This window comes from Cucumis melo, chromosome 2, assembly GCF_025177605.1.
Source record: "Cucumis melo cultivar AY chromosome 2, USDA_Cmelo_AY_1.0, whole genome shotgun sequence".
Lineage (NCBI taxonomy): Eukaryota > Viridiplantae > Streptophyta > Magnoliopsida > Cucurbitales > Cucurbitaceae > Cucumis > Cucumis melo.
In genome coordinates, this window is record NC_066858.1 from 3,282,837 (window position 1) to 3,343,340 (window position 60,504).

At 31.4% G+C, this 60,504-nt stretch overlaps 7 protein-coding genes across 20 annotated transcripts in view; 4 read left to right on the plus strand and 3 right to left on the minus strand.

Moving 5' to 3' along the window:
- Positions 1–322: 322 nt before the first annotated feature.
- On the minus strand, positions 323–2,372 carry LOC103492445 (calmodulin-7-like). The gene is made up of 2 exons (XM_008452816.3): positions 2,001–2,372; positions 323–936 (listed from the first exon to the last, which is right to left on the minus strand). Exons 1-2 carry the CDS (start codon positions 2,074–2,076, stop codon positions 563–565), a joined length of 450 nt encoding a protein of 149 aa, XP_008451038.1. The 5' UTR covers positions 2,077–2,372; the 3' UTR covers positions 323–562.
- Positions 2,373–10,815: 8,443 nt separating this feature from the next.
- On the plus strand, positions 10,816–14,255 carry LOC103492446 (E3 ubiquitin-protein ligase RZF1-like). 6 transcript variants are annotated; one of them, XM_051081425.1, is made up of 4 exons: positions 10,816–10,988; positions 11,429–11,598; positions 12,641–12,707; positions 12,856–14,255. In XM_051081425.1, the coding sequence occupies exon 4, from the start codon at positions 12,918–12,920 to the stop codon at positions 13,848–13,850; it is 933 nt and encodes a 310-aa protein (XP_050937382.1). In that variant the 5' UTR covers positions 10,816–10,988; positions 11,429–11,598; positions 12,641–12,707; positions 12,856–12,917; the 3' UTR covers positions 13,851–14,255. The 6 variants fall into 6 exon arrangements, with proteins under 6 accessions (XP_050937382.1, XP_050937381.1, XP_008451040.1 ...); XM_051081424.1 differs by lacking the exon at positions 12,641–12,707; XM_008452818.3 differs by lacking the exon at positions 11,429–11,598.
- A 3,216-nt stretch (positions 14,256–17,471) lies between these two features.
- On the plus strand, positions 17,472–21,489 carry LOC103492447 (uncharacterized). 7 transcript variants are annotated; one of them, XM_051081431.1, is made up of 4 exons: positions 17,476–17,715; positions 18,286–18,539; positions 19,421–21,080; positions 21,170–21,489. In XM_051081431.1, the coding sequence occupies exons 3-4, from the start codon at positions 19,445–19,447 to the stop codon at positions 21,265–21,267; spliced, it is 1,734 nt and encodes a 577-aa protein (XP_050937388.1). In that variant the 5' UTR covers positions 17,476–17,715; positions 18,286–18,539; positions 19,421–19,444; the 3' UTR covers positions 21,268–21,489. The 7 variants fall into 7 exon arrangements, with proteins under 7 accessions (XP_008451042.2, XP_050937388.1, XP_050937385.1 ...); XM_051081428.1 differs by having other exon boundaries at positions 18,286–18,308; positions 18,408–18,539; positions 19,421–21,489; XM_051081429.1 differs by having other exon boundaries at positions 18,286–18,304; positions 18,408–18,539; positions 19,421–21,489.
- Positions 21,490–21,763: 274 nt separating this feature from the next.
- LOC103492448 (4-diphosphocytidyl-2-C-methyl-D-erythritol kinase, chloroplastic) lies at positions 21,764–27,068 on the minus strand. The gene is made up of 11 exons (XM_008452822.3): positions 26,663–27,068; positions 26,474–26,569; positions 26,307–26,375; positions 25,473–25,574; positions 25,329–25,385; positions 25,041–25,241; positions 24,497–24,589; positions 24,311–24,410; positions 23,531–23,630; positions 23,284–23,369; positions 21,764–22,075 (listed from the first exon to the last, which is right to left on the minus strand). Exons 1-11 carry the CDS (start codon positions 26,834–26,836, stop codon positions 21,969–21,971), a joined length of 1,185 nt encoding a protein of 394 aa, XP_008451044.1. The 5' UTR covers positions 26,837–27,068; the 3' UTR covers positions 21,764–21,968.
- A 9,255-nt stretch (positions 27,069–36,323) lies between these two features.
- Positions 36,324–45,395, plus strand: LOC103492449 (uncharacterized). Its single transcript, XM_008452825.3, has 14 exons — positions 36,324–36,728; positions 36,829–36,869; positions 37,548–37,640; positions 38,358–38,432; positions 39,135–39,184; positions 39,744–39,833; positions 39,956–40,012; positions 40,618–40,687; positions 41,321–41,422; positions 41,492–41,544; positions 41,850–42,000; positions 42,090–42,174; positions 44,721–44,849; positions 44,960–45,395. Exons 1-14 carry the CDS (start codon positions 36,428–36,430, stop codon positions 45,139–45,141), a joined length of 1,479 nt encoding a protein of 492 aa, XP_008451047.1. The 5' UTR covers positions 36,324–36,427; the 3' UTR covers positions 45,142–45,395.
- A 1,647-nt stretch (positions 45,396–47,042) lies between these two features.
- Positions 47,043–49,322, minus strand: LOC103492450 (cysteine proteinase inhibitor A-like). The gene is made up of 3 exons (XM_008452826.3): positions 49,034–49,322; positions 48,023–48,231; positions 47,043–47,234 (listed from the first exon to the last, which is right to left on the minus strand). The coding sequence occupies exons 1-2, from the start codon at positions 49,133–49,135 to the stop codon at positions 48,031–48,033; spliced, it is 303 nt and encodes a 100-aa protein (XP_008451048.1). The 5' UTR covers positions 49,136–49,322; the 3' UTR covers positions 47,043–47,234; positions 48,023–48,030.
- A 5,500-nt stretch (positions 49,323–54,822) lies between these two features.
- LOC103492452 (uncharacterized) overlaps positions 54,823–60,504 on the plus strand; it is a 7,281-nt gene continuing 1,599 nt past the window's right edge. Inside the window, exons 1-11 of one of the 3 annotated variants that reach the window (XM_051081432.1) lie at positions 54,935–55,032; positions 55,179–55,225; positions 55,370–55,447; positions 55,712–55,804; positions 57,925–58,005; positions 58,087–58,306; positions 58,382–58,440; positions 58,762–58,811; positions 58,922–59,009; positions 59,101–59,361; positions 59,469–59,561. In XM_051081432.1, the coding sequence (XP_050937389.1) occupies positions 55,802–55,804; positions 57,925–58,005; positions 58,087–58,306; positions 58,382–58,440; positions 58,762–58,811; positions 58,922–59,009; positions 59,101–59,361; positions 59,469–59,561 (855 nt within the window). In that variant the 5' untranslated portion in view covers positions 54,935–55,032; positions 55,179–55,225; positions 55,370–55,447; positions 55,712–55,801. Of the gene's footprint in view, positions 55,033–55,178; positions 55,275–55,369; positions 55,448–55,711; positions 55,805–57,924; positions 58,006–58,086; positions 58,307–58,381; positions 58,441–58,761; positions 58,812–58,921; positions 59,010–59,100; positions 59,362–59,468; positions 59,562–60,504 lie in introns of those variants that run through there. The other 2 variants (XM_008452827.3, XM_051081433.1) reach the window with 2 other exon arrangements.

Below are 60,504 nucleotides of genomic sequence, written 5' to 3' on the forward strand. Positions count from 1 at the left end.
AAAAACATAGTTCGACTAACAAACAGTGAATTTTAATTATAACATAGGCATTACAAATTACAATATAAGGGAAGTTACATGATGAAACAAATCTCCATCTCCACCAGTATTAACAAAACATTCATGAGTGATGTTGAGGACCCAAAAAGGCACAATGGATTCATTGGAAAATGTACTTGAAATTGATATTGCCAAACACAAAAAGTAAAAAAAACAAAAAAACAAAAAAAAGAAAATACCAAATATTGATAATAGAAGAAAGACTCCACTATCTAAAAATCTACTCAAGAAGAAGAAACGAAGATGAAGAACAGCAAACCAATACCAGAAAATACAGTACCATAAATTATGCAAACAAAGAGATTAAGATAACAGAAAGAACCAACAACTAAAGCTAATAATAAACACCAAAAGAAAAGAAGGGTTTCTCCTAGAGATAGAATTGCCCCATTAAGAAGGATATTATAGTTGTCATGGAACATATTTTGACGCTAACCTCTCTCCTTTCCGGTTCTTCTTATTAGCTTCGTTAGGTTCTTGTTCGTGTTTGGTTGGTTTTGTCTCACTTGGCCATCATGATTTTTACGAATTCCTCGTAGTTAATCTGGCCATCGCCATCCACGTCAGCCTCACGAATCATCTCATCGACTTCTTCGTCAGTCAATTTCTCGCCGAGATTTGTCATCACGTGACGGAGTTCAGCTGCAGAAATGAAACCATTTTGGTCCTTGTCGAACACACGGAAGGCTTCCTTCAGTTCCTCCTCTGAATCAGTGTCTTTCATCTTCCTAGCCATCAGATTCAGGAACTCTGGGAAGTCGATGGTTCCGTTTCCGTCAGCATCCACCTCATTGATCATGTCTTGCAATTCAGCTTCAGTTGGATTTTGGCCAAGTGACCTCATCACAGTCCCAAGCTCCTTGGTGGTGATACAGCCTGCATTCCAATATAAAATCATCATAAATCATGGATACAGATCAAAATTTCCTAAAAAGACAAGCCAATATAAGGGGAAGAACAAAATCCTTAAAACATAGAAGAGAAAGGGGTTAATTATAAGAAAATAAGAAATTGATTTTCAACAGATTGGAAAGGATGAATCATACTAAAGTCAAAGCCCAAACAAAGGGAAAACCCATCACAATCTGTAGGGAAAAAATGATTCTTATAGATCAAAATCCTTATACCGAACATGTACAATTTAGAACAAAACCATACAGGAAATCATCAGTCCTCTTCGCCAGAAATTCCTAATGCTATAAAAAGATGGAATCAAAAGTATCATTTTCATCATTCAACAAACAGTTGAAATTCATTCTTGAAATAAACTATGGGCATTTATTTCTAGCCTACCAAGTCGTACAGTCAAACCTTGACAAATCCATAAAACTTAAACAGTTTCACCAACAACAACAACAACAACAACACAAGTTGCAAAATAAATCAACTCGTCATAGTCAACAAGGGAAACACAAACATTCGCTTCTTTCTCATTCCATAAATCCAATTAACATAAAAACACATCTTAATTACCATGAAAAAGAACTCGCGCATGCAAACCTAATAAGAAATCATAAAAAACATCAGCCATGCACCACCGCCAAATCATTTCACAAAAACACCCCTCCAAAACAATTTGTTACAAGATCGCTGTCCAAACAGAACTCCAAAACAAAACAAATAAAGTCAACAAATCAAAAAAAAAAACATAGATCAAAACAGATCCAATCCACATCACAAAATCCACAGAAAAACATCTAAATCAAAAGCTGAAAACATAAATAAATAAATAAAAGCAACAAAATCCATCATACACACATAAAAAAAAAAAAAAAAAAAAAAAAAAAAAACAGCCTGAAAGTGAACCTAAACACTAGATCAAAGGAAAAAAAACACCAGAACAACAACAAAAAAACAGAGAGCCAGATCTGAAATGAAAAATAATCAGAAAAGAAAAGGAAAAGAGAGAGAGAGAGAGGTTGAGATCTGAGAAAAGATACCATCGCCGTCCTTGTCGAAGAGGCTGAAGGCCTCCTTGAACTCGGAGATCTGATCGTCGGTGAGCTGCTCGGCCATAGTCGTGGGAAGGAAAAAGAAGGAAGGAGAAATGGAAAGGGGAGAGGGTTTTGAAAAAGTCGCGATGTGAAAAGAAAAGAAAGAAGAAGAAGAAAATTTATTTGTTATTCTACAAAATGGCGAAGGATAGATAGAAAAAACCGGAGGGAGTGTTTGTGAAAAACAAATGGAATGCCTCGCACGTGTCAGATCGGCACGCCGCCGAGAAACTCAACGCGCCAAATTGCCTCCTCACACGTGACGGGTTGTTTTTGGTATCTTTGCCTGGATAACAACTCTCATAAATTTACTACAAATATCTCCTCCCCCTCCTATCCATTCTTAAGCTTTCATAAATTAAATATACATATATTCAGATCAACATACTTTCTATTAGTTTCTATCAACCGTAAAATAGAATTAAAATTTTATCGTATTTTACAAATTTGGTTGACAATTTAAGTTTTGATGATATATATAAATGTTTTTTTGTATTTTTTTCTTATTGTTTTGAAGAAAAAAATTAGAATAGGACATAGGTTTAATTATAATATATTATCGTTAATTTTTTAGTTTTGTGTTAAAAATTAATTGACCAATTAGATGTTAATTTAAACTATATATTTAATGATATCTTAAACTTTCCATTCTGTGTTTTTTAAGAAATATTGGATTTTGAAAGTTAGTGGATAAATATAATTATAGATTAACAATTATATACTTCCGATTTGTTTCAACTCTCGTTTAGAATGATCTTAAATTCACTTACTAAAACATGTTTTAAGACAATTCCAACGAAGTAGCAATAACAAAAAAAAAATCACGTAATTATTCTTATATAAATAAAAAAAGAAAACAAATGAATACGAGTGAATAAAAAATCACAAACTTGAATAAAAGTAGATGTTGTGTATTTTATAACCAATGCATCGAAAGAAATTTTTTACGCGTAGAAGTCGTGTATTAATAATTTTAAAATTATATTTATACAAACTCACAATCTATAATTTTGATTCCTTGACATATTATATACCAATGAGTAAAGATGGATTCTATATAATTAAAAAGAAAAAGAAAAGGTTGGAATCTATATTTTTTTTTTCATGTTGGGGTATATTTGTAGGCATAGAATAAATAAGTGGTTTTATTTATTTATTTCATTTTACTTTAATAAATATTATCATATAAAAAATAAATACACCAATATTCTCTTGGAAATCACTAGTTTGGAGGACTATCATAGAAATTGGACTTTATTATTATTATTATTAAGAAGTTACAATTTCATTGGTAAATCAACACAATTAAATTCTAAAAAAACAAATCAACTTTATATTTTATTTTAAAAAATATTATAAAACTTTAAATTTTTAACTACCCTCTTTACACTCTTATTAATTTTAATTTCCAATTCTAGATGGAAATTATTAACATATTCTTTTCAAAAAAGAATCCTAAATTTCAAAAGTTTTAAAAAAGTTGAAAAAAGATAAAATATTGTTAGTATATGGATAGAAACGATTTAAATTTAACCGAATTGAATTTATTAATTTTTTTAAAAAAATCATTGAAATTTAAACAAACAAGAATAGACAGTAGAAACCACGACTTCTCTTCTCAACTTCATGTTAAGCAATCTTGCACTTTGAACGCATATTTCATGAGTACAAAAAAAAGTTATTTTAAAAATGTCAATACTGAAAAAATGTTTATAAAATATCAGAGTATATCTAGAATATACCACGATACAATACTACATATGTCTATTTATGTAGTGATAGACAATGATAATATTCTGTTATCTATAGGATACTATGTTATATTTTTGTAAATATTTTGACTCGTTTTACAAATTCAACGGACTCTATCTCTCAAACATAGATTAAATAATTCTACTATATAACAAAATTTTATATAAAGATTTAATAAAATAAATAATAAAACCATCCTAGTGCTAAGGCATATTCATTGTCTTGGTGTTGAAATTTAAAAGAAAAACATTTTATTATTAATTTAGTTTACAAACGTCCTGATTTAGTTATTTATATTTTTAGTTTTCTGAATAACTAAAAAAAAGATTAAATAAAATTAATTTGTCTATGGTCAACTTTAAAGAGTTTTAAGAATTCAAGTGTGTTAGCAATTGGTTCCATAAATAATAAAATATTAAAATTAGGGGCATTTGTAAAAATAGTAAAAAAATAAATCTATGATAATAGAGCTGATGTCACTATATTTTTTAAAATTACAAAAATAGAAAATTGAAACGCGAATATCCATCTGATAGATCTCTAATAACTGTTTGATATCATTAATTACTTATCATGTTTGTCGTATCATAATATGCAAAAAAGATATGTTATAATTTGTTTTCTTTAAAAATGAATTTATCATCTGATATGATTTTCATTAAAAATATTTATAAAATTCATCAAACTCTTTATAGACTATTTAAATTTTTTTAATATATTATGTAAATAGTTTTAATTTTTTGATAAAATAATATTTATTTTTTAATCTTAATTAACAAATATTAATCAATATATAATGTTAATTAATTTAAAAACTGTTTTTTGAAGGGCACTTTAAAGATAGATTATTATTTTTAAAAAAGAAAGATAGATTATTAAGAATGATGTTAAAGGAATAAGTCAACCCTCTCGAAAAAATAAAATATAATTGGAGTTATTATTTTAAATAATAAAACTGCTAAAAAATATCATAAATGTAATAAAAAATTTACTATCACTTATACGGAAAACGTACATGTAACAAAGTCTATCAAATTAGCAATTTTTTAAATATTTCAGATTTGTCCTTCCATTTTTTTCCTTATCCTACGATTTTTTTTTTTGTCTTTTTCTTTTCTTTTTTCCTGCAATTTTTTTTCCATCATTTTTCTTATTTTTCAATTGTTTTTTACGTCTTAAATTTTTCCACCTTTCTTTTTTTCTAGCTGCTTTCTATAGTCTTCTTCTTTTTTGACTTTGTGAAAGATCTTTCAATCCTCTTTCTTCTTTTTCTATTATTTTTTCCGTCGATGAATATTTTCATCGTCTTTCTTCTTTTCTCATTCTTTTTTAGTCATTTAATCTTTTCATCGTTTTTATTTTTTTCGATTTTTTTTCGCTCTGATTTCTTTCCACCCTCTTTCTTCTTTTCCTCTCATTTTTTACGTCGTTTAAATTTGGATAGCCAAATCTAAACGATCGTCTAAAAAAATAGAAAAATCTAAAAAATATTGAAAATAATTATTTAGATTGGAATAGCCAAATGTAAACGATCGTGTAAAAAAAAATAAATTATGGGCAAAAAATCTAAACGATCGTGTAGCAAAAGAATTAAAAAGATCGAGTAGACAAATCTAAACGATCGTATAAAAAAAAACGATCATGTAGCAAAAATTTAAAAACGATCGTTTAACAAACAACCAAAAGTATCAAACAATAGTCAAATCTAAACGATCGTGTAACGCTCCGAAATTTTAAGGTAAAATTTTTTCTCGTTTTATTTAAAGTGCAAATTGATATAATAATGATATAATATTGATTATATTATTATTATTAATATTTATTTTATTTGTTATAATATTAATATTATAGTTATTATTATTAATTAATATTATAGAAATATTGTTATTTCTAAAACAATAAAATAAATTATTATTTATTTAATATTAATATTATTAATGTATTATTGTTATTACTTTATTATTATTATTATTATTTGTATTTAATATATATATTATTATTTAATTTAAATTATTAATATTATAAATTTATTAAGAATTATATATATATATATATTTATTACAAAAAAAAAAAAAATAAAAGAGAGAGAAAAACCCTACCTCGCGCGCGCACAGCCCCCTCCATCTCCGTTTTCTCTCCCGCACGTCGCCGGCCATCTTTTCCCCTTCATTCTCTTCTCCTTCGTCTTCTTCTCTTCGGCTTCTTCATCCGGCACTCAGACGTCGCCCGCGCGCTTTCGTCGGCCGTCCACTTCGGTGTTCGCACATCACCGGCGGGAGGCATCAGCGACGGCCATCCCCGACTACCCTTCTTCTCAGTTCCGCGTGCACGGCCAGCCGTCGGCCGTTTCTGCCTTGGTGGTAAAACGTCAGCCGTCGTATTACCGTCGTCGACGAAAGAAACCGGGCAAACCATCTCTGCCATCGCCGCCGCGTTCCGCCGCCGGGAGTGTGAAGATTAAATCGGCTCCAAGCCGGCTGTCCAAGCCGAGCCGAGATCGCTGTCCAAGCCGAGCCGAGATCGCTGCCCAAGCCGAGCCGCAATCCCTGTCCAAGCCGAGCCGCGATACTTGTTCGAGCCGAGCCGCCATCCTTGTCCAAGTTGAGCCGAGCGAGCCGAGCCACGAGCCGAGTGAGCCGAGCCACGAGCCGAGTGAGCCGAGCCGCGAGCCGAGTGAGCCGAGCCGCGAACCGAACCGAGCCGAGCCGAGCCGAGAACCAAGCCGAGCCGAGCCGAGTCGAGCCGAGCCGAGCCGAGCCGAGCCGCCTAAGCCTTCCTTCCTCCACTTCGGTTCACAGTGAGTCTTCGGTAAGGATTGTTTTGATGAATTCCCTAATGTTACCTCGTCCGATTCGAGTTTGAATGTTGGATTAAGATATGGCCCTACTTTTCTCCCTTGAAGGTAGTTCAGAGTTGACGCTTAAGTTCTCGGGTTCCGCGGCAGGCCTGGTTGGAGATAGTTTCCTTTCCTGGGGTAAGTCAACGGATGACCTTTTAAAACGACTTCTACTAAAGTCATCAACTAAAACTTTCGTGTTTCGTTAGGTGGATCTGTCGAGCGTGGTTTTCGATCGAGGGGTATAACCGAGTATCAGGTAAGGGTTTTCCTACTACTGGACCCTGAGTCCAGGCTGAGAACGTAGCAATCCACAGGGGATTGCACGTTAGTGACTGTACTGAATAACTGCATGCGTGTTGACTGTTAAGTACTGATGTTATATTTTGTCTGATGAAAATATACTGTGACTACTATTTGTGGATTGAAATTATATGTTGATGGACCTTAAAGTTACGGTTTAGTAGGTAGTAAAGCACTGGTCTGGATGTGGTTCATGGAATTTGGACAGGGAGGGACAGTGAGTCCGGTTTTGGTTGGTTAGTCGATTGGACCTAGGGTTCCCTATTGGTGTGCGAATCGGTAATGCATATAGCAACTGAGGGTGTAGATGTTTAAACCTATCCTATCTGACTGACAAAGCCTATGGCGGGACTGTGATATGAATGTCGTTGGGATGTGACTGATGTAGACAGTTTAGTTTGGACTGAAGGGTAACAGTTAGCTTCATCTATGGGGTAGTGTGCCTTACTGATATGTGCATCCTTCGGGAGCACTAGACGGATATGTGCATCCTTCGGGAGCACTAGACTGATATGTGCATCCTTCGGGAGCACTAGACTGATATGTGTATCCTTCGGGAGCACTAGACTGATATGTGCATCCTTCGGGGGCACTAGACTGATATGTGCATCCTTCGGGAGCACCTTCGGGGGCACTAGACTGATATGTGCATCCTTCGGGAGCACTAGACTGATATGTGCATCCTTCGGGAGCACTAGACTGATATGTGCGTTCTACGGAACCACTAGACTGTTATGTAGGGTACCCCCGAATAGGAAGTTAACTGTTGTTCCCTAACGGGCCCAGTAGTGGGTCCCTTACTGGGTATGTTTATACTCACCCTTTCCCTTCTTTAACTTTTCAGGTAGGGGTACAGCGAGGGGCAGACCGACGAGAGGCAGGAAGGATGCGTGAAGGCCATATGGACGCGTCTGGTTTTCTTTTCGCTTCCGCTATGTATTTTGTCAGAATATTTTGACTGTGATTTTGGACTGGTGACTTGACATTTTATTTTGTGATTTTCTTTTTGAATTATTTAAAATAGGGCCCGAAACTGTCTTTTGTAAGGTTTATAATGTTTTAATGAATCGTATCTGGTCCGTTTTAAATTTTATGTTGAATGGTCGAGTTATGGTATTTGGTAGTGACCTCAGCTTAGTCCGGAAAAGTTGGGTCGTTACAGATCGCAAATATATTACGTGATGGGACATTTTTTATATTTTACACGGTGGGCTTTGAGATTTTTCTGTTTTCGAAATTATTTTATATGGTATAAATAAAGACCCCTCGCTTATATACAATAATACTTTACTATATTTATATATATATTTAAATTCATTTTATCATTTCAAACACATCATTTTTTAAGAAAGTGAACCATTTTAAATGACAAAAATTCGTGATAAACATACGTAATAGTCTATCTTGATTTATCATGATCAACCGTAAATAGGCATAATATTTTCACATATTTTGAAAATATTTTAGTTAATTTTGCTATATTTAAAATTTAACTTTTTCTATTTCGCTATATTTTAAAATTAACTTTTTTCTAAATAACTTTAAAAGAAAACACTTTATTTCTTTTCTAAATAACTTTCAAACAAACTCTTTTGAGTCTTTGTATATTTTGAAAAGTGATAAACAATGACTTTTAATCATGTGAATAAATAAAACACAACTTTAACACCAAGTCTATGAATCTATTACAAAATCTTACATATTTAATTAAAATGATATGATATCTTATCAAAAGCTTATTTTAAAAACAATCTTGTAATTCAAACTTTACAATATTTTATTATAAAGTTTCAAATTTACTCATAAAATGGACCCATAGGCCTTTACTTTATTTATTTATTTTCCCTCTTTTCCCATACAATTGAAGAAACAAAGGCATGTGTGTTTTTGTCTATGATGCATTCTCACGATTTTCCTATACATATATGTTGGAATTGTCATGGTAGCAATAGGAAACATTTAGACAAAGTTATTACATGTCCACTCAAATAATGTTATAGTTTTGCAACATTATGCTTTTTATTTTTTTAACGATGATATGTGTAATGTTACATTGATATGACTTTTAGAATAGTATTATTATTCAGATTCATGTTCTTAAAATAACATCGCTTCGACTTTTGGAGTATCAAAATCAAAGATATTTTTGAAGTTTTTTATAAGCATAGTTGAAAACAAGATAAATAAAACATATGAAAACGAGTGGTCGTGTAACTAAACTGCAAGGCTAAATTTGCAAAGTTACGAACAAAACAAAAATCGCAACTATGCAATGTACAACAAAAAGGTGGTCGTTCACTAAGTTTAAGATAGTCAGTTGCTTTGTAACTCTCGCTTTGAAATTTTGTGTAATTTGCTATGTATAAGTGACAGTTCGTTTTCATACATTTTTCCCGTCTTTTTAATCATGTTTATATATATAATAAGATGTAAAAAAAATATTTCAGAGCTTAAGCTTAATTTATCTTTCAAATAATTTTTAAGTTTTTGTTAAGTTTAAAAGTCGGTGGAAGGAGCATGAAAAAACGTATGAAAACATGCGACTATTTAACTAAAATGAAACTGTTTTAAGAAATATATGATCAAACTAAAAATGAACACCACACAATCCCACATCGCAATCTAATAGTCACACATCTTTTATTATGCAATCATCGAATCGTGTAGCTCTTGTCGAACGATTTTATTATAATCTTATCTTTGTTATTATAACTCTATCAAAATAACCGTTCATCATTATACACAATTTTTTTCTTGTTATTTCCAACCATATTTATAAATTGAACAAGATATTCTATAAAAATTTAAAAACTAAACAACATATTAAAAAGTCCATACAAAAACTTAGAACATTGTTTTTTAATACAAAAGCAAAATAGTTATTTTATTTTTTAAATAGATTAAAAAGAACAATAAATTTTATAGTAAATGACAAACATGTAAAAATATTTAAAAATTTAAATTCTATCGAATGTAAATATTTTGCTATATTGAAAAATGTAGAGTTATATATATATATGGGTCTTTTTTTTAATAAATATATCATGTTGGCAAAATATTTATAGAACAATTTTGAAGACGAAAAATATTTACAAGTGATTATCATCAGTAAACATGTGATTAATCGGGCACACGTGCGCGCGAGTAATATTTTTCCAAACGATCGTATACTGCAATTGATTGTTAGATTATGATACATGATTGTGTAGTTTTTTTTAAACGATAGGAAAAATATTTCAAAATCTAAATGATCATGTTGACCATTCTAAACGATCGTGTTAACTATGTGATTGTTTATATCATGCCAACACGATTGTGTAGTTCGTTTTAAACGACGAAAAAAAATTTCGAATTTAAATGATCGTGTTGGCCATGGTAAACGACTTTGCAGATAATGGTAAACGATTAGGTCGAAATGATATTTAAATAATATTGTTATTCTCGAATACGAGGAAGATGACGTAGTTTCATAGGATCTCGTCGAAAATGGTGAATATGAAACAAGACGTTTAAGCAGAAAGAATAAATCATTTAAAAATAAAAGAAATAATGGAAGAGGAGATGAAAAAATCTATATGAATAAATCGCAAAGAATAATAAAGAGAAGTCACGAATCGCTCACAAGACAAATCTGTAAATTATGAAAATATTTTACCGATTATATTGTTTTTTTGTTATACATGTAGTAAATATTTTTATATTTTGTTACGTTATAAAAGGTAATCCCCAAACAAAGATTGGATTACCATAACCGAATCCAATACTGATAACTGTCGGGCTTTTAACTGTCCGTAAATTTTGCTATTATTAAATGGGTCGAAATAATCGGAAGAAGTAAAATTTAAAGAATTACAGGTTTTTAACCATTTCGGTGAATCAGTCAATCGGAAAACTGCCTCTGGGACCCTACGGAGCAAAATTTTGTTGCTCAGGGTCCTCTCGTTCTCTCTCTCTCTCTCTCTCCGCCCTTGATCCAAATCTTCATTCACTGTTCTTCTTTCTCCTTCTTCCCTAACCTTCCCACTCCTCCTACTTCAGCTCCGGTACGTCTTTCTTCACTTCAATTTCAATTTAGGGTTCCATTTTTCAATTTCTGCTTCTTCCTAATTTTGTTTTGATACCATATTCATATAGTTCTTCTTGATTTTATATCTGTCCTAATTCTGCTTAATTTCGATGTTGTTTCAAGTGTTTTTTTTTTGCAATTCTTTCCATAAATCTCAACCGGACGAGAGTTTGAACGCCTCGTTTGAGTGATGATTCTGTAACGAGGGAAATTTTCCTCTCGGTTATAGGAGACAACTCAAAAATAAATTGGGATTAGGTCGGATTGACCAATCCCACTCGAATTACATATGTATATATAAACAATATATATGCATTTCTTTTAAAATGGATGACTTTTTAATGTTTTTTTTAGATATCATGGATATTTGAACATTTAAGTTTTATAAGATTTTAGTTTAAATTCATGTATTTTTAGGGTTGGATTGGAGAAATCCTGTTGGAACTGGGAATCTTTTGGATTGCCAACTCAACCAACATGATTTATGATTTTTCGGGTTGGTCCAAAAATTTCCCACAACTCAACTTAAGTACACCCTGAACTGTCTCCTTAGCTTGTGAGAGATAAAGAATGTGGGGATTGTACAGGTGATACATCAAGAAGTTTGTCAGAAGAATTGGGGACAGTGATTGTACTCGTATTAATTCCTGGCTATCAAGTTGAAATTATGGGGTTGTTAGGCTATTCGAATTTAGTTGTGTTTATATAAGCCACATGAATGTGTTTGGGATTAGTCATTTTTTATTATTTATATTGCATTTTTAGTCTATATGTTTCCATTTTTGTTCTTAGTTTTCTTTTATTTTACCAAATAGTCTTACAAATAATCAAATGTAACATATCCAATTTAGTAAGATGCATTTTTCAACCATAATTGTACTTAAAATCTGACCCCTGTTAAGACATAAAGTCAATAGAATATTCTTTGAAATTATGTATGTATTTACCTTGATTGATTTTTGCCAATATGGCATGATTCCGATTATTTTCGGTATTTAATAATTCTCAATGTCTCTACTATTATGGTTCATTATAAAAACCATTCTCCTCTCTTGGCAAATGCACATGCCGAGAGCAACATTATCTAAACCAACCCCTTATTTTAAACCTTTTCTGTATGCTACAACGGAGTTGGGTTATCTTCCACTACATTGGGGGATTTTTGATAACCTTTAATCAAACAAACATTTTTTAAAGTACACGAATCATATATAGGTGAAAATATCAAGAGTACAATGAAAATTAATTCTGCTTTTCTCTTGAATTGTGACTGTCCATTATCCAATCAAGGAGTATATTCCTAGATTCCTTTCCAGACTAATTTGATGTGGCTTGCTTGGCTGGTAAAGTTTATACAACATCAATTCTTTTTTATATTCCGGGTTTATGTCTATCTATCTATATATATATATTATTTTTTTTGGGGGGGGGGGGGGGGGAATTTTAACCTTTTCTGCTTTTCATCTTTTAGTGAAATCATCACCAGATATTTGTTGACTTTAAGGAAATATATTGAAATAAACTAAGAGCCTAATTTCTAACCATTTGGTTTTTTAAATTTGTGCTTGTTTCACACCAAAACTTTAGAACGATTTTCATCATTCCTAAACGAAACAAATTACGTGACAGGAAAACTCGAATGTACAAGTAGTTCTTTATTAGCTTAATCTCCAAAAACCAAACGGTTATCTAACAGGTTAGACCATTATGTGCTTTCCAAAAGTTGTATTGGGATGAATTGTTGTTATGCGTCAGCTTTTTTCACATACATTAGTCTATTGTGGATAAATGTTTGATTTTGTCTTCAAAATTGATTTTCTTAGCCAATGGGCATTTCCTTGCAGAATTCATACATTTAGGAATAAGCCTGGGCTTTTTTCTTTCAACTGTAGCAATTGAGAGAAGGATGTCGTCTGTTGGTGAAGACACCCATTGGTGCTATCAATGCAACCATTCATTCTGGCTTGATGGAGAAGATGTAGTTTGCCCTCACTGTAATGGTGGTTTTGTCGAAGAACTTAACGACGATCATGATGAAACAATTCAAAATGACTTTAATCCAGGCATAGAAGAAGATCTTTCAACTCAGGTGCCTCCAATTTTCGAAGCTATGTTTGCATTAATGGGTCGAAGAAATCCTTATCCGAGATTTGGTCTTCTCGAAGCTGTTGATACTTTCACCAGAGAGAGAATGGCGGGAAGAAATCCTAACTTTGACGTCAGGAGAAGATCCGGTTCTGTTCCAGGGCAGAATTTGGATTTTTTCAATTCTTTTTGGTCATTCCATGATCACATGTCGGGTTCGACCTTTGGTAATGTCACTCCAGAAGGTAGATCGAGTCAGCATACAGGACTGGAAGAACTAGCTGCACAACTTTCATTAAACGAACAAAGAGAACCAGTTCCAACTCCTGCTTCTCACTCTTGTATAGAAGCAATGCCGACAATCAAGATTAACCAAATGCACCTCGGCTCGGACTCTCATTGTCCAGTTTGTAAAGAAAAATTTGAGCTCGAATCTGAAGCCAAAGCTTTGCCATGCAATCATATTTATCACACTGATTGCATTCTTCCTTGGCTGGTCCAACATAATACTTGCCCGGTTTGTAGACTCGAGCTGCCTCAGCAGGAAAGTGGACACAGTTGGGGAGGGAATGGTGGCAGCAACAGTGAAGACCTAAATGAGAGAGAGATGACTCAACGAAACCTGAGAAGGAGGCATCCATTCCCAGATTTTTTTGCTCCTCGTCGAATTGTCACTCGTTTTGGCAGTGGGATTCATATAAACGGCTTATCTTCAGATCGAGATCATGATAACGAGATGGGTTACCCTGAATGATGACCTTTCGATTACCAAATCTATAACTCTTCTCTACTTTAGAAGCTGCCGAGCATGATATGTGAAAGAAAGCTGTGTTTTACAACAAATGAGGTAATAAGAAATAAGAATCAGCTCTAGACTTGTAATATCTAGAGCTGTTTTCTCTTCCCCCTCTTTTTTTCTTTTTTTTTTTTTTTTTCCCTTCCCTTCTTTTGTGTAAAATGATATGGAAAAAAATCTCATATCTCCTACAATGACTTGTACTGGGAAAAGGGGGTCTTAGAGATGAAATCAAATGTAATTATAGTTGATATGTTCCATGGATCAACTGAAGCCATTTGCCTTTTCTGATTTGTGAGCTTCAATGATGAGAAAAGAAGATGACATTGAAAAGGAGCAATAGATTTTATTGTGTTTATATAATGTTGTGCATTTTGGCGTTTCTTATAATCCAAGATATTAAATTTCCATCAATATCCCCTTATTTCCACACGCTCGACATCGACACGAGGAAAGAATTTGCATTTTCGTTAGAAAAATTCATGAAACATATAGCATATTAGCTTGTTAACAATCATGGTAAAACTAATGAAAATATTTTAAATCAAATAAAATCTCATTATCTATATGTGATAGTTTGTGTATTGAAAACAATCCAAACATCTTTTAATTCTTTACATTTATTTTTCACAAAATTGAGGTTCGATATTTCCAACCCTAATCATACATTCACTTATTTTATTGCATCTAAGATTCTAACAAATGGGTTGAAATGACAAGTGCTTGTTTCTAACTTATTTTTCTTATCTTTTGAAGTATTGTGATTTAACCTCTTTTCTCTTTATGTTGGTCTATTTCACCATTCTATAGAGGCATAAAGATTCTTTTGGTGGGATAAAGGATGTTCATTTCTTTCCCACTTTAAATATATGTTTACAAATATCAAATTTTAAATAAATATCTTATTTATCTCTCTGATTCCGTCGAAAATTCGCACAAATCTATCCCTCCTATTTTTCAACACACTTAAAAGCTATCGTTACTTTTAAAATAATTGTTTGTTACCGAAACATTTTCAACGTAAAAAAACTAAAAGACGAAAGAAGCTCAAGTAGCTCTTTTATTATTTTTATATTTATATTTCTTATCACACCAAAAAAGAAAATTATTCTTAAATTTATAAATTTAACAACATCTGTTTTTACGAAATTCACAAAAATAGCAAAAAAGGGAAAAAAACATTAAAGTAGATTTCTGATTCTGTTATTCTAAATTTACTTCTATTAGCGTATCAACACACGTATATGATATATTATATATCTAGCATACATCAAATGCAAAGTATATTTTTTTAATAATATATTTAGTATATTAGTCCTATGATATATTTTATATTTTGTACATCAATCCATTAATATATCAAAAATTAAGTATATTAGTTGTACAATTAATATAACTAAGTTACAATTCATATATTGTATTTGTTAGTTAATAAGTGTTTGTACATTTGTTATTAAAAAAAGTAGTATATACTGAATATAAAGTTATACAATTAATATATCAAATTTATCCTATTTATTAGTGGAGAAGTGCTAGTTCATTTACTATTATTTGTGAACTTCATTTCAATCCTTATTCATCTATCATAGGATGTTAATTTCCTAATAAATCACAACCAACTTATAATGGGTCAATCTCTTATGTTATTGACCATTTTTTTTAATGAATATTGATAACTTACCGTTACGCTTGATATTAAATTTTGAAGAAATATGTTGATATGTTATTGAAGTATCGATATATTAATGATGCACCAGCATTTTTTATACTTAAATGAATATTGAGTTAATGTTGATATATATGAACGTTACTTAAAAATTTATCAAGAAGAAAATTTACAAAGCCCATTGGTCAACCCCATTGAAAAACCCTAGATGGTCAAGATGTCTTTCACAATTGAGAATATATATAATATAGTCAAGCTAATGAATCCCACACAAATACCTCTTTCTAGATGATGGCGTAAATATTAAAGAAGCATTTAGTCTCATAGATATCTATGACAAGTAAATCTATAGAGATACTTATCTTCTTCGAACAATACAATGTAGAAGATGATTATTAATATTTACAAGTCCTTCCTTCGTATCCTCTCTTTGTTTTAGAAGGGTGAAGTCATTTAAAACATTTGAAGCACGGTAAAAGTAACAAATTTGACTAAACCCACGTTGGTAAGCCAAACACCTTGATAAAAAACTTTTAAATTAAGTTTTGAGTATTCAATAATTGATATTTTTTTAATTTGTATAATTCTTAGAATTCATCTATCTCACTTTCATACTAGTTACCACCATCCTCCATCGACCAGCTCTAGCCATAACAATCCACAATTCTTGCATGCAGTCACTTCAATGACCACTTCTAACGACCCCACTGCCAACTTCAGCAACCGTTACTCACACAGACTAGCTCCGACAACCATTATTTTAAATTATTGTTTTATAATCATCCTTTATTTAATGTTAATAAAAACATTTTTAGTATGTAGCAAACTTATATCTAAAAATACTCTTGAAAAACATGAGTATTTTATTTTAAATAATTTTTACCAAAGTATTTAAATAAAAATAACATTTTAAAAACAAATTTTTATACAAATACAAACAAACCATATATCTCAATAGCCATTTTCAAATAAGGTCATTTTCAAAAATAACAAATCAGTACAAAATACAACAAAACTCATCAAAATATTTGATGAAGTTTGTTATTGTTGTATATAGTTCCATTTTTTTTGTGTTATTCTTAACGATCTCCCTCTCAAATATAACAAAATGAATCAAAATATTTACAAAATGCAGCAAAATACTTCTATCTATCTATGATAAGCTGCCATAGACCAAAATAAATTACTATATTAGTCTATCACAAATCAATTGTTATATTTTGTTATGTTTTATAAATATTTTTCATAAATTTTATCATTTAGGGTAATCAACCTAACAAATTTAGTTTTTTTTTTTAATATAATAGTTAAAATATTTATATTGCATAGGACAATTCTAAAAATGGAAAGCCCCACAAAAGTCCGAGAAATACAAAAAATACCGCAGTCAACATGCAATTATACCAAGCACGTGAAGTAATCTTTTTCTAAACAATTGTGCGATAGTGTATAGTTCTTTTTTAACAACGAGGAAAAAGACCTTAAATTTAACTATTGTGTTCAACCATGTTAAACGATCGTTGATCAAGTCAAACGATACTTGAACGATCATGTCAAAATTATATTTAAACGATCTTGACATCTAGTAAAGATGAAATAAAAAATTTGAACAGAAGAATAAATCGTTTAAAAATCTAAGAAAGAAAATATAAATAAAATGAAGAAATTTAGAAAAGAAAATGAATAAATTGCAAATAAAAAATAAAAAGATAACAATATTTAATTACAAATCGAAAATTTTCTAAATTCTTGAAAGATTTTTAAATTTGGTTACATTTACGTAAAATCTAACAATGATTTGGAATAATTGGATTTTAAGCTATGATTAGATAGTATATGTGTGTATATATAATTGTAGAACAAAAGAATATATTAAAATCGGGGTGTCTATATATATACGTAGCCAATACAAATTCTTACAAACTTTTTCCCAGGTCCACATTTCAGTTAATTAGTACAATTTGGAATTATCAAAATCTCTCTCCCCTTTTTTCTCTCTCTCCTCAAAACCCTAATTTCATCTGATTCAGCTTCAGCCTTGTGATACCTATCCCATTTCTCTCCACCATTATCGTTCATCCGTAAATTCCTCGATCTGCCGTATCTAATTTCCAACCTCAACGACGATATCTCACTACTCTTGTTTCAAGCTCCAAGGTTGCTCTCTCTTACTCTCTCTCTCTATCTCTCTCACTTGCTGTAATGGAACAACTTTTCTTCTTTACTCCTCAACTATGCTCGACTTCTTCTTCTTCTTCTTCTTCTTCTTCTTCTTGTGTTTTGGAGTTTACTTCAAACGTTAGGATGTTAACTTTGCTTTTGATGAAGTTTAGCTACTCCGAAGTATCAATTGCCGTCGGTATCCTGTGGATTTTGTTGCTTTTTTACTCTACTATGCTGATTCTTCACTTTTTCTTTGTCCTTGTTGCGTGATTATGATTTTTTAGTTGATTTTTTGTGCTTTTGAGAAAACTGGAGTTGAATGAAATTGAATGTTGCGCGTGAACTTGGAATGAACTGTGGAACTCTTTCTTCTTTACTAGCTCTTCTCTTCTGTATTGCGTCGTTTGTTATGATTTCTTTTTTCCTTCTAGTATGTTTCGGCTTGGAATGAACTGTGGAACTTCTTCTTCTTCTGTATCGTATTGTTTGTTATGACTTCTGTGTTACTTCTAGTATGTTTCGGCTTCTTTTCTCATTTTCTCTTACTCTCTGCTATGTTACAAGTGTACGAGAGCTTCGAGAGGTTGGTATGTGCCTCTTTCTATCATGTTTTTGCAAGATTTAGGCTCTCGTATCTCATATTGTAACTGCAATTACGTGTATACTTCTGCTATTTATATTGCTAGAGTTTGAAGAAGCATACTAGTTCGGCCTGCTTAATGCTTATGCAATGGTTGGCTGGGCTCCACGATGTTATATTCGACAATGCTTCTTGAGTTCTGGACTTGGAAGAGCTTTTTAGGATATGTTTACGATTGGTAAGTTTTCTTGTTGAGTGTAGGATTGTTGCATTTGATTTTAGTGGAGTATTGATTTCTGTGTCGTAGTTGAGGACTCGTCTTTTACTTAGGCGCCTGTTCTCAACTGTTCTGGAACCAAACCCTACTCTCTTTTAATTGGTAAACTGCTCTCCCCCATATACATCAGTGGATGCCGTGGAATTGCTTTTGGTGCTCACCCTTTTATTAGGGAGATAAAAGTTTGGTTGTTAGAGTTCATTGGAGCCTCTTATGAAACTTGTGGCATGAAAGAAAATTTAGGTGTTTGACGATGAAGAGAAATCTCTTCTGTTTGCTTTTCTAAAGTATAATCGCTGAGTGGTTTAGGGAGGGAGGAGAAAACAAGGACAAGGTCAGTTGATATAGTGTTCATTCGTACGTGGAGAGAGAACCATAGATAATCTCGACTATAACGAGGACTGCTTGTTTTGTTCATAATGAATTTTAGATTTAGAAACTCCATATCATCTTGTGATTCAAACAGATGAGTTACTAGCTTTGGTAATATGTTAATCGAAACAGTGAAGATTTGATGCTCCTCAAAACATTAGTCCTTACTTTAGAATTTTCCAGGAAAAAGTTCATCAGGTAAGACTCTAAAAGAAGTGTCACAGGCTATTATTTGAATTGACGGTGGTAAGCGAAGTATTGAAGTATATTTTTATGCTGATTGTGTATTTACTTTGTTATGAAGTGTCCTGATACAGTTGAGTTGAGTTTTAAGAGTTACATGTAATGTAAACATATTCTAGTTGCTTGAAGAATGATCGATTTAGTTCTTTATCTGTTTAGATGAACTATGCATCATTAGGTGGTAGATTACGTTACAGAAATCTGATGTTGTTTATTGCGCATTTCAGAAGGAATTTTCTAGCAGTGGAGAGATGTCTCCAGCATCAAAATCTAAATCAAAAGACAAGAAAGCCACCAAAGAAGTACAGAAGCCTACACTGCCTATACCGAAGCCAATGGGGGCTGCTACTGCTGGTAGTAGCAATGTTCCAGCTAGTGCCTATAATCCTCTTTCAGGAACGTTCCATGCACTTGAATCAACAGTATCTGTTTCTTCACCCTTTCATTCAAATGGTCGATTCAAGAACATAGATGACACAGATGCTCAATCGGGGGTTCTACTTTCTTCAGTGGCAGAGTATGATACCATTTCTAACAATGGTAGCTGGTCTGGTGAGTCAGAAGACCATAAAGATAGAAAGTCTAACCCCACTGTCCGGCAAGAAACAATCCCAGGGGCAGACATTGACAAACGAGAAAAAATCCGCCAAAAGAATGAGAAGAAGCATCAGCGTCAGAAAGAGAGACGTGCTCAGGAATTGCACGAACGGTGTAGTGGCTATCTTATGTCCAGAAAGCTTGAAGCTCTTGCTCAGCAATTAGTAGCAATGGGCTTTTCACAAGATCGGGCGACTGTAGCTCTCATGCTAAATGAAGGAAAAATAGAGGAGTCAGTTTCTTGGCTTTTCGAAGGTGGTGAAGAAACAAATGATTCAGCTGATCCCAATCTTGGCGGGCAAAATTTAAAACTAGACATATCAGAAGAACTTGCTCGTATAGCAGATTTGGAAGCACAGTACAAATGTACAAAACAAGAAGTCGAGAGAGCTGTTGTTGCTTCTGAAGGTGATCTTGAGAAGGCAGCTGAATCCTTAAGAGAATTGAAGCTCGAACCACCTGCTGCACCTCCGAAGCCCGAAGAAACTGGTGATCCTCCTACGACTTTAAGCAGTAAGTTTCCTGGTAATAATACTAATCAAGCTTCATTAAGGACACAAGCTAACCCGAATCCACCTTCAATACAACAAAGAAAAGAAGAAAAAGATTTCAATTACACAAAAGGAGCAATCACAGCCGGTATGTCTATAGAGTCTCTTGGCAAGAATATACCGCAGCCTCTTAGGAGAAATCCGCCAAAGATGGAATGGGGAAATTATGAACAAATCACAACAGCTGAGAAAAGATGGCCAAGTACAGGAACAAGCCCCATTTCTTTCTCTTTAGCATCAGCACAGACACAATTATCATCTCCGCCGATCAAGAACGAAGCTCGTTATTTAACAATCGGAGCTGAGTTTAACAGTCTTCAATCTGGTTCAGTGAGAGAACCAAATTCAGTAGTACAGAGTCGGAACCTATCATTGCATGCTAAACCATCTTCCGTTGGTACTATAAGTTCATCGCCTCCCACCAGTTGGTATTCTAGTAATGGCCTTGGAACCATGCCATCGTCTACCGGGTTCTTGCCGCAGATTCGTGGCTCGAGAAGTTTCAAGCCTAGTGAGATGACATTGAATCAGATGTATCCTCAAGTTCAATATCAGCAGCAGCAACAACATTTTGTCTCTGGTAACAGCCGTGGGGACTTCCTCGAAGCCACCCACACCAATGCTTCATGGAGCAGAACAGGTGGATCGTCATCCATAGCGCCAGCCTCCTCCCTCGGACTATTTTCAGGGGCAAGTTCAACCCAATCAGGGTCATCATCACCCGTAGATTGGAACACGGGTAGTTCGATGCCACATTTAAACTACTCTGACATAGACTGGTCTGTGGATAAAGGTCTAACTTCAGTTCGACCTGGTGGGTTATTGCAGGGGTTAAATTCGTATATGCAGAAGAACCCCCACCTTTACGAATCAAATACTTCCCGTTTGGTGGATGCTCAGCCATTCGTTCCATCAATGCCTTCTAATTTCAATAGAGTTCCAATGGGTGGTTTGCAAAATGGAGGCGTCGTGGGTACCGAAACATCAGCTAATGGTTCTAGAGAATGGACTTCTCCCTTTGAAGGGAAGGATATTTTCAGTTATCCTAGACAGTTTGTTTTCTCTCCTCCATAAGAGGAGACGGAAATTTATGACAATAAATGAAAAATTAAAAGAAGAAAGAAAGAAAGAAAAGTGAGTTTGAATGATTGTTTTTTCTTCTTATTATTTCTTGCTGCCTTATATTGTTCTTTTTAAGATTCATTTCGAATGTTTTCTTTGTCTTTTCAAACATCGTTTCTATTTTTATGCAATTTCTTTGAAAAGAAGGGAGAGAGAGAGGGAGAGGGAGAGGAGATTTAGAATGCATTATCTACAAAAACGCCCTTATCTCACCTCGTGCTCGAAAGAATATGTCGAGCTCTCAAATTCGATTTTGACAATTATCGTTGTTTATATTCTTGACATTTTCGGTACTTGGGCTAACTCCAAATCTTGTTTACTTCTTTTCTTTTTATATATTTCTCCTTAGAGACCAAAGATTTGGTTGTTGGTCACAAAAAGAGAGCTCAAGATCTCACTTTCTCCAAGATTGTCAATGGAGGATGTGGTTTTAACTGTGGATACACAAATTCTCACTACAATATGAAAACAATAAGGTGAACCTCTAGTTTTTGATCGGAGGAAGCTACCTAGCTGATGATGATTCAGGATGCTCAGAAGGCGGACTACAAGCGGATGACGAAGCGGGTTCTTGATACCATTTATTTGGCTCACGGGTGAGAAAGTTTGCCTCTGCATTCATAGTTTTTCAGATAAAGATTAAGATCAAGATCCAAACATTTGATTTTAGGAAGAGACAATACACCAACAAAAATCAATGAAATCTGTTTATGTTCTTCATTCAATACAAACCTCACTGGGACGGTTCATTTTTCCGGTTCTTCAACGAGAAGGACAATGTCAAAAGGATTAAGAGTAAGTTTGAAACAACTTTTGAAATAATAAAAATTCTTGATATGGTATACAACATATAACAAACATGATTTTCGTCGTGTTTGTTAACAACTCATCCTCAAAAGGGCCAAAACCATTCTAAAAGGTAAATTATCTTTTTACTACCCACCTGGGCATGTTTTATCACTCGTTAAAATCACATTTATCAATGTCAAAATCACTTTTAATCATGCTTTTTTAAATTTAATGATATAAAACAAGTGCATTTAAAAGTGTGAAATTAGATAGAGCTATTAAACCGTATTTCATAATGATTTTGAACATGACAAATGTGATGTTAAACACTTCCAAACTCATTTCCCAAACATGTACTTAATTGGAAATGAATTTGAAATTGCTAAAATCGCTTTTGTTACATTCAAAACCACTCTAAAACAGTTCTTTAATTACTCATATTTAACTTTGCACTTTTAATTGCATTTTTCACATCATCAAAATTGGTTTTCAAGGATTAAAAGCATAATTTGATTTTGAAAATGATAATCGATTCTAATCATTTCCAATTCACTCCCGAAAATAAAAATCAACTGCAAGCGGTACTTTTAGTTTGTTTTGAAGACATAATTTATGAAGAAGGCTCCCCAAAGCTAGCTGCCCCTCCATTCTTTAGTCTATGACGAGGGTAAAGTAACAAATAAACTTAAGCTAAAGCTTATGAAAAGCTGTACCCAATATTAAGTTCATTGATTTATCACCTCTCAACTTCATTCTCAACTTGATAGGTATTTTAAGCTGCAAAATTCTCCAAATACGAGACCCAACTCAAACCGATATTTCTCTTCAGTTATTGTGGTCATGTAAGTTTTGCAGGCTAGCTTCCGCACAACACAACAATACTAGAAAAATATCCAACGAATATCGCTTCTCTAACTTGCATTTGGAGTGAAGACAGTCTCCCAGCAACAAGGGAAGGGATTTATGCATTGACGGTGGCATGAGGTCAAAAAATATAGAGGAAATAAGTCAGGGAGTGTTAGTGGTGTTACCTGCCAAAAATACGTCCCGGAATTCTTCGTCATCGTATATGAAGCCCGGAGGATCTGGGGACCCAATCCCTACTATTGTGCTACCACTGCAAAAAACGAGATTGGGGGGTGGTAAGATGTTTATACTATAATCTTACTTAAATGGAAGCTCCATAAAAGAAAGAAAAACACATGACATTGTCTACCTTGCAAACATATGAAAAAAAAGATCAAGGGGTGTTCATAGAATTCATTTGAACGCTCTTACCTCCCAGACATAAATACGGCATCGAATTCTCCACGGCTGGCAGAAATTATCCGCTGCTTCAATCTTTTAAGAGATGGGAGGACCTCAAAAGCAGGAGGTTCTGAAGAGAAAGAATGCCAAAGATTGAAGTATAAGTGTGTCAACTAAGAACTAAGAAGCACGAACAATTCAATTTGGCTAGTGTGTCTGTGTCTGACACTTGTTGAACACACAACGAACACTTGTTAGTGCAACAAATGTGTTAGACATGCATAAAAACATTTGTTGAGTAGACTAAAAAGTATAGGCAGTAATAATAAATTCATAGTTGAATATCATTGAACTTAGTTTTTTAAGCAAATGAATGCATCAACCCATTTACTTTAAATTTCTTTTGTTATAAAAATTATACATAAATTTAAAAAGGCATAATTTAATAAATGCGTCCTTGTGTGTTGTGTCCTATATTTTAAGAAACAACGCGTCGCCGTGTCCATGTCACGTCGTACCTTTGTGTCTTTGTACTTTTTAGTGTGGCAACATAAAAGAAAGAGTCATGTAAGACATTGTGGATGATACAAAATAGAGTCAATCAGCAGTAATTTTAAAATTGATACGCAAAGAAAGTCACTAATGTTCCTACTCCACTTAAAATAATCAGGTATGAAATTATGTTGAAACTTTAAGACAGGGTTCATTATTTACCATGTAATTTATGACACATTATAATTTCACCAACCCGAAGTACTGAAACTGGCTTGCAAGTACTTGTTTTAGTAAATATTAAACAAACTCACGTACCCAAATCGTTGATACACACGTCTTGGGATATTCCATTCTTTGTGATTTTATCCAACAATGATAAAGGATCAACCTTGCTTGTTTGATCCAATCGTAAGCGCTAGGGAATACAAATCAGCCTTGTTACGTAATGGAAATAAGATCTAATTCTCATTGTTCTCTCAACATATACTAAATTTCTATTACCTTATAAACTTCAGCTGTAGAGCATGCTTCCTGGGGTTTTATGAGAACCATTGGAACATCCAAGGGTACTGGAGGTGGAAGATTCTGTACAATCTGATAAAAAAGAACTTGTTAAAATTTATCAAATGCCAGCCTAGAACAAAGCATTCATCTGGAATAAGTTGCTACAAGCTCAATGGCTTTCAGAATTAGCAAAGGCAATAAAACTGTTCTAGCTAATGCGTTCAGAAATAATATGTAAATTCAACATTCACTACTAAACTAAAGGATGTCAGTTCTATAAGAAGCTGAGAAAAAATAATAGGAGCAAACCAGTAGGATTTCGAGCATAGCGCATGCAAATAAGTGTACTCATATATACAGAGACAAACAAAAAGAATCTTTGTTTTAAGTCCATTGATTTATAGATCAAAACCAAGACATCAAATCTGTCTCAAGATGCAAATTTCTGCAATTTTCGTTCATTGATGTGAAGGAGAGAATAATCAACACTTCCAAATCAAATTGTATGTTCTTACAAATGGTTGTAGTCACTTAAACATACCTCACCTCTCCCGGTGCAGAAGGCCGCACCATCTGAGAAAAAGAAGGGAATGTCAGATCCTATCTCGCCCGACCATTCTTGAAGGTCCTTTTCAGTAGCAAGACATCCACTGAACTGATTGGCTGCCCACAGAGCAGTTGCAGCGTTACTGCTTCCTCCACCAAGCCCTGCTCCAGTTGGTACCTTTTTGTCGAGATGGATCTGCTCGTACATAAAAGAATATAATTCCAAACTTTATGATAGAGTCCATTCATACAGGAAAATTCCATGACATTCTTTGATTCTCACCCAGAAAAATTTGTCACTGCCGGTCTTTTTCCTGTAGAGGTTAAGAGCCTTGATAATCTGCAGATATATGAAGACAAAGAAGTTAAGGAAACAAAGAGAATCATCAGAAGAAATCAAATAAGAGCATTATGCTAAAACAACAACCAAATTTCGATCATCAAGGGGCACCCCAGACACATTGGTAGAAAGACGATCCTTCTTCGATGGCGACAAAGAGAATTTAATAGTATCCCCTAAGCTTATCACCTAAAGGCAGAAAAAAAGGATAAAAAGATCATCCAAAATTCAGCAACTAATAGAAAATGAAGATACTCCTCAAAGTTATTCGACAGTTAACATCTCAACTCCTTCTAAAAGACTAAAGGCGAGTTTGGTATGACTTTTTGAATTGTAAAAAGGTGCTTTTAGCCAACTAAAAGTTTCATGAAGTTCAAAGAGATCATCAAAATAGATTTTAAAAAAGAATATACTAATAACAGGCATAAGCTTCTCAAACTCACCCCAACTTGAAACTCGACTGCACTCTCAGAAACACGGATACGGATACTAGGCACGGTCCCCACAGACACACCATGTAATTTAAAAAAAATTAGGACACGGCCATGATGAGGACATGTTAAAACATACATTTTTAAAATATAAATCATTTTTAAACAAGAAGAAAATTCAGAGTCAAAGAGTTTATTCCTTTATATGCTAGAAAAGTTAGTTTGATGTATTTTGCTCTCAAGTTTATTATTTTTGTCATATATGTGACCGACTTAGTTATGGAAGAAGCGTTTGATGCATATGTATTAAATGTTGGTCCTATTTTGACTTTGTACAATTTGCGTGTAACTAGTCTATTGCTTTAACAAGTGTCCGATATGTGCCCAACAAATATCGGAGTGTCCAAGTGTCCAATACATATCAAACAATGACACACAAGCCAACTAAAGTGTCATGATCTACATCAAATAGAAAAATCTCATTACTTACATGAAAGAGAGATGCCAAATCATGATATCCATCTTCCCTCTTCTTAGTTATTCTCAAGAAAACATTAATCTGCATCACTAAAACTCAACATATAAATCAACAAAAGAGATTAAAAAAAAAAAAACCCCACCACTGCAAAGCTTAACTTGAAACAACACCATTGTTACCTTGCAAGGTGAGAACAGAGTAAGCCTCGAAAGAGGAGCATCCCGGTCCACTTCATCAGCTAACTTGTTTATCCTTTCATCAGGATCATAAACTATCTAATTTCCAACTCAAAATCCCAAATTAACAAATTAAAAACCACAATTACAGCACCCCAGTCCACAATCCCACAGAATAATAAATTTTTTTACCTCAAATTGTTGTTTGGAAGCGGTGGAATTACATGTAATGGCCTTTTGTTGCTTCAACCTCGAGGCAAAAGCTAGTGACCCATGAGAGCCATGTGAATTGAAGGCGAAATTCTTTCTGAAAGAAATGGAGTGAAATTGGAGCTGCGAACTGCAAGGGATACTGCAGGAAGCCATTAATGTGTACAAGATTCTTCACTGACTAAAAACCCAGATGATCAGAAATGAGAAAATCAAGAATTTCGAGCAAGATTAAGAGAAAGTTGAAGTTTTCGCATGATGGGTCGAGTTTTTTTCTTAGTATTTTGGAAAATAACGAATATATATGGCTGAATTCAGGGTTCTTTTTTTTGGCATCCAAGTTTGTTTCCTTCCATGGAAGCTTGGAATTAGGTAAGGTTTATATACTAAAAAAAGAGAGCTTTCACTCCCAATTTTCTCACAACCTCACTTAAGTTACTAATTCTTTGCTCAAGTTGCAAGAACTAACCTTCAAATATGATATTAATTGAAACTATATCCTTAAATTTTCAATTCTATTAAGTATTAAAATTAAATTAAATTAGATTATCAAAACTTATATAATTATATAAATCGTAACATTTGTATGAATTCGAGTGCGTTTGATTTTTGTCATTTGTAGATCCAATTTTTCTTCGTTATTGTAAACTTGAGAGTCCAATTTAAACATCGATAGAAGTTGAAGGTTCACTTTTCATTATTGAAAAATTTAATGGTGTATGTAATTGCAATTATCACCATATTTCAAACGTGTTGTTTTTTTCAACATGCTATTGATTTTTTCTTCTAGTTACAAGATTATGTCGGTTATCGTTAGAGTAAGCTTTTAGTTTGAGTTTTATTTTATTTTTATTCATATACATACGATCGAATTTGTGGGAGAAACATTATTATTGTCAAAGGAATTGTAAAATCGACAAAATGGATAAACTATTTACACTTTCTGGTGAGATTTGTCTTTAATTGTTTTCTGTCTAGGCAGTAAATAGTTTGTATTTTTTATTATTTAAAAAAAAACCACCTCATTATTATTTAACCAATTGATTTTGAAAGACTAATTTTTCTTTTTTATAAATTATTTAGATATAAGGACTAAAATTAAATTTATTTTTAAAAGAAAATAATCAATTTTATATTTTATGGTTTTTCTTTGTCTTCTTCTTGTTTATTTTTTCTTCTCATCTACCCAACATTTAATTTAACAATTTAATCTAATGTGAGAATTAAATATACATTTTATAACCTAAATAACGTTTCTTTATTATTATTTTCTTTGGAAATATCAATTTTATTTTATTTTTGTTTTAAATTTATACGATAACATCCCACCTTCTTCTAAATGTTTACAAACACTAATTTTCGTTCTTTTGTTCTTTTAATTATAAATACTTCGAAAACCAATCTAAAAACTTCCTTTCTCTCAAAATTAATCTTTACTTATATTTGTTAAATAATAATAACAATAATTTTCCTACAATAAATGTAATATAGTTTCAAAATTTATAGAAAAACTGCTAATAAATAATGATTTTTTGTAGTGAAAAAATCAACAAAAAAAAAAAAGAACTACTAGTACTTCTAAATTTAAGATTTGTTAAAGAAAATAAAATTAAAATTTTGAAGAAACATATTTTAAAGTATAAATTAGAATATTTGTTATATTTTATAAATATTTGTATTTATTTAATTTATTTAACACTGAATATACTTATCTAAATTCAAGTTTTTGTAAAAAACAATAAATAATTCCAAAATAGATTCGGAAGAGTAGATTAATATTAAATAAGAAGATATTGAGATTTTGTAAATAATAATAATAATAATTCTATGCAAAAAATTAGGAATACATTGTTCACACGAGATTTCCAAATAAATTTGATTCGTGCAGTTGAACTTGATCCTCTAATTCTCTCTCGGCTATTAAAGCGAAGCATGTGATATTCTTGGAGTTAGAGTTAAAAGTCTTAGAAGAAAGCTTGTATCTTCAAAGGTTCAAAGGAGCTTAAATGGAGTTGAGAGGCTTCTATGTCTCGGGACTTGAGCCTGATCTGGTTCATGGACTAACACGAACTTAATCACATGGATTTGAGTCGTATTTTATTTTGGGTTAAATTAAGTTTTTTTTGGCTTAATTGAATTTTAGTCCAAGTAAATAATATTTAATTAAACCAAAATAATTAATTTCATCCAATTGCCATAATAAGAAGACATGTGACGACATTGTTAGAATTATTAAGTTCCAAAATTTCTTATTCAACATATTTTTTAAAATAATTAGTAGAAATGTTAATAGATAATTATTCTCTTTTATTAAAAACCAACCCTAGCTAAACTAATAACAAAATTTAAAATGCAGTGAAAGTAATTAAAACTTAGATTAGTATAACAAATATATATAATTAAGATTGTATGAATGAACTAAAGAAAATGATAAAGAAAATGAAATCATTGTGTGAAAAGGGAAAATGAAATTCTTGTGTAAAAAGGATTAAAAATTTACGATATATAAATATTTAAATTTTCGAAATCAACCTTAAACCCTAACTTTTCCTCCAATTTTATAACAAATAAATGAAAAGTCCATCAAATTGCAAGAAACAATCTCGAAAGTACTTCAAATAAGGCGTTAGCACATATTCGAGACTCACAAATCATTGACAAACGAAACTGAGTCAAATCTATTTCAGAGATTTGTCTTTGTCAGGCTCTGGAATCCTTCCGGTGTTCAATATCTCCAATTAATCAGAGCTTAGGAGGGTAAAAGATTGTCATAATGGTGCTCCATTTTTCAATGATAGGATGAAGATCAATTGGTTTTTGAAGCTAAATTTTGAGATTTCAATTACAAAGTTAACTGGTGATTGCCCAATTATTAATCCAAATCTTTAGAATTGAAGATTGAATATAAAAAAAAAAATCATCTTTTGGAAACAAAATAGTAAGATTTTTTAGGAGGGTTTATTGGAGGAAAATTTTGGAAAAAGAAAATGTAATATTATTTTATTATCAATTGCATTTCCACATTCATTAATTTTGGGTTTCGAAGTTATGGATATGTTTATATCTCCACACCTCGTTTGGCATGGAGATGAGAGATAAAATAGTATATATTCTTTTTACTAAAAAAAATTCTTCCGACTTTCCAAAATATTTTTTTATATTTATTTTCATTAATTAAAATCGTTTTGGAAATTAATTGATATTAACGTTATTAACCTTTTACAATATTATTACCGTTTGACTCCACGATTTTCTTCCCCACACGTTTGGTTCTCACCATAAATTTGTGACAGCTGTTGCCCACCCCTCATCTATCACTATAATATAAAAAAAAAAAAAAAAAAATTGTTCCTCTCTTCGATAGATTATCTGTGTTAAACAAAAGTTAGAGCAATAGAGTATGTTTTAACCTAGGGACGATAGGGCTATTATCTGTTTGCACAATCAAGAGCAGTGCCGCAAAACGTCTTAAAGAGAGCGCTTTATATCATAAGATTATACCATTCTTCATTCTTCATCAGCTGTACATTAAGATTATACCATTCATCATCCGCTGTACATTGAGTTCGTAAATCTCTTCACTTTTGGTCGTCCGTTGTCCATCGAATATGAGATCCCTAAGAGTTAAGCCGTCCGTCGTCCCTAACAATCAGAAATCGTTGTCCATCTTCTTCAAAATCCTCGTCTTCTATACGAAAATACTGTCAAGTCGGAGACTTCATTCCCATTCGCGCCGCCGTTCTGTATTTAGAGGTTGGGCATCATTCCCCTCAAACTTTCATTGGTATTCACATTTCAAGGATTTGAAATTTTTAGTTAAAATCCTTCCTTCTTTCATGGGTGAAAGATGAAAGCACTTGTTTGATAAGTTTTGCGACTATTACGTGACAACTTCATCCTATTGATTATCTCTATTAGCCTATCAAAAACAAAAATTATTGGTCAATGAAAGTGTTTTAAATTCAATAATTGAAATTATTTAGTTCATGGTATTTAATAGTAATCTTATGTATATCCTTCAAAATCTTCTAAATTTACTTTTCACCCAAAACGGATCACATGATTCTTGGTGAGGATACTTAGTTATAAAATGAAAATTTGACTTTAATTGATTTGATTGACATGTCCAATAATCACAAATGACCATGCATGTTAAAATCAATAAATAAAAAATTTAACAAATTAGAAAACAAAATCTTGAAACTATGGTAACAAACTACCTCTATTTGTGATTAAATAATAAAATTGTTTTAAAATTATATTTAGATAAATCTAATAAAATAATAGTTTTTTTTTTTTTGCATTTTCAAAAAGGCCAGGCCAGGAAAAAAAATATTTTTTATAATTAAAAATTTATCTATTTAGGAATAAAAATTAAAGTATCAATTTTATTTTTTATTTTGAAAGTCTAATCCATCAACATGGAGGAAAACCAAAGAGAACATTACAGCTTTTGGCCTCTCTGTTATGACTATGTATCTTGGTCAATTTTACACATAAAATACGTAGAAAGGTATTTTTTTGTTTGACAATCAATTTAGTGCAAACTTATCGAACTTTATTTGCTACTACTTTATCCTTGAAACAACGTACTAATATAGCACAATCAATGAGAGAGCTCCAAAAAGTTTTAATGAGCACTAGCTCCGCTATTTATCGACTAACAAATAATAAACTATATAAAGCCAACTTTAACTTTAACACTTAAACATAGATTCATGAAGTATATGATATAAATTTATGTAAATTCTAAAAAGACAATATAAGAACGCAAGTCATAGTTAATAATTTTGATTCCTATATTTCATTATTAAGTTAAAATTTAATTTTAGTTCTTATATTTTATATTCTATTCAATTTTAATTCTTACACTTTCAATAAATTTGAAGTTTAAGATCGGTTTTGAATTGGTTTTTAAATGTTTATAAACAGTATCTTTTTGTTTTTCAATTGTAAGTACTTAAAAGCCATTTTAAATAAACATTACTTTTTAATAATATTTGTTAAATAATAATAAAATAATTTTCATGCATGAAAGGTAATACAATTCCAGAATTTATAGAATGAAACCTTTAATAAATAATTGTTTTTTTTTATATATAAAAACAAACATAAAAAAAAAAACTAGTAGTTACTAAAATTTATTAAAGTTAATTAAATAAAAATTTGAAAAAACATATATTAAAGTATTAAATATTAAAAAATATATCGTAACTAAGATTTTACCATTGTACAATTAATTTACATTTACAAAATCTGAATTTTTGAACTATTTTATAGATAATTTTATTTATTTTACTGTCCTATATACTTATTTAAATTCAAATTTTTGTAAAAAAATAATTAATTCTAAATAGATTTGAAAAGGTAAGATTAATATTAAATAAAAAAATATTAAGATTTTGTAATAATAATAATAATTTTATACAAAAGAAATGAGGAATGCATTTCCAAAAATTTGCATAAATAGAAATGTTAATAGATAACCATTCTTTTCTATTAAAAAACCATAAACAAATTATAATTTTTTAAAGTTTATTAAAAAGTTATCAAAAAAAAATTAAATCATTGTACAAAAATAAAAAAAATCGTGGACCAAATAATTTAAACGTACGAAGTTAAACGATTGTCCAATCACTTACCAAACAATATCCAAATCCGCAAATATATTAGTTATGATTAAATAATAAAATCGTTTTAAAATTATATTTTGAGAAATATAATAAAATAACCAAAATACTCTCAGAGAAATGAAAAAACAAGAGAAAAAAAATGATCAAGGCCAGGCCAAAAAAGAAAAACTATATTTTTATAATTAAAGAATTATTTATTTATAGATAAAAATTAAAAGAATAATTTTATTATTTATTTCTATGGAAATCGGTCTGATTAATTACGAATTGATTTTGAATAGTCCTACAAAGCCTACATCAAACGAAAGGCTACATCTTTTCGCTCATTTGTTTACAGGACTACGTAAATCTTTCTCCCTCGCTCCATTTTATATAGAGAAAAAATCGATTAACTAATAATTCTTTTTTATTAAAAAATAATAGTAAACTTTTGATTGTTCTAATTTATCGATGGTAATTAAAATTAAAATGTAGATTAATTTTTTTTTAATTTATTGACGGTAACTAAAATTAAAACGTATATTTTTTTTAATTTATTGACAATAATTAAAATTAAAATGCAGATTAATATAAAAATGAAAAGATAATTAAGATTTTATGAATGATTAAAGGAAATCAAATCCTTATATCAGAAGAGAGAAATGAAATACTTATGTAAAAAAAGATTAAAGAATCTGCTACATATAAATATTCAAAGTCATTTACATTCTCTTAAATTTTGATGACATTTTCTCCATCTCTCCATTCTTGGAATTGTTATTAAAACGTTTTAATTTCTTTAATTTCATAATAGATCTATAAAAAGTTAATCAAATTGCAAGAAACAATCTCAAAAATATTCCAAACCTGGCCAATTTACACATATTGGACACTCGCAAATCATTGCAAGACGGAACCAAGTCAAATTAGTTTCAAAGATTTACCTCTCATGGCTCTGAAATGCTCAAATGGTGACCATCCAAACATTAATTTAGAGATTTTGGCTACTGAGTTAAATGGTGACCATCCAATTATCTATTGTCAAAATTCTCCTTTAAAAAAAATATATTTTAATAGCAAAATATTTAAGATTTAAATGAATAAATAATTTAATAACGGACATGGCAAATAAAGTAGTAGACGTTGTATAACGTGAAAAATATAATGAGGTATAAGTAGTTTTATTTGATACACTCAACTCGTGTATAATATATATATATATATATATATATATATATATATATATATATATATATATATATATATTTAACCATTTACTCACAAGGGGCTGGAAAATACGAAGACGAATATATTTAAAATTTATTACAACCAAAGAAAATATTCCCCTACATTTGAAAGTACATTAATTAAATTAATCAATAGTTCAACTTAAAAAATCCAAATTTAAATTTCATATTTAGTTACTTAATCTCTTATTAGTCCTTATTTCCTAACATTTATAACAAATATTTAGACTAGTTTCAAAAACAATGTTTTTTTTTTCCCAAACTAAGGACAAAAATAAGACAACCACGAAATAATAAACAAAATAAGGGTTTAGGTTGAAAATATTGTAAAAATTGGGTAAAAGTGTTGTGGAGGAAAGCTGTGTATCGGGTACATGATTTTCTTTAATCCAGTCACAATTCAAATGGTTAAAGATTGGTCAAAGTCACTAAAGAAGTCATGTAGCGGGTGTAGCCACCTAAAATAATAATAATAATATTAAGGCTTTAATTATTTTAAAAAGACAAAATTTTGTAATAACAGAAGATCTTATGATAATCAACTTTTTTTTTAAGAATATTTTATTAAAAAAAAAAGAAAATAAAGACTTAAATGAGCATAATCATTTTTTTGATAAAACCTAATTAATTTATTTTACACAAAATCACCTAATATTTCCTTTGTTTATACCTATTTGAATTTTCAAATTTGTGGTGGTATATAAATAGTGATTTTTGGTCATTCAAATTTTCCTTTTTTTAGGCAACTAAATCACAATTTAGTTGGAGGTTGCATTTGGCATAGATTTACTGTCAAGCATCCGCACCTCATTCAGACAACAAGTGGTTTCTTTATGATCTCAATCTTTGTTTTTTTTTTTCTTTTTTTCTAAATATATAGAGAAATAAAAATGTATAAGGAAAATTTTATTGTTTTTTCTCTTTTTTTTTTACTTATCATTATTATCTTTTTAAAACCTTTTAGCATTTTTCTTCCCTCTAAAAAAATAGAGGGAGAAGAAAAAGGCATAGAAAAAATGATTGTATTTTTTTATTTACCTATTATATCGTTATCTTTTTAACTTTAACCTTTGATCCTTATTTCTTTTCTCTTTAAAACATAGAGAAAAAGAGCAACAGGTACGAGAGAAAAATAAAATTTCGTTATTATATTATTAATAATAATATAATTTAGGGTGGGCGACAACCATCTCTCTTTTTTCTTTTCTATTTACTCGTTTTTTTTTTTTTTTGTCTTTTAGATTAAAATCTACTCCATTTTGTTTTCATAAACAATACTTTTTATTATCTTTGAACTTCTAAGTTATTAAATTTGTATATTATTTATGCTATGTAGGTGCTTAAATACATGCATGCATGCTTTGACATTTATTTTGACAATCTACTATGATTTTATTTTGTGTATATAATTAATCACATATCATATTTACATATGATATCTAATAAATATAAAGATTAATCTTGGTCCATTTTCCTTATTTCATTTTTCTATTTTTTTAATATATTATTAATAATAAAATTGATAAATTGATCAATTGGACTCTATATTTGTGTAAAATATAAACCCATTTAGGACATTTGTAAAACACTTGGGAAGTTTGGGTCAATTTTGTAATATGGTATACTATTTTAGGTCTTAGTAGTTAAAACTCCTTATTTTATTTGATCTTGGACATACATTAACCCGAGATGCCTTGTGATGAAAGACTTCTGCCTTTAGTTATTCGATTTCGAGTCTTAGTTGCTCTGAGATGGTCTGAGATTAATAAATGGTAAAGAATATATAAATCGCAAGAGCACATATGAAATTTATGAAAAAATAATCGCGTGTCATGAGTTGTTTTGTTACATTTATGTAAATTAACCTCGACCTTTTTATTAAAAATATATATGGTTATCTATTATCATTTTTACTATAAAATTTGAAAACATGTTTACCTATTATATTCTTTACATGAAAAATACCAATTTTGTACAAAAATAAATTTTGAAATAGCTAAATTTATGATTACATATACCAAAATTTGACAATTAAAAGTATAAACATTAAAATTAGTTCAACGTGAAAGGGACTTCGAGTAGCTTCATTTCTTTTCTTTTACTATTTTGCACGTTTATTGAGAGAATTCATTTTACATATTTGTAACCTTAACATAACTTTCTAACTCCAAATTTCATAGCTTAACTTTGTCCTACACGCCTTCATTCATTCAAGTTAAGAAAAAAAGTTAAACATTTAAAATTATAGTAAAATTAAATGATTTGAGCCAAAATGAATATAAATTAATCGATATAGTAGTAATTATATTTTCGACCCGAATTTCCAATACCAACTTCACTTTATAGGCTATATACCAAATTTTAATTAATCAACACCGTAAGGCTATTTTATATAGAGGTGAAATGCAATCAAAATTACTAAAAAATTAAAAAGGATTGGTTACTATTTAAAAAACTAAATTTAAGTAAAAATCCCTTTAAATTGATTTATGAAAAAAATGTTCCCGAAGAAACTTATTTTTATATAAATTATTTTATGTAAATATTGTTTAAAATATACTAAAAAACTACTTTCAAACGCTTTGATTTTTTTAAAAATAATTTACTTTTAACTGCTTTCAAATACTTTAATTTTTTTTTTTAAAATAACTTATTTTTTAAATTAAACAATTAAATCAAAATTAATTAAAATAAAGTTTGGATTACGTTAATGGTCCCACGTTATCTGTATTCAGTTTAGTGGGTCCACCATTCTGCGAAGCTCTTCAGAACCGACCATGGCTTCACCTTCTTAATCGGTTTCCTTTTTCAACTTTCTCCCACAAAGGTCGCTCCTCTTCTACTTGTTTCGCCCGGCCGTTCGGACGGTAGTGAGGATCGGATTCCATATGTCAATCTCTTCCTCTCTTCGACTTCCATTTCCCGTAGTTCAATCGAAAAGAAGAAGCATCAATTTGTCTCATCAGAATGTAACTTGCCTGTGGTCGACTAACAAGTCATTTCAGCAGCGTCCTCTCAAGCTTCAACTTCCAAGATTGAAAGCAGTTTCTACCTGCTTCTCGCGGAGGCCGGTGAAGTCTTCTGTGTCTGGACAAGAGAAGAAAATCGATAAGGAAGTGGAATCGGAAGAGTACGTGTTGGAGCGGCTGTTCTCTAACCTTAATCAAGTTACGTTCAAGCGAGAACCAGGTGATTTTTCCGGTCCTTGTTGATTAGTTGATTGCCGTTTTCATTGGAAGTTTAAAACTAATATAATTTAACTTCATTTCTTTTTGTCTTTGATTTCTAGGAAGTTTATCAAGCGCCATTTTCCTGGTGGCTGGGACTACTGTAAGCATCTTATCCTTTAACGTTCTTCCCTTTTCTCTTCTAATTTCATTTGGAAAATAGTTGACTAGGATTTTTTGTTTATATCTCTTGCCATATTTCTCTCAGGGTGTTTGCAGTTAGGAAGAATAGAGGTGTGAGATGAAATTTCTAGATAAATGTGTAAAATATAAAAAGAATGAAAGATGGAGATCCTAATGAATGTGAAAATTTCAGTAGGGTTCACTATTGAAGTTGAGTTGTTGAGTTGTTTATCAGCAATCTAAGCAGTTGGTTGGCCAGATACCCCTAAATGAAATTAAACGTCTTCTTAACCGAGGGCTAATGGTTTTAGCAAACAGGCAATTACAAAATGTTTCCATAAACTATAGGTGACAAAAAGATATGATGATAAGTTGTAAATGGACTAATGTGTATTACTTACTTACGGTTTCAATTATGAGTTTTCTACCAGTAACATTATTTATTTATAACTTTTATGTTCGAATGGAATAAGAGTCTGTAAGTAAATCATAGGCAATATGCCAACTTGTGCATAGCTCAAGTGGTTGACAAAGAGGTCAGAGTTCATATTCTCCAACCTCACTCATTGCTAAACTAAAAAGAAAAATGAATTGGGTAGCACTCTTAATAGTCTATTGTATTATTTGAGATTGTAAAAACATATGTTGTTGTCTACAGATTGGTGCTGGGATCCTCGCCATTCCTGCCGTAACTCAAGAATCCGGATTTCTAGCCTCAGCTATTACGTGCACATGTTGTTGGGTGTACATGGTAAAATGACAGCAGTAGCTTGTTTGTTATATTTATCAAATTTTATTAGTACATTAGAATTCCAATTTGCAATAGAATGCAGCAGTCTGAATGAGGTTGTGCATCTAGATTCTACATCATTTCTTTCTATTTTGAATGAATATTGTATTGTGTTATTATTACGTTAAATCTAGTTTAAAATATACATTTTTAATAGCATGTATCATTTTTGTATACGAAGGAAGTTCAAAGCCAACAAGTTAGCATTTTTATGATTTGCTCTCAGAATATATTATTTTGTTATGTATGTGTCTATTTAGCATACTTTAACAAGTGTTTGATGCATTTCCAAAAAATATTTGACCTACTTTGGCTTGCTGAGGTTTCTTTCAAATTTTGTTTTTGTGGCTTAAATTTTCTTTTCTTTTCTTTTTTGGATAAGAGTGTGGTGCTCAAATTTTCATGAGCTAAGTATTCATATGTTTTGTTCTCAAATTTATTTTTGTTTTGTTATATATGTGTTTATTTAGTATACTTTAACAAGTGTTTTTTTTAGTGTTTGATGCATTTCTAAAAAATATTGATACTCAAATTGGAAAACAACCTAACATGAACATCAGATTTTCATGATTGGTTGTTGTCCAATGATTGGATGTATTTTCATCAATTTGTAGCAGATTGGCACCCTTTGTTCATTTTTTTCCTATAGCAAGTCAATTACAAAACTGAACCATGCAGGTTGTAACAGGACTGCTAATTGCTGAAGTCAACGTGAATACCATGTGTGAACTGGGTTCCGGTGGCGTGTCTCTGGTAAACTCTTTTGTTTGTAAAGTTCTATGGTGAAATATAATGAATATATTAGTTTCTGCAAGGATAAATACATACTCCGGATGCTTGTCATTCAACTTGAGCATTGTGAAAAAAAATATATCATAATTAAAAGTAATGAAACTCATTCCCATGTTGTTTTTTTATTATCGATCAAAGTTCTGATAGGAAATCGTTTTCAATTAATTAAATAATTTTCTACCTTCCCCTAACAGATATTAAAGTACTGTTCTATTTATTATAGAAAGTGTGCTGTTCCTCATTGTTGTATAATCAGGAAAACTAAATCAAATATATCTGAATAATAAGTTATACAACTTCTAAACTGGAGAAAAGTGAAATTTATCCGCAAGCAAACCTACAAAAAAATGAGCATGCTAAAGTTATTAAGAAAATAAAGTTCTGGTATTGTAATGTGGAAGTTATTTTGAATTTTGAATACTTTGTCATTCAAATTCTATACTGGAATGAGTAGAGAAGGGACGCATTAAACTTTAAGTTTTCCAAGTTCATACTTTACGCTTTTGTGAATGCATTTCATTCTCAAGTTTTCCAAGTTCATTCTTTATGCTATTGCGTTTGGTAATTTGAACCCGACCACTAATTTCATATTTTCTGATTCAGTATCTTTAGCATGTGATAAGCCTAGACATCGAGATCTAAGAGTCAGTTCTAATGTTCCAGGTATCGATGGCCATGAGAACACTTGGGACAGTTGGAGTTCAAGTTTCTTGGTAGGCTGAGATTTGTTGTATTAGGCACATTACTGTCTGCTTTTTCTTCTCAAAGTAGAAATTTTAAATTCTTGTACAAGCAAAATGTCGCTAGTATCTCTGTCGATTTTAACTATTGGTATCAACTTGATGCCTTACACGCTGATGCTGGTTGTACTATTGTTCAATTTGAAAAATTTTAGTGGTAACGTAAATGTTTCTCTATGGAGCTTTTACCATTAAAAAAAGAGTTATTCATCATTTTAGTATATACTCCTTATGGTTGGATAAAAGGTGTGGCTGTAATAGACTTAGAACAAGGCAGTAATTTAAGTAGAACAATTATGGTAGACAGAAGCCATACTTCTTGTGAGTTATACTTGCGTCATTGAGTCTCATTATATGACGTTCAATGGAAAGGATACGGGTCAAAAGAAAATTAAGCAGTGGAATGGCGTGATAAACCAGTTTTCACTGTACTTCTCAATCCGTTTATCCATTAGGGCCTACTTTATTTATTTTTCCATTTTTTTCCAGTCTCTGTCTGTCAATTCTGACAACAATAATTTACAACTTGCAGTTGGTCATACATCCTTATTCACTACGCGCTTCTGGTTGCTTATGTGGCTCGTTCTTCAGACATCTTGACCAATTTTCTCGGCATTCCCTTGTATGAACAAGGAGACCAACCTTCGTAGAACCCTAGTATTAGAACTTACTTATCTTTCTAATCTATGCAATCCTACAAAGAAAATGTGTTGTTTTGGTGTTGATCCAGCATTGTCATTGCAGATGGGAGAGTGCAACCTTGTTCTCTTTGATATTTGGAGGCGTATGCTACTTCGGAAGGTTTGTGCTTCGTTCTGTGTTGGTACTTGTATCATTTCATCTGGCTTATGTTTTTCTTCCTAATTGAGTGCTGCTTCTGTAAAATATAAACTGAAAATATCACTCTTTTCTCTTGAAATATCCTTCTCCAGCGCATCTTTGGTGGAAAACATTTTCAGACCTTTGGAAGATAATACAATCCTCTCTTTGTTCTTCCTTATGGTTTTGGTTTTGTAAAAGAACGAGATTAGGAAATGATTGTAGGAGTTCTAGAGAGACTTCAGACTATGTTAAATTTGCTTCCTCCCTTCTTTTTAAATGTTTTGTGATTCTCTCCCTTCTTTAATCATTTTCATCTAGAGTCTCATTTATAGTCCTTTTGTATCTCTTTGGATATTTCATTCATTGATGAAATTGTTTCTAATTGTTAAATAGTCTATTTTCCTGTAAACTGTGTACATGTATCTTGTTTCTTATGGGAGGAGAAAGAAAGTAAAACAATCTACACTTTCATCTATTGATTTAGGTTCATATTCATAAATTTGTGTATGTGTTTACACATATAAATAAATAAAATTGCAGCCAATTCTGCTGGGAATTGACTGCAAATATGTTTTTAAATGCAGCCAACGTGTTATTGGTGCTATCAACGGAGCCCTAGTACTTGGTATCATCGTTTCCTTTGCAGGTCTTGTGGTAATATGTTCACTTCACTTCAGTAACTACATTAGCTTCAAGCTAATTATTAGGTAGCACAACTAGCAAGTAACCTCATGTTGTATTTGGTATGGATACACGAGTTAATATAGACTAACCATATTTTCTTGAATATTCCTGATAACGTTGTGGTTGAGAGCAAAATTTACTAGAGAAGTTCCATTGAGTAGCTAACTTCATTTTACATTTTTTGCGGATAATGTAGTTGGATTGAAGCTTCATTTTCTAGTCGTCTCATGCGAGCACTATTAATTTGAAAGAGCATTGAATTTCACTGCTTTCATTGTCTTACGGAGGTCCATTTCTCTCAGTTGACTAATGCTAGGACTAATATTGAAGTTCAATTAAAATTGAATATACTGTTAAACCATCATGAGTTGGATTAGTGACAAAAAAGGTGACATTTTCTCGGTAAAGACTAAGAGATCATGGGTTCAATCCATATTTTTTAGGGTCAAGCTAGTTGTCTAGTGAGGTTAGTCGACGTGCACGTAAGAGTCTGTTGTAGTCAATCAAATGTTTTTATTTGATGTGATGGAAATCAAAACGTTTTTTCGTCGATTTTTGACTTACTGCTTGATAAATGGTCACATATCAAAATTACTTTATTAGGCAGTCGCTAGTGGAGGTCTGCACTGGGATGCTCTTGTTAGAGCTAATTTCGAAGCTGTGCCTTTGAGTATACCCATAATTGCCCTTTCATTTGTTTACCAGGTAAATTCCCATAATGGTATATTTCAAAACTGTTATGTGAATGCTTACATGATGTGATTCATTTCCCAGAATGTGGTGCCAGTGCTATGTACGAATTTGGAAGGAAACCTGACAAAAGTAAGGTGACAAATATTTCCTGTTCAATATTTGACAACATTTGTAATTCCATTTGTTCTTCATTTGGTTCACTGCATCATAATATTAATTTTACAGTATGATAGATTTTCTAAAACTACTTACATATGTACGGTTCCTTATTCTGCGCACATTTCCACAATCTTCAAAAAAATGGTTGTCATTGTTTCACCATGTTGTATGCTTGCTTAATCCCGTAATCAGCTGGGCATTGATTCGAGTCATCGTATAGTTCGAATGGTCATCTTAAAACAATTGCTTGTTGTCCTTAACGTTGAGTGGGCAATTTCAGGACTTCCATTGTTCTTGGGACTGCAATACCGTTGGTTCTATTTCTTGTCTGGAATGGTGTCATTCTAGGGACTATTTCAAATCTTGAAATGGGATCAGATAAGATATTAGACCCATTACAGCAATTGAGATCAACGAATGGAGCCGTAGGAGTAAGTTCTTGGACTGCTTAGTTTATGTACTCTATTGCACTTTTATCGGATGACTTAATTAAGCGACTATAAACAAAATTTCTATGCAGCCCATTGTAGAGGTCTTCTCTCTTATGGCAATTGCAACTTCATACATTGGATTTGTTTTAGGATTGTCCGATTTTCTTGCCGACTGTAAGTGACTTCTCTCATCAATTTTATAGAATCAACTATATTTTGTTTTATTGTTAACTGAGTTGTGTTCTGTATAAGGTATACAGAAATATAGCCGGTATACCACATATAGGTTGTTCTATATAGGCAAGAGTTGAGTTCTTTATTGGCTGTTTCTTTTGGTTCTCTTATATACCTTTGTTTCTTATCAAAATATATGGTATACAAAAATAGACAAACTGGGAAGGGTCCCAATGCTACCTTTCGTAGTGAATTGAAAAGGACCAATCAGATGAATGCAAATACGTGAAAGAAAAACATTGAAAACTCATCAACTTTGAAGGAAAAATAACAGGACAATCCTCGAAAACCTTCCACTATTGACTAATAGGATTACAACAGATTCGTCCTTTGTTGTAACTAGAAGAGAAACTATGATATTGTTATAATAATAATAATAATAATTATTATTATTATTGTAATTTAAGAAAGGAAGGAGAAAACACATCAATCTTGAAAAGTTAAGAAAAATTCTATTCTCACCAACACAGAGAAGAAAATGAGTTGTCTTGTCAACTGTAGTGGCTTTTCATTGAAAATTTATTCCTTCTCTCAAGATCTTTCGAGTTCTGAGCAGCCTTCTCTCTTTACACCTCATCTTTTGTGTCTTTTTCCAGAGAGGCTGCACGTATGAAGACTCCCTTGTTCCGTATTCTTTTCTTTTAAACGGAGACAAAGTTTTCATGGACGATGTAATGAACAGAGACCGTTGCTCAAAATACAACGAGACATAGAAATCACATAATTGAAAGCCTTTGTTCCACATTCTAGTTATCTTGCACCGTCTTCCATTTTCTACATTCAACTTTTTTGTGCCCCATCTTCTTTCAATAGTAGCATTGAATTTCTCTCCTACTTTTCCTTCCCGATTCGCTACAATTATTATTCCCCTTTGAATTACTACCAACATTTTTCGTGACGAGAACATCCGACTCTAAAGCTAAAGAACCCAATGCCATCCTCATTAACTCTTCATTTAACAAACTATTCTTAACCTCATTCATACTCAACTTTTCACTAGAAGAGATATCGTTTAACGATTCTACTAACCTTACACAATAATTATCAGGCAAAGAACTAAGAAGCAATAAAGCTTGCAACTCATCATCTAAAACCACCTCCATTGATGATAATTGATTTATTATGCTTTGCATCTGACTGAAATGACTGGAAATTGAAGAAGTACCCTCTTCATATTTCAGGTTCACGAGCTTTTTTACCAAGAAAAGTTTGTTCTCATTCGTTTTTCTCTCGAACAATTCTTCTAATTTCTTCCACAAAGAATATGCTGATGTCTCATCTGAGATGTATGGTACAGACTGTCATCTACCCTCAAACGAATATACGCAACAGTTCTTCTGTTCAATAAGTCCCAGTCTTCTTTTCTCATATGTTGTGGTTTGCTTGACTCACCATTAATAGGAGCTTCCAGGTTGTTACTGTAAAGAAGATCTTCCATTCTTCTTTTCCATATCTGCCATTTTGAGGAGCCATCTAAACTGAACATCCAACTTGAGTCCAATTCCATTACTTCGTGATTCCACCCGTAATGATTGATATACCAATTATTAGAGTTGAAAATTCACATTCTGAGTAGGTTGACGAGAGGAGAAATATAGCGTGGAAAGTTTTTTCCTATTCTCAGGATTTTCCCCAAGGTTCTCTTCGCCATATTTTAGTTTTTTCCTCTGCTGTAGCGGCGTTTTTATTTCTGTCTTTCCTATTTTCGATCTTTAAGAAGAGTAAAGCTAGGCCGTAATGGGAACTTTAAAGAAAAGAATAAAAAACCTAATGCCCCTTTAAAAGAAGCTTCTACTAGAACTACAACTCAGCCCCTTCCACATGTATAGATATTTATATTTTATGTTACTATTAACTAAAATCACTTGTTGGTCATTTAACAATTTATTCTTTAAAAAAAATCATCAAAATTAGATTACCATTTTTATGATGTAAAATTTGTATTTAGTAAAAATATTGAATATCTAATTATTTTATCAATTTTATTCATGCAATAAATCTTATTAAATCTTAACACTAGTTTCTATGATATAAATACAATGACTAAATAGATACATCGTATGATTCAGAGACTAAAATTGTTACAAAATTGAAAATACATAAATTAAATTATTACAAATAAAAATTTAAGGACCGAATATGTTAGTTCCATTAAATCTAGGTGAGGACCCGACCTTCCATTTTAGTTAAAGTAATCAGCGTATTTTTATTTGTTTATAGACAAATGGAAATATGAAGATCTGAACCTCTAACTTAAAGCGGAAGTACGTACTAATTAGCATAGCTACTCCTACAAATTGTCTAAACTAAAGCATGTTTCTTTGGAGGAGTTCATTATTATGAATATTAATAACAAGTCCCAATAAGTAGAGTTCGATTGACTGTATATGGATCGGCGGTCTCACTTTTTCGTAACACAACAAAGGTGAAATACTTTTTCGTTCATTTACACTCATGTTTCACCTCCTCTCTCTCTGTTTGTGCAGTGCTAAAACTACCAAGTGGAGAGAGCAAACCATTGCCATTCCTATTGACATTAGTACCACCACTTATCCTATCGTTACTTGACCCAGAAATATTTTTCAAATCATTGGACTTGGCAGGCACATATGGAGGTAAAAATTTGACAAAATCACTACATCTTTTCTCATCATTTTATTTTCAAACTTTGACATAAAGAAGAAATCATGTTGTTCACTGACTGATGATTCCATTCATGTTCTAGTGTTGCTGCTGTTTGGAATTATTCCAGCTGCAATGTCGTGGTCAGACCGGTATTCGAAACCACCCCCATCAGTGAAACTACCGGAGGTGGTTCCCGGAGGAATGTTCACTCTTGCACTCGTAATCGGGGGTGCTGGATGGGTAATTTTCTCAGAACTGTTGGAGAACTTAGGGCATCTATGAACTTGGAGGAATATTTTTATTCATTTCCTTGCAAACCTACCTTCAACTTCACAATTCATAGGCCTCCACAACATTTGAAAATTTTTACTCAATATAATGTTATAGTGTTATGTGCTAGTGAAAGGAGGTAAATATAATTGTTTATCTAAACACATTCTTCACGTTACATGGATATATTTGTAATTAAAAAATTATTATATTATCAATATTTTTTTTAAAAAAAGTACAAATATAACAAAATTTGTCATAGTCTATCAGTAATAGGATCAATCGTTGATAGATCTTGCTATATTTATAATTTTTTAAAATAATATTATACGCTTATTAAAATGGATATTCATTATAATTACTTTAAATGTTTTAGTTTCTATTCAAATTGTAATAATAATAATAATAAAATAAAAAAATTGTGTTGAGCAATCATTGTTTAATAAATATGGTTATACTTTTTTATTTGGAGAAATGACTCATATTTCATTGAGAAGAATCTAATTGTATTCCACACTAAATCACTTTCAATTGGACTTTATTCCCTATTACTTATCTTATTTTAGAGATTACACCATGGCTTCTTCCGGCATTAGATGATAATATTTCTTTTTCTAAACAAAAACCCACCGCCGACTCCTTTGACTTTTGCATTTTAGACGTCTTGTTATTTTTTTCAATGAAAGAAAATAATAAATAACATAAGGGCAGCTCCATGAACTTCAAAGCGGCCTCCTCAAATCAAAACTCCAAAGATCTTAAATCCTTGCCTCCTCCTCCTCTAATGAATGGGTTAAATTGCACTTTAGTTGATAATCTTTGTATTTTATTTTATTTTGTTTATTGAACTTTTAAAAAGAGCATTTCAGCTTATGTGAAATAATGAAATCACGTGAACATGAGTTTAGTTCATATGACACCTAGATTTCTTTTAGCTCAAATTTCGTATGTTTTGTGATTCATTGATGTGTTTTTTCTTTTTTTCCAATTCTTTCTTTTTCTTTTTTCTTTTTGTGGTTTTGTGATTTCGAGAATATATATCTACAATTTTGTAGAATCTATTTTATATATCTGTTATACTTATTTTATTTTTCTAAGTTACTTTACTCGCCATAGATGGTAAACATCAATATGTCAATTCTATTTTATTTTTTATTCTACTCAATTTTTTTTATTTGCTTCAAGATTTCAATTAAAAAATAGCTTCGAGATTTCAATTTGAAAAAAATATAAATAAGTGGTGGGCAGACATGAGAGATTTAGAATTAGTATAAAAAATAACCAAAATTAATTTTTAATTTGGGTTTATTTGATTAAGTGTGTTAGAAAATAAAATTAGTTTTAAATTTGGACTTATTTGATTAAGTGTGTTGATTATGTTTTTCGGTTGGCATAAAAGATTTAGTAAATAAATTAGCAAGATTTATCGGTTATTTATCAATTTAATTAATATGATAAATGTATAGTTTAATCATCTCAAAGATAGAAGTCAAATCATGAATTTTAACGACATGGATTAACATAAGCCATTTTTCAAAAATTCGAAAACCAAAACAAACGTTTTTAAAAGTTAAAGGATGAAAATAGAACAAATACAAAGTTTAAAGACCAAAATAGGATTTTAAAAATAAACTTCAAAAACAAATCTTACTTCCAAAAGAAATTTTCAGTATCACAATGTTGTTTGCATGAAGTATTATAAAAAATTTGATAAATAAAATGAGGTATATTGGAGCTTTAACTTTATCGATAAGATATCAATTATCATTTCAAATTTAAACAATAGAGAAGGGGAAAAGGAAAGGTAAGCTTTATCGATAAGATATCAATTATCATTTCAAATTTAAACAATAGAGAAGGGGAAAAGGAAAGGTAAGCTTTAATATTTTTGCAGTTAAGGTAAGTATATGATATTTCTTCCTGAAAATACATATATATTATGCAATTGCCACATAATTCACAACAACTATTGAGATTTGATAATAAATATCCATACATACTCCATAAGCTTACAGAATTTATTTAAATCAAAGACACTACACATCAAAGGAAAAGGATTCTGCTCCATTCGTATTATTCCACGCATCGTCATGGATTTTAGGACCCTAAATTTCAAAAACACATCAGATTTAGAGGGTGTCACACAAATCCAAGAAACTGTCCAAAAATTTTCACTAACTAAACATGTTCTATGCAGAGCAAAAGATTTAAAACAAAAAACTCAGACACAAAGCCCCTATACTTGTTATTAAGCAAGCAAATTTTGTAATGGAGTTAATACAACAAATAGAAGTATCAGCATTTGAACGTCCGACCTTAAAAATGACTACACGCTAATTACAGTTGATACATCAACATCATTGTTCATATATATCATGGTCCTACTGCATGTGAGCGTCCCTACTAAAATTTGTATACAGATTTATGAAATTCTAGCATTAGAAATAGGCTTTAAAGTTGCCCAAACTATCATAAATCAGATCAACTTCACACAAAATTCCTTCCTCTCGTTCGACTAAATCGTTATTGGCCAACCAAGCTCTACTTTGGTCTCCTTAGATAACTTTTTGTTTTCGTTATTTGTTTATAAACACTACTCTCACTCACAAGTTTCTATCATGTGTAATTTGCTTCCTCTGATTTTTTGAAACTGTACTATCTTTAAAAACTTGTCTAAGCTTCAAATGTACCGTTTATGAAAATGTGAAAACTACATCAAAGAAACGGTGAAAACACCAAGCATAATTCTAATAACAGAGACTAAAAATGAAATTATCAAGGCTTTTAATTGAGCAGGCAAAGGAGGCATTTTATGTACATTAAAATATAGTATTAGATGCTTAAAGTTTAGATTTTGAAGTACCATGATAATGCTTAACAGTTTGATGGTTACCTAGCAAACTAAGCAGAGGAGCCCACGGAGGCATCAACAAGCTTGAACTCTTGAAGCTGCTTAAAATTCTCCCAGTGCTTGACCCAGATCTTGGCTTCATAAACCTTCTTCTGGCCTCCCTCAGTTACCTCAACAGTTATGTAATAAACTGTGCCAGCGACCACCTGCTGCTTCACCTTCACAACCTTGCTGAATTCCAGAAGTGAATTCTGCACACATAAATTATCTCAATCAGAACATTTTGATTACCTGATATCCACGGCAAAACTGTTCGATACGACCGTCGCAGTATGGATGACTCATAAGGATCATTAGATGTGAATTCTAAGTTTTTTTTTTTTTCCTGATAACTCCTAGAGAAGATTACAAATTCAAGACTCATGACAAATTTTCTTATCCCAAGTCTAACTTTATTATCTAACTTGCTTAATTCTATTTTAGAAAACTTGTAGGATATTAAATATTAGATAGATGGCCACCGTAGATTAAACTTGTTACTTATTATCCCTTTATAGAACTCAACCATTTTATCATTGCACCAATCTCCGATGGTTTAACTATAATGTAGTTGTTCCATCGAATTGGTGCCCCAATCTCCAAAGGTTTAACTATAATGTAGTTGTTCTATCGAATTGGTGCCCAATCCAAATCACATAACTTTTCCCTAACCCAAGGATTGGATCTAGAAGACATCGAGATTTTTTTCTTATTAATCCCATGCAATTTATACAAAAAAGAATTATCATGGGAAAGTAAAATTACAAGACTTAAATCCCAATCTCTATCCAACCCATTATTCTTCCTGTTCATTTGAGAAGTAATACAGAAAACTTCGTTATAAATTGAAGAAAATGATCATCCAGTATCCACAATCAAAACGAATATAGGCAAGAGCACAAAAATGGAAGGGTAAATAAACGCAGAAACCACAGAAAATTAGGGACAGAACAAAAAACGAAACAGAACCCAATTAAGAAATAACGAAATGAAATAGGAAAAGGAAAACCAAACCTCTTTCTTGTTGTGTTCGGCAACAGCAAAACGAGCAAGTTCATCCATCTCGATGCTGTTCTCGTTTGAAGGAACATCCTTAATACCTCCAACAGTCGCCATTACGATCTCTTCAGTTCAAAATCAGAGAGAGATTGATGGATAGATTGATTGATGGATTTGGTTCTTCCTTGGCATTCCAAGGCTTCCATTTTATAGAATTTAAGAAGGGGGAGAAGCATTGATTGGTCTGAAGAATCGTCATGGGAGACTTCCGTGAATAATGGAGCGTGAGGAACACGCTCTTCTTTTTTCTTTCTTCTTTCCATTATACTATTGGTTTTCTTATTTTTATTTTCTTTCTTTCTTTCTTTCTTTTAATAAAATACATTAAAGAAAATAAAAAGAAGAAAAGAAAAATATTAGGTGGGACCAAGCTTTGAGAACAAATTGTTTTTTTTTTTAATACAAAAGATTACGACGTTTTCAAATATGATAAAATAAATCAAAATATTTATAAAATATAATAAAGTTTATATTTAATTTCAAATTTATCGTCAATAAATCTAAATTTTTGTAAATATTTTTAATCATTTTTTATTTATGATATTTTTCATAAAAAAATTATTGTAAGTGACACACTGATTAAAGTATTTACAAAATACAAATGATACACTTATGATCGATAGAATCGCAAATCTTACTATATTTTATAAATATTTTAGTACATTTTGTTATATTTGAAAATGTCTCACTTATATATCAGTTGAACTAAGTTGTTCTTGTCAATGAACAAATTCTTCCCCACCCCTAAAAATGTCACTAGAATGATTTTATGTTGTTATAATCATCTTAGGTTTAGTGACGATTGTTTTTGTTTTTAGTATTTAGTTTTTTTTTTTTTTTTTTTTTGAGAGAGGAAAAAGTATATGAAAAAGTATAAATTAAACTTTAAAGACAATTTTTTAAAAATAAAAATTTAATGGGTAGCAATCTTATGGATATTAATCAATCGTATAGCAATATTTTAAATATTGTAATTATAACAAAATTTATTCAAACATTAAAAGTTGATTCATTCAAACATTAAACATAAAAATTAGAAGTTTAAAGATGTCATTAATTAACCGTTTTGAAACATTCAAAACACATCGATGAGGTTTAAAGTTCAAACATTTAATTTCTAAAACTTATAATTCAATAATTTAGATTGTTTAAATGTTATTGAAGCTACAAATAAATGTTAAGGCTCTTACCTAACAAAGTACTGCCAACTAGTAGCCATAAATGACACTTTTTTTAAAGTTATTTAACAAAGCTGTTGGGGCAGTGAAGTTGTTTTACGAGAAAAAAAAACGGTATGAATTTCACAAAACTCAACTTACACTTATATATATGTATCTAAGAACAAGAGGTATGAGTTCAAAATTCCTCATCCCAAATTGTATTACAATATCTTTTTAAAAAAACTATGATCGTTTTTTTTTTTTTATTAAGCCAATTCAAACATATTATTTAGGTGGTTGACTTGATTAATTAAAATTAGTTTTAAAGGGTCGGTTTGGTAAGGTTTTCATTTGCATTTCTTTTTTAAATAAAGAAAAGTGTGATTGTATGTTGTTGTCGAAATTCAAACAAGAAAAACATATCTTAACTTTCACCCAATGTGATGTTTGCTACACACTTGGATGTTAGGTTAGAGAGTGAAAGAACGTGGAAACTAGAGAGTTTAGTAATGGTGTCTAGTTCCCTCATGCGGAGTTATTATGATGCATTTGTAGAGGAGGTCGGCGTAGGTCTTTTTCTCTTCCTTTTCAAAATTACGTTATTTGATGACCTGATAGGCAATAAAATCCTAAATGACGCAAAAGTTGGACTTCTTATACTTAAAGGTCGAAACCAAGAAGGAGGAATCGAGGCCAAGGCCAAGAAGAAAGTTGAGCCGAAGGCCTAACTCATGCCCTAATAGGCCAACTAGTCGAAGGTCGACAAGGAGTTGGGTTCAAAGGTCCAAATTAGTCTCAACTCCCCCTCTCTTAGCTTGTTACACTCCTATTTTGAAAGAAAAAAAAAACGAGAACACCAAACTATTAACTAATATTTGCTATAAAAATATTTTAAAACTTTAAAAAATTGCACTAACACTCTTGTCCTTATTTAAAAAATAGTTGAAAAATGCTCTACCGTTAATGTAGTAATCAATTAATTTGAATTTTCTTAAACTCGGAATAAAAACCGTTTTAAAACAAAGCTCTTTTTTTTTCATATAGATAGTCTCATTTTTTTTCATTCGCCAAAATGTTGATGTTACAACAAAATATAAACAAAAACTTGAGGTTAAAGCAAAAATCTCACAAAATCTCGAAATAAAATCTCTCTTTAGAACTTACCAAACTGAAAAATAGCCAAATATAAAAAAAAAAAAACATTTAACTTTCGTTTTTAAAGGTACATGGGTACCGATGCAACTCTTAAAAGTTTAATGGTATTTTTGCAATAAAAATATTCAAAATGTTAGAATAATCTATTAACGAATATTTTTATTTTTTCTTTGAATTTAAAGTACTTTTGAGAAATTTGAAAATTCAAGGGGATTTTGAAACAATACACTAACAATTTTCACCCAAAATTAATGGTAAATATACTTTTGAACTATTTTGAAAAGTTTAAATGTACTTCTTTTTACTTTTGAAAGTTTAGAGATATCTTTGTTTAATTCAAGAATATTTTGTATAATTTAGATGTATTTAGTGCAACACATTATGAGAACTTGAACTTGTGACTTCAAAAAAATACATGAATAATGGTTATAGAATAGAGTATAGCTTGATATTGAACAATACCTACTCGTTCTACTTATTTATGTTTTTTTCATGAAGTAATATCCTTTAAAAGATTGAAAGTTTGATTCTCACTTGTTGTATACTAAAATTCAAGTAAAATACTATTTTGGTATTTCTTACATACTTGAATTGACTTTCCAAATGTTTATAACTGCAAAAGAAAAAAAAATTAATCAGTGTTTTAGAAAGTCGATCTAAACCCACTAAATTCGTTTATTTTATTTTTAATAAACTAAAGTTGTTTAGTCTTTTAGTCTTGGCATCTCCAACTATCCAATTCACAATATTAATTTTTAGTAAATTTTAAATGTAGTATCTACTGCTAGTTTATATTTTTCCTAAAAACTCTTTGTAATTTATCCGCGTCATATACTCGATTAATCATCCATAAAATTACTACTCATTATAATTATCCATATAAAAACTAATTATTATTACTAAAGTGTTGTTTTCAAATATCACAATGTGAATCAAAATATTTACAAATAAATGAAACTCATTCGTGATAGATAATAATAAATCTTGAGAGACTACTATTGTTTATCACGAATAGATAGTAATATTTTGCTATATTTGTAAATATTTTCAACCACTTAAAAATAAAAAATAATGGAAGTAAAATATCTTTTTGGTCCCTAAGTTTGGGTATAATTTCTAGATTTCAAAATGTCACGTTTGGTTCTTAAGTTTTAAGTTTGATTTCAATTTAGTCTCTATTAAACTTTTGTATGTATATAATTTACATGCTTGAAAATTTGGTTAAATTGCAATTTTAGTCCATATTATTTTGTGAAAAATTAAAGTTTAGCCTATAGCTTGATAAACCATCCTATGTTCTTATGATTTGACAACCTTCATAAATAATCGTTATTTTCTATGATTCTATCAAACCTAAAAAGACCAAGTTCTAGTCATAAATCATAGAGACTAAGGATTCCGAAACTTAATATATATATATATATATATATATATATATATATATATATATTGTGTGTGTGTATATATTTCAAAAAAATCACTTTTGTTTATATTTTTTCTTTTAAATTGTTTAAACTATACTTAAAAAATTATTATAAGTGGCTTCCAAACACCTTGATTTTTTTTGTCAAGATGACTTATTTTTTTAATTAAACACTTGAAATGTAATCCAAACATAGCATAAATTCTATCATTTTAAAACCATAGATAATAAAATTTGTAATTTAACCTAAAAATTTGTATGATTATTATTTGGGTATGATCATTTAGTTAATTGGATATAGTTTAGATTTTTCTACACGATCGTCCCAAATCTAAACCATTTTTTTAAAAAAATTTGATATCCGATTGTTTAGATTTGGTATAAGATTGTTTAGATTTGACGATACACAATATTTTTAATTTTGGTTACTCTAATTTAAATCCCTAAACAAATTTTTCAACATTTTTTATACACGGTATGTTTAGAAAAGAAAAAAAGAAAGACGATACAATAAAAAAAAATAAAAGAAAAAACAAGGAATAAAAAGAAATAGAGTTGGGTATGAAAAAATAAAAGAAAAAACAGAAATAAAAAGAAATAGATTTGGTTACCCAAATCTAAAAACAATGAAAGAAATGCATAAGTACACACGAAGAAGACGATAAAAAATCGTAGAGAGGAAAATGATGAAATGACAAATCTGAAATATTTAAAAAATTGCTAAATTCATGGGGTTTGTTACCCAAGCCGTAAATATTTTAGTGGTTTGTTATGTTTAGGAAAGTTTCCTTTATTATTTTGTATTATTGTATAATTTATAATACATATTACATTAAAAAATGAATTGAGTGTTTAACATAACATATTGTATTTCTAGATATTCTTATATGTAATAAATATAATTATGCTTTTTAACATGTAAAATTCAAATTCTAGATACAATGAAAAAACATCCAAAAGTTATTTTTAAAACTTGAACTATTTAAACCACAAAATTCAAAAACAGTTTTCAAAAACAAAATTTGTATTGTTGACAACGAATATCTGCTAAACAAAATTCATTATAATAAAATTCAACATTTAATGGTAAAATTATACGATTTTGATTTTTAATAACTAAATTAAAACAAAAATCAAAATTTAAAAACTAAACATGTAGAATTTTAAAACCCAAAATGTACGAAGAAAAATATAATTTTCTATAAAATAATTATCATTAAAATTTGTTTTGAGTAAAATTATTAAATGCGAATTAAATAGGGTTTTTTTTAAATATAAAAAAGCGGTAAATCATACAATTTAAAAATGGAAAGAACACACAGGCCCACCGTTAAAAAAAACTTCGTCAACTACGCCGTCAATAACGCGTCCATAATATATTTGCGATCGTCGTTAGATATGACTACAATTTATTTTTCAATTAAATGACTAAAAAATCAGAAAAGAAGAAAGAGGATGCAAATATTGAACGGTATGAAATAGAAAAAGAAAAGAAGACAATTGAAAGAAATCGCTATTTTTCAATTAAATGACTAAAAAATCAGAAAAGAAGAAAGAGGATGCAAATATTGAACGGTATGAAATAGAAAAAGAAAAGAAGACAATTGAAAGAAATCGCAAAATCAGAAAAGAATAAAGACGATGGAAAGAAATCGGAGCGAAGAAAAAGTAAAAGAAAAAAGACGATCGAAAGAATTGAAAAATAAGAAAGATTATAGAAAGAAATCAAGAAAATAACAAAAACGATGAAAGAAATTGGATGAAAGAAATTGCCCGAAGAAGAAGATAAAGAAATCGCAGAAGAAAGACATTTCATCGCGAGAAAGAAAAAAAGATTGACAAACTTAAAATATTTAAAAAATAGTTAAATTTATAAGTTTGATATTTTGTTAGATATAAGTTTTCCAATTAAATATTTAGACATTGAAATAACAAATCAAATTTGTATTATTATTATTATTATTATTATTATTAATATTACAAATTTCCACACGAAGAGTTATTTCTCCAAAACAAGAACAGAAAAAGAGGAAAAAAAAAAAAAAACCGAAGAGAAGAAGAGAAAGAAATTCCCATTGTCGAGCGAAATCGATTTCGCCGGAAGCTGAAGAACTTCCCCACAAACACTTCACCTCTCTCCATCTACTTACATGGATTTTCAGGTGGTAGTGTTAGCCGGCGGCACTTCGAAGAATCTTGTCCCTCTCGTTTCTAAGGTTTTAACTCCCTTAACCATTTCTTCATCCATCAATAATTCTCCTTCATTCATCTCAATTTTCTCACCAACCCACTAATCTGTACTTTTAAATTTCCTATTTTTCTTATGTTTTCCTCGATATGACTAATGGGTTTTTACTTACAGGAGCTTCCCAAAGCACTACTACCGGTGGCGAATCGTCCGGTCCTCTCGTACGTCTTGGAGCTTTTAGAACTCAGTAACCTTAAGGATATCATTGTTGTATGGTTCTTTTTTATTACTCGAATGTGTACTCTTGCATTTTCCTTTTTGGAGTATAGGGTTTTTGATTTTTATGTGTTTTGCTGTGTATGAAGGTTGCTGAAGGTGAAGATGTGGCTCTTCGGATAGGGAGTTGGATATCAGGGGCTTACGAGGAACGTCTACGTGTAGAGGTATTGAGCAGTTTTTGCATACTTGGCCATGGAGATGGTCGAGTGTTTTGTTTGATCGAATTGCTGGATGAAAAATTGGAATATGAGGTTGCATTTTGCACCCATTTTCTCAAAGTAGAGGATAATTAGGGCGTGCCTTTTAAAAAATTAGGAAAAATGAAGATCCTTATAGCTTAACGTTAACCTTTGCATTCCCCCGGAATAGATTAGTATATGATATATTCACGTGTTATCCTTTAACTATGCCTTTTGACTTGATCTTAGGTCCCGACTCACCCTTCATGGACTAACCCCTTGCTAGAACCCTTAGGCTTTTGAGACATATGCTTCCAGAATTCAGTGACCGAATAAAAGATGGTAATGTCAATATTTATGGATTAAATGCTAGGATTTGGCAAAGAATGTTTAGTTTCTTTCTTGCTGGCAATAATCTATTGAGATTAGAGTTTCTAAGAATTCGACATCCTAAGTCTCTAGTTGAAGGGGCATTTAATGGTCGAACTTCAACTTCTTCTGAGGCGTGCCTAGCCTCTGGTTTGAAACTCCATCTGTGTTACCATGATACTGGTTTGTTGTGGAAAACATAAAAGAATTCAGTTACATGTTTTCCATGGATTTGAAAACTTGTGAAAAATTAACCCTCGGAGGAAAAATAAAAAGGCGGAAGATTCACGGTTGGCCAACTTGGTTGTGTGCTTTGGTTCTCATGGCGATTCTTGTTGGCAGACTCAATTCTAGAGCTAGAGACCTTTCGAGGGATTTTACTTGCAAATCCTTTCTCCATTTTCACAATAGTGGTCTAACATTGCAGGGCTTTAGATTTTAAAAGCACAGAAGAAAGTTAGGTCCTTTGTGTGCTGTTATTTTTTATGCTTAGAAGCCAAAACACCATTGGTCAGATCAAACAGTTACCCATTTCCGTAATCAGTCCTTATAGTTTGGGAAATTATTGTGCTAGGCCTTTCAAATTCTCAACTTCAACTATGCTTCTCCTCATAATAGATTTTCTATTGTCTATATAGATTCAGATTGTTGTTTTAAAGGCAAGGCTAAAGCTCAGATCATTTATGTCATTGTTACCTTTTATAATAAGAAAAAGTTTCATTGATTGATGAAATAGAGGGGAAAGCTCAAAAACACCTAAAGGTGATTTACAACAGAGCTCCCTGATTGGAGATTAAATAAGACAGACTGTAAGAAGAAAAAGGGTGATTTGATTTACACCAAAATAAAGCCGTAGCTAAGACCCTACCCATTAAGTGATAAAAAAAAAAAAAGAGGAAGCATCCCTAAAAGGCAACCACTTCTTCACCCAACCCCAAAGGAACTAGAAAAATGCTCAGTTGTTCACGCCATTATGCCTTCTTGTTGGGTAATCAAGCTTGATTGGAGTTGTAAGAATTTCCAAGGAAAGAAAATGAAAATATATTGATTTGAATTTCTCCTATTTTCTGCCCTCTAGGTGGCCTTCTTTGTCTAGCTTCTTTTATAATTCCCTCCCGTCGGTATTCAAACCAACTTGAAATTTCTGTGTATCGTGTGTTGCAGTCTCTTGTACACTCTTTTGATGAAACATGAGACACACACATGGTTTCTTATCCTCATCAAGAAGCAATTCATATTGCAATGATATGAGGGAAGCCTTGTTGTCCGGAGATATGAGGGAAGCCTTGTTATCTGGAGTTGGGTAACTGTAAATTTTAACATGGTTAAATAATGCAATTTGGGGGCAGTTCTTTTAATGTATTTATGATAATCGTTAACTTGTGATCTGGTATTGGACATGTGAGACCTTTAGGAATTTCTAAAAAGTTGTGAATAGAGTAGCTTCAGTATTTCTAGTTAATCGGGAAAGTGGTTTATGCAGAGAGTGTATCATAATATGAAAAATGTTCTTGTTGTATGGTAACCAGTATGGATATGCCTGGCGATCCTTGGGGTTAGGGAAAATGTAAAATGAGTTAGAGGGAATGAGTTTAAACACGGAGGACATCTGCCTAGGATGTTACATTCCAAGAGTTTCCTTGGTAAGTGGTAACCAAATGTTTAGGGTTAGGTGGTTGTTCCACGAGGTCAATCATGTTCATTTTGTATGTTGCTAAAGTGCGGTAGAAGTATTGTGCAAGTTTATTTTGCTTTCTTAGTTATTGAAAACTGAAATGATTTGATCAATTTGATGTTTGTGCATAATTTCATGTTTTTAATGTTGATGTTGCAGCTCTACATGGCCTTTCATTTTTCCTTTTCCATTTTATTAAATTGTTTTATGAATTAGAAAAAATGGAATGGGTTGGTGGTTATACACTAGTAACCTAGAAAGACTGCCAATCTCTTTACATATTCTTCTAGTCTGTACTGGTTTCACAAATTTTTTTTCCAGAATGATGATTTCCTAAAAGAGACAACCCCCGTTACTACCTTCAGCTACAAGGATAAAATTTAAATAGTGCAATGAGTTCTAAATTTGTGATTTGTAGGTTACTTCTGTTCCTGAGGATGTTGGAACTGCTGGTGCACTTCGGGCCATCTCTCGCCACTTAACAGCAAATGATATATTGGTTAGGCTTGAGAACTTTAAACAGCATATGATCTGTAATTCTATGTTTATTTACAGTCACGACTGCTATCCTTTTCTGCAGGTTGTGAGTGGTGATCTTGTTTCTGATGTTCCTCCTGGTGCAGTTGCAGCTACACATAGACGGAATGGTGCTGTAGTTACCGCTATGCTCTGCTCTGTTCCAGTCAGTGGATCTTCAGAGTCTGGATCCGCTAGTGGAAAAGACAAGACCAAAAAAGCAGTAGTCCACAACATTGTTGGACTTGATCCTACCAAGCAATTTTTACTATACATAGCAACTGGTTAGCATTTGACAGAGCATCTCCATAGAATTTTACTCAATACATCCGCTTTATGTTATTTTTATTTCCTTCCAGGTGCTGAAATTGAGAAAGACTATAAAATTCAGAAAAGCATACTCCGTGCAGTTGGTCAGGTAATGGTCGCTATCATATGTTTGACAATTATTTGCTGTACCTCTATAACTTATTTATCTTTCTGTTGATTACTAATTTACTTGATTGAAGTTATCTTACCAAAACCACAGCAGACAATTTGAGGTTTCACATTTGTGAAAGTTTGAAACACTTGATTTGCTTTGCTTCCGTATGAACCTATCTATCAATTATTTCATCCAGTTGAATTTCTTTTATTTTTTACGGTTTAAATTTGTTCTTCACATTTTATGAATCCAAGTTCTAAATGGAAGAATATAACTTATTCCTGGTTTAATTTTACTTTATCTTGTTTAATGTAGATGGATATCCGAGCTGATCTCATGGATGCATATATGTATGCGTTCAAAAGGTCCCCAATTTAATTGTCCTTCTAGTTTACTGCTTCAAACATTTTGCCCAAAAAAGAAGAAAAAGAAAAAGCATATATTCTCATACATGTTCCTTTGCATTCTCTCCCAGATCTGCTTTGCAAGAGGTTCTTGATCAAAAAGATACTTTCCGTAGCCTTAGGCAAGATGTGTTGCCCTATCTTGTGCGGAGCCAGTTGGTGAGTTCGTAATGTCATAGCATATTCTATTGTATCAACAGCAAGTGCATTTGAATTTACTGAATTGGATTAATTTCTTAAATAAATGTAGAGGTCAGAAGTTTTATTGAATGGAACACCCCGAACAGAAGAAAATGGGATTGAGAAAGTTGGTTCCCATAAGATCCAAGTATTGCTGTCACAGATTCTTTCTAATTCGTCTGCTACAAGTTTCCATGATCTTTATGCGTGTGGTGCTGATGGATCTATTCCTGTTCGAAAAACACATAAATGTTGCGTTTATATTCCTCCTAGTAGCAACTATTGTGCTCGCTTATTTTCAATTCAATCATACAGCGACATAAATCGGGATGTAAGTTTATTGTATTGATTGAAATTCTCTTAACCACTTCTTGTGTTGTGTTAGTTCTCTTGACTTGATTATATTTCTTTGACTGAAGTTTGATTTAATTTTGTAAGGTTATTGGAGAGGCAAGCCATCTCTCAGGTTACTCTTTCTCTGCTCAAAATAACATTATTCATCCTTCTGCACAACTCGGATCAAAAACCACCGTGAGTAATAAATACTTTCATCTCTAGTTTACAACTCCAAATGTTGATACTGGCGCCACATATAGTATAGTAAAAGGATGCCGACATAGCTTCCTTAAAAGAACATTTTAAGAATATGAATGTAATGCCTATACAAGAGCATAAAATGTCCGTCATAGTAACATTTTTTCGGATAAGATACGATTTCATTGATTGAATGAAATATCCAAAGATATCGATGGAGCATTAGGGCCACAATCGAAGGGCATACAGAAAATGTATCCAATTAGCAATGAGAAAGGAAAAGCTATGACTATGTATAGCCGGTATATCAATTACACCTAGAGAAAGCCAAATGAATACGGTTGTCATAATGTCCTTTATCGTTTTATATTTTCCTTGGAAGATTCTTGAATTCCTTTTGCCCCAAATCTTCCACAAAACAGCTCCGATGATGCTTAACCATAAATGCCCCTTTGCAGCTTTGAAAGGGTGGTAATGTATCAGCAAAAGAAGCCAACTTTGTATATCATGAGGGAGACAACCAACCAGTTAAACCATATCTCTCTAGAGAGAGGACAGTAAAAAAATACATGTCGTATGGATACACTGTTCTTTTGGCAGAGGCTGCACTAATAAGACAGGAGTGTGTCACCGTGTCGCTTCCCAAAGGAGGAATATGAGGCCACACAAAACTTAAAATCATTGGTAACATGAGCCTGCACAAAACTTATAATCATGTCACACAAAACTTAAAATAACCTAACAAGAAAGGCTTCGATCCAAAAGAGTGACGTCTTTCTTAGATAGAGATGTCCAAAGAGAGACAGCAAACTTAACAAGAAACCAAACTTCTTTTCAAAACCCCTAAACCCTTCTAAGAATTATAGAGTTCCTCCAAAACCCTTGAACTTAAATTTTACAAGACATCTCAAAGGATGAGGAGATTACCAAGTGGGCATGG

Bases quoted from the DNA above. Each gene is read 5' to 3' on its own strand.
- LOC103492445 (XM_008452816.3), bottom strand. From the start codon at position 2,076: ATGGCCGAGCAGCTCACCGACGATCAGATCTCCGAGTTCAAGGAGGCC. The intron at 937-2,000 runs GTATCTTTTCTC...ATTGGAATGCAG, and splicing joins CTTCGACAAGGACGGCGATG to GCTGTATCACCACCAAGGAG.
- LOC103492446 (XM_051081425.1), top strand. From the start codon at position 12,918: ATGTCGTCTGTTGGTGAAGACACCCATTGGTGCTATCAATGCAACCAT.
- LOC103492450 (XM_008452826.3), bottom strand. From the start codon at position 49,135: ATGGCGACTGTTGGAGGTATTAAGGATGTTCCTTCAAACGAGAACAGC. The intron at 48,232-49,033 runs GTTTGGTTTTCC...TTATGTGTGCAG, and splicing joins CCGAACACAACAAGAAAGAG to AATTCACTTCTGGAATTCAG.
- LOC103492447 (XM_008452820.3), top strand. From the start codon at position 19,445: ATGTCTCCAGCATCAAAATCTAAATCAAAAGACAAGAAAGCCACCAAA.
- LOC103492448 (XM_008452822.3), bottom strand. From the start codon at position 26,836: ATGGCTTCCTGCAGTATCCCTTGCAGTTCGCAGCTCCAATTTCACTCC. The intron at 24,411-24,496 runs GTAATAGAAATT...TGTATTCCCTAG, and splicing joins CTACAGCTGAAGTTTATAAG to CGCTTACGATTGGATCAAAC. The intron at 22,076-23,283 runs GTAACACCACTA...CTATGAATGCAG, and splicing joins CCGGGACGTATTTTTGGCAG to AGGCAAACTTTCTCACCCGT.
- LOC103492449 (XM_008452825.3), top strand. From the start codon at position 36,428: ATGTCAATCTCTTCCTCTCTTCGACTTCCATTTCCCGTAGTTCAATCG. The intron at 39,185-39,743 runs GTAGGCTGAGAT...TACAACTTGCAG, and splicing joins GTTGGAGTTCAAGTTTCTTG to TTGGTCATACATCCTTATTC. The intron at 42,175-44,720 runs GTAAGTGACTTC...CTGTTTGTGCAG, and splicing joins GTCCGATTTTCTTGCCGACT to TGCTAAAACTACCAAGTGGA.